This window comes from Andrographis paniculata, unplaced genomic scaffold, assembly GCF_009805555.1.
Source record: "Andrographis paniculata isolate CXL003 unplaced genomic scaffold, ASM980555v1 Contig79END, whole genome shotgun sequence".
Taxonomy (NCBI): domain Eukaryota; kingdom Viridiplantae; phylum Streptophyta; class Magnoliopsida; order Lamiales; family Acanthaceae; genus Andrographis; species Andrographis paniculata.
The window spans coordinates 2562477-2631935 of NW_026137616.1; the positions used below are offsets into that span (position 1 = coordinate 2562477).

Sequence of the window (69459 nt, forward strand, 5' to 3'; positions counted from 1 at the left end):
TCCGAGGGTATGGTCGGCCAAATCTCCGCCCGGAAAGCCGCCGGCGTGATAGTCAAGATGGTCCAAGACGGTAAGATTGCGGGCCGGGCCGTGCTCCTCGCTGGCCAGCCTGGGACCGGGAAGACCGCAATCGCCATGGGCATGGCCAAATCCCTCGGCCAGGAAACCCCCTTCGCGATGCTCGCAGGGAGCGAGCTGTTCTCCCTGGAAATGTCGAAGACGGAGGCGCTGATGCAGGCGTTCCGGAAGGCGATCGGCGTTCGCATCAAGGAGGAGGCGGAGGTGATCGAGGGGGAGGTTGTGGAGATCCAGATTGACCGTCCGGCGGCGGCCGGGGCGGCGGCCAAGACGGGAAAGCTGACGATGAAGACCACGGAGCTGGAGGCGGTGTACGATTTGGGGGCGAAGATGATAGAGGCGTTGGGGAAGGAGAAAGTGCAGAGTGGGGATGTAATCGCCATTGACAAGGCGTCCGGGAAGATCACCAAGCTCGGGCGGTCGATCTCGAGGTCCCGGGACTACGACGCCATGGGGCCCCAAACGAAATTCGTGCAGTGCCCCGACGGGGAGCTGCAGAAGAGGAAGGAGATCGTGCATTGTGTCACTCTTCACGAAATTGATGTCATCAACAGCAGGTGCCTATTTCTCACTTTAACATGGAATTCGATACTCTGAATGATTTAAACTTCATCTGTTTGTGCTCTGAAATCTTGAATTGGTTATATACATTGCTAATTGTATTGAGGATTATGTCTTGCATAATGGTTGTTAATGCTCAAATGCTGCCATTGAATGCAAAACTCTAATAAATGTTTCGATTATAGAAAGAGGACTTGTGAGGCAATTTTATGAGTTTCGGGTTCAGATAACACTTATTTTAATTTGTTTGTCGAGGGTGTTTCTTTTCGCAGGCTATTAGGTGTTATGTGGTTATATATTTGTCTTTCTCCATCAGCAACTTAGCATTGTTGTCATTTGGATGATTAATTTGTTCGAAAATGTGGGTTGTTCTTGGATTCTTTCCATTATTGTTGTGCTCTTATTTTACCTTTGTTTCTTGATGTTAAGGTCGTTTATTGCAATGGAATTGTATATAAAGTGAATGCGACTTAAAATAGAAATGAATGCAAAATTATGCATCTCCCTATGATATGAAGCTTTTAAGTAGGTGGTCGTGCTATTGGAGCAAAAGTTCCCATTCTTTTTTTTATCGAATGGCCTTCATCCATAAAAACTTGTCTCGAAAAAGTTTCTAAACAAGAAACCCTTCTTGCACATGAGTGGGTAGTCTAAAGGAATCGAATAGAAAATAACATAGCTTCTTGTCTAAATGAAATGGTTATTTAACATCTCCTTACTCTGTTCAGGACTCAGGGCTTTCTGGCACTCTTCACAGGGGACACGGGTGAAATCCGGTCAGAAGTTCGAGAACAAATCGACACAAAAGTTGCGGAGTGGAGGGAAGAAGGGAAAGCCGAAATAGTCCCCGGTGTCCTTTTCATCGACGAAGTCCACATGCTGGACATCGAGTGCTTCTCCTTCCTCAATCGTGCGCTGGAGAATGACATGGCACCCATACTCGTCGTTGCAACGAATCGAGGAATAACTTCCATCCGGGGCACAAACTACAGGTCTCCACATGGCATCCCAATCGATTTCCTCGACCGCCTATTGATCATCTCGACGCAGCCGTACACGCCGGACGACATCCGGAAGATTCTAGACATCAGATGCCAGGAGGAGGACGTGGAGATGTCGGACGATGCCAAAGTCCTGCTGACAAAGATTGGCGAAGACACGTCGTTGAGGTACGCAATAAACCTTATAACCTCGGCTGCATTGGCCTGCCAGAAACGGAAGGGGAAGATTGTCAAGATGGAAGATGTGAGTCGGGTTTATGAACTGTTCTATGATGTGAAACGGTCGACTCAGTACTTGATGGAGTATCAGAGCCTGTATATGTTCAGTGAAGTTATCGATGGCGGCGAGGGCGATGGGGAAGAAGATGAAGGCAATGGCATGGTATCGTAGAGTGATTAACCGAGTTTTATAATACTTAAAAGATACATCAAAAAATTAGTTTTGATCTTAAAAACTTATTTTCAATTTCAATGTATAAGTGTTTACCTTTTCAAATATATTAATTAAAACTCATATATAAATGTTTTATAAAGCTTGCAATTTTTTGAACATATGCCACGATAGATTGTTATTTGCTTAAAAGTAAAAATAAATTCAACCATGGCAATCAAATCCATTTTTTTTCTTTCAGCATAATTGTATATTTGTATTAAGAATAAAAAATCAAATCCTACAAAAACTAATAAATTCAAATAATAATAATCTAAAATAAAATATAACAAAATATAAATATCTCAACAAGCTCAACCAAACTACTCCCTCTATACAACACAACAGAATAAATATCAACTATAACCAGCACACACTTAGTCGAATCATCATCATCATCATCACCACCGTCCATTCGCAATCACAAGGAGGCTGGATAATCGAACGGCAGGGGCGCAACGGCCGCCGGATCCAGCAAGTCCGGGTGCACGTACCCGTAGTCCCGGAGCACCTGGTTATCAGCAAAGGTCAGCGCCTTCTGCATGGCGTCGAAGCACGTCTGGCCGGAGTACATCTGGTTGTGGTCCCCACTGCACGGCTGACACCCCGTGAAATGCGTAATAAACGGCCGCCGGCCACTCCCCCGGCCGTACCCCACCCCCTTCTTCTTCAGCACCTCCGCCCACACCTCCCCGTAAGCCCTCCCCACCTTCTCCGCGTGCCGCCGCCGCAGCGCCGCCGCCGCCGCCTCCTTCTCCACCGCTGCGTAGTTTTCCGATATGTTCTCCAACGTCCCCACGATCTCCAGCCAATACCCCTCGAAATAGTAGTCCCTCTCTATGTATATCTTCTTCCCCCATTTCTCCTGCTCCTCCACTATCAGATACAGCAGCCCCGTCTGGTCGTCGGATTCCGGCAGCGACTTGTCCTTGAATATCGACCGTTGGATCTGCCCCCATTTGTCGTACTGCGGGGCCTGCGGCCCCATCTTCGACCAGGCGTCCATGAACTCCATCGCCCACTGGCAGTTGCGGATCAGGAAGACGCCGGCGTTGATGCTGGTCCAGCTCTTCTTCTCGAAGATCATGTCCGGCCAGCCATGGATGACCAGGTTGTGAGATTTGTACCTATCCAGGGGGAGGACGAAGTCCATGTCGGTGAAGGCGGCGTCGGAGTCGATCCACCAGATCCATTCGACTTCCGGGTGGGCTAACATCGCCGCCTTCACCGTCGGCGTTTTCGCCCAGAAGGAAAACATCTGCGGCTGGAGGAGGACGTTGTTGTAGAAGACGTCGATCCCGTGCCGGCGGGCATAGTCGACTTTGTTCTTGAAGAATTTCAGGAGGAGGTAATCGCCGATCTGGTTTTTGCACGGCGTCGCCTGAGATCCGGTCACGATTAGGATCCGATCCTCCGCCGCCGCCGCGAACGACGGGTGCTGCTCCAGCCATCGCCGCCGCTTCTCGTCCCAGTTCTTCACCGGCGGCGAGTCGATGGTGTAGGTCAGGTTCGGGTCGTCGTAGAAGGTCGGGTCGGGCGGGTCGTGACCCGGGTCCGGATCCGATGCCGAAGCGGTTGTTGGGCATTTGGTTGATAAAAAACTCTCCGGCGCCTCCGAGGAGGTGGCGAAGTTGTCGAATTTTGCGGATTTCCGGTCGGGGAAGGCGGCGGTGGAGAAAGTATCAGACGAAGGCGGCGGAGGGCTGAAGAAGGACCAAAGAGCCCAAACCACGAGAAACGCGACCAGAGCTCCGCCGACGAAGAGGAATCCGTCGGATAAAAACGACGTCGCTTTGCTCCTACCGCTATTAGTATTACCCTTCGCCATTGGAGGATCCTGCGAGGGTGAGAAGTCCTCAGCGGACGCCATTATATCGCAGTTGGAAGAAAGCCCTAAATCCCCAAATTCAGACGCTAACCACGTAGGGGCTAATCAATTTTCGTCGGGTAGCGAAACGGCAAGCCATCTGGAATAAGAAATCGAGTGCGTCACCAGCTGCGTCAAATCTCCGCCGACGTATCCGCCGAACACGAGAAAAGCTAGCGAACGCTTCCAAAATAGATGAGCGCGGAGAGAAGAAAAAATCGCGGTCGGCTGACGGAAGGAGTTACAGAGAATATGGCAAAAATAGCATATGATTCATTACCATTGATCTGCGGCGGTGAGCGGTGGCGGTTGAGAGGTTAGTATTAATGGCGGATAGAGTTGGGGCTTGCGACGCCGGTCGATTAGGGTTTCCTGCTGCCGGCGGTGGCGGTGGCGCTGCGTACGTACGTCTACTCTGCCATTGATTTCAATTTTTTTAATTAATAATCGAAGAATTAATTAATTAATTAAGTATTAATTGGGATAAGTAACTATCAACACGTGCCGTAGAGAATGACAATAAAAAATTTAAATTAAAAATTAAAAAAGAAAAAAAGATAATTTAATTAATTATGTATACACTCGAATTAACTAAATAGGACTAATTAATATTCTCTCCCTCTTAGTACTTTCTTTCAGCTAACTTTACCACTCTAATTAGAGTAGGAGTATTATATATTTCCACCTTCCATTTCACTACAATAATTTTCTTTATTTATTTTATTCGTCTCAAAATAATAATCTCATTTCTATAAATAATCGTATCACCGTAAAATTATTCATATTTTTTTATTATTATTACACAGCTGCCACTACTTTTTACACTAATATACTCAAAAGGGTAAAAAAATCATTTATCCATACTTTTTACCGACTATCGATATAATATTAATATTTCTTAAATCTCGTGTTCAACCCAATAAGACTATACTTTTGAGACTGATGAAGTAATTAACAAATAATTAAAAAATATAAGTAGTAAAAATAATTATGATATAATAAAAATAATTATAAATTAAAATTAAAATAAATAAATAATATAATTAAAATTAAAAAATTATAAATTATGATATCTAAAATTTCACAAAAATATATAATTATATTTCAGAAGGACAAATTGCTTAGGATAAATTAAAATAAAAATAATAGACAAATTAAACCGACGAGAAAGTAAATCATTTTGCAAACAAAAATGAAAAAAAAAAAAAAATACTTTAAATTACCAGAGATGGAGTACTATTTATATTATACACTTCTTTTAAAAAATAAAAATAAATAAATAAATAAAAATTTTATTTGTTTCTTAAACAAATGTCTATATTTGATTTATTATTTAGGGTTTGTTTGCTAAATTTTCCAACACACACTATTATCACTAACATATTTTATCGTCTCACAAATCAACATCCAATATAAAATATTAATTTTTATATTATCAACAAAATTATTTATATCATACATAAAAGGAACTTCAAATCAAAATACTAAATTAATTTTTAATAAAAAATTATTATTTCTTCATATCACATATTTTCTCAGTTCTAATTTAGATTATTCTTCTTACTATTTTAGTTTATTTCATTTAAAATTATTTATTTTTTATTATAATAAGAGTAATTATAAATTAATACTATTAAAAGATCATTTTTAACATTTACATAAATTAAAATAAATATACTAGTACATATATAATTAATTTATAATGATAAAAATATCAAAATTATTTTACATTTTTACTAACCACAAATATTATTATTTTTAGTTTATCGTAAAATTTCAAATGATCTCCTTTGAATTGGAACAAAATGAATATTCTCTCCTTTGAATTGGAACAAAATGAATATTCTATAAAATGTTAAATTAAAATTCTAATTCAAATCCAAATTACAAAGAAAGTTAGAGTTTGTTTGTTTAGTAAAATAATTTGAAAATATTTTTTTTATATAAAATTTTTCAGAGAAAATTGTGTATATAATATAAAAATAATAAATATGTATACTATATTAATTTTTTAAAAAATATATATTTTTAGAAAAAAATGTATTATTATTATTATTATTATTTTTTTTTAACAAAACAAACACTCCTTATAAAAGACATTCTCTTATTTAAAAATTTATATTAGACCCTATTTGGTTTGAAAGGAATATCTCCAATAATTTTATCAAATTTATTAATTTTTCTTGACAATAAAATACATTTTAAATCTTTGAAGTTAATTGTAGATTTCAAATACACCACTTTTAATATTTCAAACTTGGTTGTATCATTTTAAATATTTTTGCAATATGTTCTTTTAGCATTTTATATCAAAATCATATTATTTGTTCCGCACAGTTTTTAATAAAATATATATTATTTTATCTTATAATATATCATATTAAAATATTTTTTATGAACAAATTAATGCACCATTTAGGCGGAATGATGTAAGTTAAATTTATTTCAAATAATTATATCAAAATCATTAGATTTATTATCAATTTGTTCTTTTAGTATTTTAAATCAGAATTAATGTTATTTACTTTGCACAGTTTTTAATAAAAATATAATATTTTTTTTTTCATAAAATATTACATCAAAATAGTATTTAAACAAATACCAAATCTCTGTCATTTCAAATACTCTTTATAATCAAATTGCAAATACTCTATGTAATAAAAGAATAAATTTTACTTATGAGGTATTTCATATTTGAAGTAATTTAAATTGGTTTATTTATTTATTTAGAATTTGCTCTTAAATTCAAACTCATCCCATTAAATAAAACTTATACTTACTAAGATTATTTATATAAATATAATAATCATGTTTATTTCGAAAATATAAATTAAAAATTCTAAAGTTTAATCCTTTTTTACGACGAAAATTGCAATCATATTTTCTAGAATTTTATTTCAAAATAAAAATATAATCTAATTTCTATTAATATAATTATAGTTATATGTAAAAAGTATTAAACTTTTCTCAAAAGCTCTCGTAGCTCAGTTGGTTAGAGCACCCGTTTAGTAAGCGGGAGGTCTTGAGTTCGACTCTCAACGAAAGCATTTTAATTTTTCCTATTTTCTAATACTCTTTTGGTCTTTTTTTTATTTGACCACTTTGCCGTTTCAGTCAATATTTAGGCCAAATTCCGGTAATTCATTAATTTCAGTTATTCCTCCACTAAATTTTGTTTATACATTTTTACTTTTAAGTAAAAAAACTGTTATATTTATTTTCCTGTTAAAAAATAAGGATAAAATTAGCGAATTGCCAAAAGAGATTATTCGCACTCATAACAGATTTCAACGGACCTACTTATGCATAATAAAATATCAACCAATTTATTTACTTACTTTTTTTATTTATAAAAATTAAATAAATTACTTATTCAACTGTCGACCAAATATATATTTTAGTAATTACAGAACTCCGTAAAAAAACAATAAAATAAAAATGCCGTTGTGTTACTGTCGGTGAAATTTTACTCATACGCCAACGAACTTATATCAAAATTTCGTTAGCAGGTCCAGGAACGGCAGCACTCACTTTGGTAATTGCCGTTGATTATGTACGGTCTGTTGTATCAGCAGTCAAGATTTAGTCGGGTTCTCGAGTCCCGGGATTTTGTGTATATTGGCCTCAACAAACCCACTTTCACTGCCTCCCTGCATTTAAGCAGTTTCTGCCATTTTCAGGCCGTTTTGGCAGCTCTCTCTACCCAACACTCCACGTTTCCAATTCCTATTTAAATCTCTACTGTTACGCAATTAATTCGATCCCAATTTTTTTTCGATAAACCCTAGAAATTTCTGTTGTTTTGCTCTTTTTGGTTTTCTGTTGTTTGATTTTGCGATAATTTCATCTCGTTCATTCAGTTTTTTTTATTATGTTGATTGCCGTGAGGTTTCAGCTCTGAGAATTGTTGCGGCGGCGGCGGCGGATTTTGGGGATAATGGGGAATTGCCAGGCGGCGGCGGTGGCGGACGTGGTGGTGATACAGCATCCCGGCGGCGGGAGCAAGGCGGAGAGAATTTCAGGTCCGGTGACGGCGAATGAGATCATGAGTTCCAACCCTGGCCACTACGTTGTGCAGGAGGTGATGTTTCCGGCGGATACCCAGGCGCCGCCGGTGAAGCAGATGAAGCTTCTCCGGCCGGGGGATACCCTCGCCGTCGGACATGTTTACCGACTGATCTCCTTCGAAGGTGAAAATCAACCGATTGATTAATTGATTGAGTGTTTGGAATTGCGCCATGATTGAATTGTTGGAATGATCTGTGCAGATGTGTTGAAAGTCTTCGCCGCGAAGAAGAGCGTCAGGTTAGGGAAGCTGTTGAAGGACAGCGTATCCATGGAGTCGGATCCGAATCGGGTCTCGGGTCCGGATCCACAAGCGGGTTTTCCTAAGGTATGGATTTTGCTTAAGCGTTTTACTGTTTGGAATTTGGAGAGCCCGGACTCGACCTCCCCCAAGTGTCATACCGTTGATTTGTGTTGTCGCCACACAATCAACAGTGTGTTGCTTCTGGGAGCTCGGCTCCCGGGAGTGGTTCATTTATTTATTACTATCTCTGTCCCATATACAGTTTAGCGTTTTAAAATAGATAATTAAGATAACTAATTAGTTTAACAGAAACGGCAACGGAGCGAGTATGATTTTAAGATCTGTTTGATATCAATTCGAAATTGTGTTTCTTTGTTTTGCTAATGTGATATAAAATTTTAATATTTTCATAATTTTCAAATAGCTAAAACAATTTTAAATACTAAAATAACACACAGCATAATTATTTCAGAATGTCAGATAAATATAATTTCAAAATTCAGGTTGTGCTTAGGTTCATCAGGTTAATTATGTGTGGTAATTTTTTAAATAAATATAATTATTTACCCCAAATATGAAGGTCGTGTTTGTACAATTCAATTCAATTAATTTAGAGCATAAATATTTCGTGCAAGTAAAATTATTTATAAACACTTTAAACTCAAATAATTAATTTGTTATTGAATGTCAATAACACTAAATTTCACGTCACAAATATCATAAATTGTTGCTGAAAATTTTACAGGAATTTGCACTTTAAATGTGACATCGATGCAGTTGCACTGTAAGTTGACTTGAATTTATTAATAAAAACCCAATGGCCTAGCTATTTGCTGAATTAAATTTATTTATTTATATTTTTTTGGTTGGTGTTAAATAATTAAATAAAGACTATTATCATTTTTTAAAGTATCGAATGGAATGTTGGACCTAACAATTTTTTTTTTAGCCATGGATAAATTACAATTGATATAGCACTTATAGAATGGATAATTAAACTATTAAAACACAATAGTAGTAGTATATGTTATTTATGTACCTACCATGTGCTATTTCTTTTTTTAAAAAAAAAAAAATTGTTTTTATTTTAAAATTATCCTTTAATTTATTTTATTCTTCTTTTTAAAATTAATTAATACTTATTTATTAATAGTTGTCGCTTAATTCCCAGACCACAGAGACAGAGCACCACCAACTTGGCGGCGGTACTGGCCGGCAGAGGAGCTCCGGCCGGTGGAGACCAGCCTTGCATAGCATTTCTGAACTTGGATAAGAAGAAGAAGAAGAAGAAGAAGAAGAAGAAGAAGAAACCCTGGCCCGTAGCTATGTGTTCATTAGTTCATTAAAAAGTACGATAAAAAGATAAGTGAATTAATCACTTGATTCATCAGTCGCAAATGTCAGACGAAAGACTCTTAGACAGTGAAGTATGAATCAAAATAATAGATTATTCGCTCAATAATCGATGATTAATTTACTTTTTCACATTATCTATAGGCCAGAATAGTCTTAGAATCCCAAAGTATATTAACAAGTTAATAAATAGAATTGTAAACAAGCCGAACTTGTCATGTTTGCGTTCAGTTCGTTAAGGACTCGACTCCGGCTCGTATTCGTTCATTAAAAAATACGAGCTGAATTTTTGTTTGTTTGAGCTCAGTTCATTTAATAATTATTATTATGTCCGTGTTCATTTCCGCTCGGCTCATTAAGATAATTTTTTATTTTAATTGTGAATAAAAAACTAAATAGATTAATTTGAATTAGTTAAGATTTAATTGTGATTAAAAATTTGTTAACTTTTTTTAATTGACCTAATTGAATAGGACAACTAAAAAAATGTCGCATAATTGTGCACGACAGAGGAGTATATTGATTCATATTTTTAAAATACTATTAGCATTACTCATATAAAAAATAATAAAATAATATTATAATTATTATTAATAATTTATTAATTTATACCGATCAAGGCCAAACCTTTTTTTAGTCATGAGTTGTTTTAACTTTTAATTCTTTCAAGAAGTTATATATAGTCAATGTTTATCCACAAAAAATATTTAGTCAAAACTTATTCAGAGTTAGTTGATGAGATTTATCTTAAAATTTGAATAATAATTTATTTTATTTTAGTAGGCTAGTTAGGTTGTTTTTACATTTTATGATATTTCTTAGTTGGGTTTGTACATAAATAAGCCATAGGTGGAATAATTTATTTTCCAAGCAATCCATCATCAATTCAATATTATTATTTTATATATTTCTTTATGCATATATCAATTTATTTTTTGTTAGTCTAGTTAATTTAGGCATATATCAAATTTTATTTTATTTTTAAAGAACACATCATTGGATCTGGACAATTAAATTGTTTGATTTGGACCCTTATTATCTTAAGGGATTTTACAACGAATGTCAGAATAAACATAAATATATATTTTTCTTGTAAAATATTTTTAGATTTCTAAAATTCTAAATTTTAAAAGAATCGTAACCAAATGGGACATAATTAATGATGCATGATTCATAGTTCCATTATTTTATTATTAAATAGTACTTAATTTAATTCATCCCTTCTGTTTTTCTTAATTATTTTTAATTTAGGCTATCTCTAACAAAATTATTCCCTCGTGTCTTCTAAACTCATGTCTAATTTATTTATAATAAATAATTTTATAATTTTAAATTTTAAACAATTATTAACAAGTTTATAATTAAATCTATTAAATATTATATATATATATAATATGTATATACACTTATATATACAATATATTTGATGAGATTGGATAGGACTGGTGATCCCTTTTCATAACATATATCTTTTTTTTTTATAAAAAATTAAAAATTCAATGCCAAATATTATTTTTATATTATCAATATAATTTTATATATCTAATATAAAAAAAACAAAACACATTTATAAAAAAATATATATATAATGAACAAATTCAATAGATTATGTTATTGTTATAGTTTTATAAAATTAGCCCCATAAAACTATATCTTGGTTCCACCTGTGTTTCTCTGAGGTCATGATATTGCACTATTTATAAAGTTCTTTTTTTTTTCTTTTCTTTCTAAAAGTTATTTGAAATTTATTTTTATTTAATATATATTGAAGAATTAAACATTTATTGAAATATCTTATCAATTTTATTTATATTATATTAAATATTATTTAAATTTAAATTTGTATTATTTCATTGGATATGACAAACACTTCACCTAAGTACTCTTAATATGACCAATTGAAAAAACCCTCTATTTCCTCGTAACTAAAATTAGTTTGCTATGAATTTTTGGTCTTCCTCAATTTGGCATAGAAATTTTCAAATACTTTAGTATTTTAGATATTTGAATTATAAATAAATTAATTAATTAATTAATAATTAATAATTGATAAATTAAAAAAAAAAAATCATCAAATTTGTCATCTCTCTCTCACACACAATGTATATATAAAATGCAAACTTGTTTGAATTTGTAACCATGAGGTCATGGGTTCAAACTTCCGCAACACATGGTTCGCCCAGCGTGACTTTCCCGTCAAGCCTGGTTTGCAGGGCATTAGGTTCGACCGGGGGTTTATTTATTTATATGAATATGTAATATCTCAAATTTTCTTTTTAAAAAATTCAAATTTAATATCTATTTTTACATAACATATCGTATTAAAAAAAATATATATTTCAATATAGCAAGTATTTATAAAAATGCCTAAAAATATTTTTAGTTGTGCTATGAATTACATAAATATACATTGAATTCGCTAGTAAGAATTTGTATCCCGACAAACTTGCTAGTTGGTGAATATAGATCCTAAGTATGACATTATTCATCGATCAAATCTTAATTTAGTAAGTTCTTCAAAAAGAATTTGTAATAAACTCTTATTCATTTTCGATTCTAACACGCATCTTGTCGTTATCGTGTCCGCGCTCGTGTGGATAATTATCTCCAAATCTAGATCATTTCCATTTGGAAAATAGTTTAAGATCATCCTTTCCGCATAAGCTAAAATTATCTCAAAAATATATATATATATATATCAGTTTATTTGTTCAAAACATATATTCTGACACAATTCCTAATATATATTTTATTCACATGCAAAATTAAATATTAAACATAAAATAATATTTCCATCTACTCTAAAAATTTAATTTACTTTTTGTGTTATTATACTTAACATTAAAAATATCTTTATATTTATATAATTTTTGGTACAATGTCATTATAATAGTATTATAAGAAGAAGTATTTTTATTTTTTATTTTTAATGTGTAATATATTATCATATAATAATTAATATTTAAATATCCACTCTCAAAAATAAATAAATAGGATCCTTAAAGCTGAAGGGAATAGTATTATTTTTTATATTATTAACACAATTATGCATACTTTACGTCGAATCAAAACACTAAAACAAACAAACCCCATATATTGTAGAGCAATTTTATTATTTTTGTATTTTTTCCACACAATATTTATATATATATTTGAGAACTATATAATATCTAATCAACAAATATCCTACAAGCTTTTAAATTGGATGACCATTTCACAATATTCAACATATTTTTACATTAAATTTACATGCTTCAATCTTTTTTTTTTTTTTTTTTTTTTGAAAGTCTAAATATTTTTCAGTAATTTCATCAAATTATTATTATTATTATTATTATTATTATTATTAATTTAATATATTTTTAAAAATAAAAATAGAATGGCATCAGCATCGACGTGCGTCGTCTTAGCGAGCGTTTGGGAATGGCGCTTGGAACAGTTGATTTGTTACAGAAATCATTCGTGGGTTATGCAATGAATTGAGCTCCTCTGCCATGGACATCCACTGCACCAATCGCCACCACTGACCTGCTCTCTGCACTCCCACCTACCGCATACGTCACCGCCGCCATAACCTACCCCAATCACGCAATCATGAGCATTGCCGCAGCGATCGCCGCCGCTCTGCCACCGGCGAGGATCTCGTCGTCGGACCGCCGGATATCGTGCGCCAAGCATCCGATCCACAGGTTTGGGAGGTGGAGGAATAATGCTCTGCCGCGCGCTTGGTGGTTTGGCGACGGAAGGTGCACTGCTGCTGCAAATCAGAGTTGTACCTTCGTGGAGATATTGAGGAGCACGCACCCCTACTACCCGCTGCATAGCGGTAGTACCGTCGTGATGTTACTCTCCAGCGAAATCGTCGAAGGACCTCACCTACACAGCATTGTTCAGGTGCGTACTGCTGCTATTCTTCTGACTGCGGACTTTTTCCACACCATGCCTATTTTACGCTTCCCCTCCCCTATCTTACCTCCATAGATTTAGCAGATCGTGTTCATATATGCTCTTTCATTGCATTGCATTGCATTGCATTGAATTGAATACTATTATTAATTAGTTTAATTATGCGTTTTTGGTGCCGGCGTTTCTCCGGAAATTCGGATTTCATGTGCGTATATAGACAGGAAAGCACAGCAATGATTGGAATCCATGGTGGGGACAAAGTCTAGGGTTTGTTTGAATTCAGAGTTCAGTACTCCATCGCCGAATCCGACACTGATTTTTTTTTTTTCTTGTTTTTTTTACTGATTATTATTTTATTATTATTATTTTTTTTTTATTTTTAAATTTTAAAACGGAGCACGGAGAGCAAAAGAGATTGGCTCTTCTCGGAAAGTACGAAACCGCCGCCGCCGCCGCCGCCGCCATAAATCTGTTTTCACCGCCTCCGCACTCCGCAATCATCAATTACCCTTTGAATTGATTGATTCGGGGATTTTCATCTATGGCGGTTTCGATTCCGAACCCTAGCGTACCGGCCCTAAATTGCCGTCGTCTTCGGGGTGGATCGATTTTGTCCCCTTGTCTGAATCGGGTGTATTCGGTTGGGAAAAGTCGAATTGAATGGGGGAAAACGACTTCGAATTGTGTGATCGGAAGGAGAATCAAAGCGTTGTCGGGGGAAGCCGAGAGCACCGGGATTGAAGCGGCGGCCGCCGCCCACAGGGATGAGTTATTCGTGAACTTCTTCCGGGAGGCGTGGCCGTACTTTCTGGCGCACAGAGGGAGCACTTTCGTCGTCTTGATTTCTGCGGAGATAATCGATAGCCCTAATTTGGATCCAATTCTCATGGCACGATTAGTCCTTGTTATCAATTTTAGTATGAAAAGGCTTATGAGTATCAGTAATCTCACATCGATTCTGTGATATATGTGCAGGACATTTCTCTGCTACATGGGCTGGGGATTAAGTTTGTTCTTGTACCTGGAACACACGTTCAAATCGACAGGCTGTTGGCCGAGAGGGGTGAGAATGATTTATGAATAATTTTGATTTTTCATTCCCATATTTCTGTCGATTGTACTTGATTCTTGATATGCATATGCTGTTGTAACAATTTTAGATGCACTCTATCTCAGATTCTGAGCCCAAATACGTTGGAAGCTACAGAATTACAGACGCTGATTCTCTCAGAGCTGCAATGGATGCTGCCGGGAGGATTCGACTAATCCTTGAGGCGAAGCTATCGCCGGGGCCGTCCTTAAGCGGCATCCGACGCCATGGGGACAACAGTAGGTGTAACAGTAGAGTGAGCGTTTCCAGTGGCAATTTCCTTGCAGCTAAGGTGAGATGAGATGAGATGAGATGATCAATAGCATTGAACTTTTCTTGATTCACTGATGTTGTTATAATCTTCATCGGCAGAGAAGAGGAGTGGTTGATGGGATTGATTATGGATGGACCGGAGAAATCAAGAAGATCGATGTCGACCATATACAAGAGAGACTGGATAAACAATGCATTGTGATGTTGAGTAATCTTGCCTATTCAAGCTCTGGAGAAGTACTCAATTGCAAGTATGCTTAGATAGCTTTCGATAAATGTTTTTGTTCATATTTGCTTGCTAAATGTGTGTTGCCGAATAGAGAGCCATACCGTTGTACATTTAATTAATCTGACATTTACGTTCGAAGATCATTTCCTTGTTGAAGTTGTATAAATGCTTTTCCTATATTTGCAGCACTGTTCTTAACCACTAATCCATGTTTCCATATTTGACTTTGTCGTACAGTACCTATGAAGTTGCCACAGCATGTGCACTTGCTCTTGGCGCGGAGAAACTCATTTGTGTCATTGATGGCCCCATCCTAGACGAAAGTGGGAGGCTCATTCGTTTTCTGTCTCTTCATGATGCGGACAGATTAATCCGGAAACGAGTGGAACAAAGCGAAACTGCGGCCAATTATGTCAAAGCCGTGTCTCAAGAAGATATTACCTGCTCTGTGTACGATGGATCAAATGATGTTGCCCCTTTCCAGAATGGGGCTGTCATTCAGGGGGCTCCTAAATTTCAAAATGGTGTTGGCTTCAACAACGGGAGCGGGCTTTGGGTTCGCGAGCAAGGTTTTGCTATAGGAGGTCAGGAGAGGCTGAGCCGTCAAAATGGCTACCTCTCTGAACTCGCAGCCGCAGCTTTTGTTTGTAGGGTAAGTCTCCGCCGATACCAAACTCTCTATGTCTGAGAAAAAAAATAAAAAAAAAAGGAATTTGAGATTATATTGTTGATTTTACTCCAAAAGGGTGGCGTGCAACGAGTGCATCTATTAGACGGCACAGTCGGAGGAGTTTTGCTGAAGGAATTGTTTCAAAGAGATGGAGTAGGTACAATGGTGGCAAGGTATGTTATCCAATCTAATGATGCGGGATTCTCTTAAACATGTTATTAATGAGCTAACCTGAGGGATTAATGCAGTTTAAAAAGTGGCAAGAGATTACCAAAAAGATTCTTCTAGAATAGAACAAATATTGCTTTTTTTTCGACATTTAATTAGGCTGTATTTATGGGTGGAAGTTCTTTCTGTTTGTTAGTGATCTTTATGAGGGGATGCGGGCAGCTCAGGAGACAGACTTTGATGAGATCAAACAGCTCTTGTTGCCTTTAGAGCATTCTGGTACATTGATAAAACGATCGGACAAAGAGGTTCGTATGCGTGATCTATATATGATCTATACACACACGTGTGCATGTGTGTGCAGAGTGTTCTTAATTTGTTTCTTAACTTAAAATATTTATGTTTGGAATACGGCTGGTGCAGTTACTTGAGTCTTTGGGTTCATTCATAGTGTGCGAGAGAGAAGGCCATATTATTGCTTGCGGGGCTTTGTTCCCTTTCTTTGACAAGAAGTGTGGAGAGATAGCTGCTATTGCCGTTTCTCCTGAATGCCGGGGACAAGGACAGGGCGATAAATTACTAGGTGAATTGGGAATTCGGTAGGATAACCGGTATTAGTTTTAAACTTTTAAGGAAATAGTTCTTGATGAGCGAATTATCATTCTTGATTTGCAGAGTATATTGAGAAGAAAGCAGGTTCGATTGGGCTGCAAATGCTATTCTTGCTGACAACTCGTACGGCAGATTGGTATGTCATTTGAATCAAGTATTGAAATTGATAGAGTAATAATGAATGATGCTTAGTTTAAATCGAATAGATTGAATCCTCGTGGGGTAGAATATTCGTTGTAATGTTGTACAGTATTTGAAATGAACGATGGATGATACTGCAGGTTTATGAGGCGCGGCTTCTCTGAATGCACAATTGACTGCATACCCGAGGAAAGGAGGAAGAAGATCAATATATCGAGGCGATCAAAGTATTACATGAAGCAACTTCAACCGGACATGAGCGGTATTAGCGTAGACCGCGCTTTGGCGGGATAACAATTAATGGTGGCAAATGGGAAGGTTTCTTACAGTATGTAAATTCTTTGTAGGGAGGGCGGGGTGGTGGATGGGTAGATAATGACATGGTGCAACTTGATATGAAATGATCAAGGAAATGAATGTGGGGCTTTCACGAAATAATCTCAATTGTATCGTCCTAAGCTTATGTATGGTTCATTTGTCCGAATAAGACATCTGGGCAAACTTTGGTTTCATTGAATTTCTTCGTGGCTGATTGGTGAGTTGTAACTGTGAATAAATTTGGTAATGGAAAGGGTTGACAGGACACAACATTATTACAGATAATACACAAATATATAGCACGTGTATGACTACTTTTGAACAACACATGTAAGTATAAACAAATAACACACAAAATGAGGTGAAATCATTGAAAGGGACATAGCAGAAATATGCCATTAATTTCTGGGCTTTTATCACACACAAAAGTTAACAGCAACATGAAAACAAGAGAGTAATTTTCTAATTTATTGATAGCTCTGTGCCCTCGATGTCGATTTGAGCAGAGGATAATAGTTTGGAAGGATATACAAGAGGGGATGTCAAACTCTTGCCCGCCTTCATTTCCTCGCCGCGATGTCCAGATAGAATTAATGGTAAAGAAACTTGAACTAGTTCTGCTCCATAGGAGGACCCTTCCATTTGAAGTTGTCTGCGTACGCCTTCACCTGTGAGGCAAGAAGAATAATTAAGTGATTAGATAATAGAGAAGCCCATCTTTCATTCTCATTTCAACAAGAGAGGCAGGGTGATTATGCAGGGAAATGATTCGTTTTGTAAGTAGTTTATAGGCATGAAATTACCGATGCTACAGAAATGAGATATGTTTGCAAGAGAGAAGATGATGGAGTAGAATTTATCGTTAAGTACCTATTTTAGATCTTCCTATGGCGACAGTTATTTAATGGAACTTTTCAAAGCCAAACATTTTGTAAAAGCAAATTTCAGGCTAGCATAAAGAAAATTAAACCAATTTATCAGATAAGCTCCAACAACCATACGGGATCATGCAAGAGCAAGAAAAGTATCGGATTGATTTATCAAAAAGTCACTAATCTTGTTAGAAAAGCATAGTAATCGAACCTTCAACAATGGTGTTTGCTGCTTCTTGACCTGCAGGAGAAAAGATAAGAAGCTTGGTTGTTTAGTCGAGGCAAGTAGTGGTAGTGTATAATCTTAGCAGTTCATAAACTTGATATTGATACCACATTTTCATGCATAAATGTTGCCAGCCAAACGGTCGAAGAAAGGCAGAATAAAAAGACAAGACCAGGACACAAAATCAGGTTAAAATATCCCAACAAACTAAGATGAATTACTTCCCTTTCCAACTTTAAATAGAGAGGGTGCCTTTGGAATTTGGATGAATAATATTCTAACAATGTGATGGTCTCTCATGGAATGTGTCTACCTAGATGGATGGATGATAGTTCTTAAATGTCAAGGATACGACAAACTAGTGCGCTGATTCAGACTAACTATCCAGACATAGGGTACATGCATCCATAGAATATAGCTAATCCAATAGATAACATTTTTGTTTAGATTGGGAACATTTTTTTACTCTCTGAGTTTCCATGTCTCGGTATAGTCAAATTAGTAAAGATCTAGAGGTTCTCTCAATATTAATTTTTCACAAACAACTAAACTAATGAAGTGTAAGAAAACAAAAGGGTTTACAAAGCCAATTGCATCCCCTTGTATAAAAAGTAAAAAACCAACAAGAGAATGAACAAAAGTAAAACGCCTCACCGTGTACTCCCAACCATGCCTCTCTGCAAATGCTATTGCAGCTTCTTGACTGTCAAAACTCAATGCAGAATCACCAACATGTGCATATGGGTCACCAGTGGACGTCCAACCCATCAATGGATTTTCCCACCTGTTTTATGAACATAACAAAGATAAGAAAAAAAAAAAAGAAATAAAAAACAGGTGGTCAGAAATTGATTATATAGTCGAGCACAATTCAGACAATCTCAATCCAATGTCTATTTTCTTTATATTTAGCTCCATATTTGACTCCAAACTTTAATTCATCTTCAACGCATTGTTCTGTTTTGGAGTCTAGATAGAATATTATCAATATGTTCTTCCACTTTATTTTATACAATTATACAAGCCCTACTCATCTTTTTTGAGAGCTCACAAACAAAATCATGCATATATAAGAAAATGATCAATATGTTCTCTCCCACTCTATTTTATACAATTATACAAGCCCTACTCCTCCTTTTTATAGTTCACAAACAAAATCATACATATATAAGTAAAATTTTATCTAACAAATAAAAATTAAATTTACTATTTACATAATATAAAAGATATATAATATATTAATAAAAAGACATACAAGGAAAAAAAAATGCATTTTCATGATTATTCACAATTGATTATAATATTATTCGTTATTAATATAAAATGGAGGGGATAATTTGAAATGTTAAAAGATTGGTTCAAAAAGTAGACCGGGGAACAATCTGGTTCCAAAATTTGGAGCCACACTATTCAACTGCTCCAAATTTGGCGCTGGTTTAAAGGTAAACAAAAACAGGCATGAGTGTTGATGCTATTCCATTTACATCTGCATAAATGTAGAATAAAGCAGCACAAGTATATATACTCAGAAACGGAGGTCTTGAAAAAAGGCATAATATGTTTTGAACAAAGAAAAGAACAATTGTCAAATAACTGAAACATAGAGATATAACAATCAATGTAATGACCCGAGGGAAATTCTCTGCACAATTAAATACATCACTACATAGTGATGACATCACTTGAACAGAGTTAAGTATAGAAGCCCGTCATTCAGAGTATCAAATTAGTGAGATCAATTTATTTGCATAAAATCATGAAATATATAATAATATATAAAAAGAATGTGATATACTCTCCAAGCCTCCTCTCTCTGTAAGTATTTGAATGATTGGAAGCATATCAAGTAGAAAAGCGTAAATAAGAAAGGGGTACATTACAGAAATCTGGTGCTTTCAAAACTGAACAGTTAGTAAAGACAAAGGTATGTATCAACATTGGAGTTTCAAAAGCCTCAAAATAGTTAATGATATTCAGCTGGACAATTGCAAGAAAAATATCTACACCTTTTCTATGTAAAATAAACAAGTATCCATTAGGAGAAGGGAGTATTTTGTGTGACTTATCCATGAATGAGCCATTTACAATTTGCCTGTTTCAGTTCCACAATGGAGGAAGAACTAAAACTCCTATAGGGATGATGGATACAGTGATTGACCTAGCACTAGTTCACAGACATCAATAATTTGAAATAACTTGGCTAACTACACCAATGAAGATTACCTCTACTCAATGAAGAAAAATGGAAAAAAGAAAGACATACTTCTGTGTGGATAAAAAATTAATCTTCCATCTTCCAACCTTCCCAGATCCTTGTTGAGAGGCCGTTCGAGCAGGAGAGAAAATCAGAACCTGTTTACAAAAGCTAAGTATAGTGATGCCGATATAAAAATTTTCAATATCCTCAAACTAATTGATTCGTAACTTGAAGATTCATTAGGCGAGCGCTAGTAACAAAGCAGGATTCATTAAAATCTGCAACTTTCAGTGCAAGATCCGTCTCAATCTGACCTCAAACCCTAGATACCCAAATCAATATATGAACTTCACTAATTCATGATTTAACGGCTAAAAACGAAATAAATAACGCCTAAAAATATAAAATCATATCGAAAAATACAATCTAAGCAACCAATAGCAGAAAATATATATACCCGTCGCCGGAGATGCTCCTGTGGGATGCCGGAAACAATTCCGACCTCTCCCGGCTTGACTTCCACCAAAGCGTCATCGGTAGCGAACGTTCTCGAGAACGGAGTCAGAGCCGACCTATAGGCTTTCCCAGAATTGCTCGCAAGCCGCCGGAGAGAGCTTGCCATTTTCGCGATTCAACAATCTTCTCGTAGCTCCTTCGCTGCTACCAAAGGGATTCGAACTTTACCCTTCTTCCGTCTAAGAACTGTAAAATTGTTTTTATAATTTCCGAAATATTATAATAATAATAATAATAATAATAATAATAATAATGGATGTCATTAAAATAAAGAATCATCAATTTTTATCGCATATGACCGTGTTAGAACCATGTAATAATAATAATTATTATTATTATACTAATAATAATAATGTAAAAATCAATTGTTTTCCATTCTTAGGGAAATTCAGAGTCGGTGCAAATTGGGTTCGATTATTAAGTCACACTATGCAAACTGGGCTCGATAACTAAGTCACACTACGTGAACTATGTGTGGCAGGTGACCTGAGGTGTCGGAGATTTGAACTCATTACTTCACCGTCCGTCATGCGCTAAACTTCCACACCACAATGTCATCCCTTACCAGATTAAAAAGTATTTAATTACATTTATACAATAATTTATACTAATATCATTATGTTTGTATTAATGCTGATAGATGTATTTTTGTTATTGTTTTTTTTTTATATTCTGCATAATAATTCAAAATTTGACATTGTAAGTAAAAAATATAAACGAATACTTAGTTAACTTAGGGAAGTAATATAATTTATTGTGAGTGAAATTTTTATATTTTTAAAAGAAATACTTCCTACATCCATATAAAGTATCTACTATTTTTATTTCCTTTCACATTTTGTCATTTTTATTTTTGGAAAATGTGTATACACTTTTATAATTTATAATTTTTAAATTTAATTAAATTATTTAATTATTTTAATTTTAATTTTATAATTATTTTTATTAATATATTTTTTAATTATTTACTAATTATATTTTACCTACTGAGAGATCATATGATTTGTAATTTCTAATAAATATTATTAAAAAATATAATATATATATATATATATTAACACAATATATATCATATATACTTTATCAACTCCAAAAATCAAGTTCACCAGCAGACTTTTTAGATGAAATAATTTTTGGTGTGTATCAGAAGTTATATCAAAAATATAAAATATATTATTTTAAATTAAATATTTGACTTTTTATAGAGAGTATTTAAATTTTTATTTTTATTTTTTTACTTTTTGACTTTTGTATAGATTATTTTTTATTTATTTTTTGGGAATCACAATTGAAAATTTGTATTAGGGAGAACAAGACGAACAATTCACCATCTGTTTCAATTCGAAGTACTATTTTTACAATTTTTTCTATTTTAATAAAAATAATCATACACTAAATAATACATTGAGTTTGGATGAAAAAAAATACTATCGTAAAATGTTGTGTGATGAGTGAACTTGTTACGGAGCCGGCCCTGGGCCCGGACGTAAGGAACACTCGTCCAGAGCCCAATCTAAATAGAGGTCCATTATTTATTTAAGTTATATATAAAATATTTATACATACAAATTACTTGATTTTAAGATGAATATGATTTAGTGACTAAGTGCTATAGACATTACTTTTTAAGTTTTGGATTCAAACTCATATACCTTCAAAATTTAAAAATATTTTTTTATATATTAGAAAAAATTAAATAAAATTAATATTAATAGTATAATTATATTTTGCATATAAAAATATTAAAACTATTATTTTATTTTATTTTATTATACATAAAAACTATATAATTTATACATATTTAAGGCTCCTAAGTTTTTGTTTATAGGTAAAAATAAAAAATAAAAAATAAAATAGAGTATATCATTTATAGATACTTAGAGGTCTTTATTTTTGTTTTAATTTTATTATTATTATTTTATTTTATTTTTTGCATTTCAAAAAGATAAGTATTTAGACAAAATTATGTTATTATTATTAAAAAAATAGCCAAGAATTCCTTTCTACTTTAAACGTATATTAAAAATTGTCAATTACTCCTTGGGAGGATCCCGGACTAGGATCCTCTGTGCTTTTTGGGAGTTATGAAAGTTATAAACAATTTTATTTTATAATTATTGATATTTTTTTTGCATAAAAAATACTAAAAAGTTGTCTTTTTATTATTTATAATATATTATAGCTAAAATATACAAGTACTCCTGACTCTTATTTCGCCCTAGTCATTCGAAACCCCGCTTAATCTTGTTTGTTATACATTATTGGCTTATTTTACAATATATTATGCAATATGTACATCAGAAAAATTAAAATATCAAAACCTAACGAAGTACACGCTGATGCCTTTTTTTTCATCCACACGCGCAATCTCAACCTCTAGCATGCAATTTAACCATTTGAACAATATTTCCTACATTATAGTTTTGCATAACTTACAATCATTTTCAACTAAATAATTGATCATCCTATGTGCATTAACATGTATCAACTCAGACTTAATACACCAGTAGAAGAACTGTTAAAAAACTAAACACAAAACATGGGTAAGCTCCTTTTCAGTTTCTATACCATTTTTTACTAAATAGACTTTACACTTTTGTCTCAAATATATATATATATATATATACATCAAATATTATTTTAATAAAAAACCCAAATCTACAAATTCAATCCAAACTAAAAAGAAACAAAGCTGCATGCTTTATTTACCAATCATCCAAAGGCCAAACAATACACAGACCAGCCATGTCTACAGCACTGCAGATTATTTTCAACTGTATGGTAAAAAAAACCTTAAATACACACTCACACTCCAATGCCTCTGTTTAACTCTAACACAACCAAACTATAGTAACTAATCAATACTGTGGTTCATAAATATATATATATATATATGCATGTACAACTTGCCCCAATTAACCTTACAGATTGTTGGGAGTAAGTTGATCGATGAATCAACTACAAACTCCATCAGATTCACAAATTACCTCTCCAGGTAACCTTTCTGTTCCAAGTAAGACATGACTTTTTCTGCCATAACACTCGGAGATTCGAAATTTCCGTCTCTTTGTTGCAAGACTACCTGGGAAGAAAAATTACAAATCATTATAAGATTTAATTCGTCACCAAAAGTATGTTTAGTTTTAGTTTCAGGTAATGGTGTGCGAGTAGGAAGACATACCTCACAACTAAGCGGAGGTTCGTAAGGATCATCAACTCCAGTGAAGCCTGTCGAGCATTGAGTAAATTGAAATAAATATCTATATATGAATAGGTAAAGAATTGATTCTGCTGAGAGGGCTGCGAAATACCTTTGATTTTTCCATCCCGGGCAAGCTTGTATAATCCCTTAGGGTCCCTTGCCTCACAAACTTGTAAAGGCACATCCATATATACCTATACAGATAAAGAAATTTAAGTGGAAGTCTTGCAACTAGTTATAGCAGAAGTTCAGCAGTTTCATACCTCGATAAAATCCCCTTCAGGCAGTAAATTTCGGCAGGCTTCGCGTTCCTTCCTGAAGGGTGATATTAAACTTGCAATGCAGATGATGCCAGCATCAGCAAATAGCTTTCCTACTTCTCCTATATAGAATAGAACAAGCTGGTTGAATTATTAGATGGTATGTAATGAAATAAATACCGAATCAAGTCAAAACCAAATACAAAACCGACCTATTCTTCTAATGTTCTCCGCTCTATCTTCAGCTTTGAAAGTAAGATCACAGTTCAGGCCATGCCTGCAGTTATCCCCATCAAGGATATAAGTGAGCTTTCCTTTGGCATGTAAGGCGGAAGTTAAAGCACATGCCAAAGTGCTCTTCCCTGAAGCAAACAATCAACGAATCACTGAAATAGCACTTTCCCCATAGCTGCCATCCCCAAACAAAGGCCAAGCTTTGTTGAACAGGAGAAGCAGACATAACATTATGAACAGAAAATATTGATAACAAAAATTTTTTTCAAGATTTTAAGTGCCGCCACAAAAACCATGGCAAGAAAGAAGATACAGAAGCTTATCCACTTCAGTAAATAGTTCCATAAGTCCTCAATAACTAACTACACAACCAACTCATTGACAGAAACACCATCAGGAACAGAATGTTTTTTATCTTTGAAAAGTCTTTAACTTTCCAACAGCATTTCAATAATAATCATATGCTTTAAAGTATTGATTCCATTATGCTGAAAAGTAACAATGCACGTCAACAACATTCCATAAAGATGGTTCCCAAGGATTATTCAATCATCATATTCTTCACTTGATATATAAATTAGTATACAGATAATCCGCCCAAAGGTACTCCCCGCTCAAACAAACTATCTGATATAATCCACATGAACTCTGCCTTCATCATTTACAAACATTTTTTAGATTTGCAAGCATCTCTCACAAATATATATATATATATATATATACTGTGAAAACCTAAGCATAACAGAGCAATCCACAAACCTGATCCACTCAATCCAGTTATCCAAACAACACAGCCTTTCTGATTAAGCAGCTTTTCCCTGTCGCCCTTCTCTACGGAACACTTGTGCCAAGCAATATTTGGTGAATTTCCAACTGTAGACACCTCGATCACGCTTTCCCCTATTCAATCGATAAATCACACTGATCAGTATCCTAAAGAAATTCCAAGCAATCAATTTAACCTAACGCAGCGCAGGGAAAAGGATAAAAACCGTCGCCATCGGTTTTCCGAAGATCGCCGGGGGATTGAGGCCGCGCATGCTTTGGCAGACCGTTGGCGTGCATCGCGGCTGCTTCGGAAGCTTCCATAGCCTTAATTGGCGCCACGAAGATGGATTTCGATAAACCGCTGTAATTTTCCAAAAACTTACCCTTTCTGGGTAACGCCACTGCTGCGGACGGCTTCGATTTGGCGTGTACTGCTTCGGCTGGGTCTAGTGCCGAAGCCTTACACAAATTCAACGCTTGATTGCCCAGCGCAGCCATTCCTCCTTATCTCAAACAGCAAATTCCAGTAAGGAGACTATATATTGCACCATTAACGGTTGGTTCGCCACGATAATTGACAACAGTGAAAAGTTAAAAAAAGGCTTCTCCGAATGCAATTTGACAACGGAATATACCTTTAAAGAGCTGCAGACAATTGAGACGGATAGAGACGGCAGATTCAACACTCGGCGACTACTTACGCGAAATCGAAAATGTCAAAATTTTCACCCAATCCACAAATCGCTTAGCAACACGCGTCAGGTATCATGCAGACAATCGGTGGGGAACACGTTGAAACCACTTCGGAGTCTCTTGCTTGATTATTGTGTTCTCTTCTTCGCTTGCTTATTACTCCGTAGGTCGCTCAATAGTATTCTCATAGTTCTATAACGTTTTAATACGGCTAGGTAGGTGTGTATCATTTACAATTATAAAAAAAAACAAAAAATATTAGTATAATTTTTTTAAATAAATAAATTTAAAAAAAAAGTCTTTTTCATGAGAGTCATAAATTAAATGATAGAAAGGGAGAGGAAGTACAATGGTCCACTAATTAGAGGATTTGGCACACTAGATGTGCACTCTCAGATTTATTTATATCATGAGTTTATTTATCTATATTTTTTTTAATACTAATAATTTTTCTTTTTTTTTTTTAATCACGCACATTTTTATTATTTCTGTAAATGATAGTCTGGTAGTGTAAAGATGAGTTCTTAATTGTCCTGGTCAAGGTCTTGTCTGTCAAATCATGTGTAACATTTCAACTAAATTGTCTTATTTAGTTTATGCACAAAATTTTAGGATATTGTATAATTAGTAAGTAATTAAAAAATATATTAGTAAATATAATTATAGGTTAAATTAAGATTATTAAATAGTTTAATTAAAATAAATAATATACATAAATTATGAATTTTAAAATATAATTAAAATATATAAGTATATTTCAAAAAAATAACAAATTAAATGGGATGGATGGAGTCTCTCTTACTGAATCTAATACTTTTTTTGTTATTTAAATTTATTTATTTTTTATTGTCATAAAAAAATGTTTTTGATTCTTTGGTTTTTATTTTTATCAACTTTTTATAATTTTTTCTATCAAATTGACATAAATATCAACTATGGATATAATAATAGAAAAATTAAGCCATTAAAATAAATTACAGTATATAATTATGTATTCCCTCCGACTTAATACAATCATTTTTGTCTATCTCAAAACAATAGTTTCATTTTCATAAATAATCATATCACTATAAAATTACCCTTATATTTTCATTATTATTATACAATTGCTACTACTTTTTACACTAATACACTCGTAAGAGCAAAAAAGTCTTTTACCCGTATTTTTTATCCACTGTCAATATTTTTTAAATCTCGTGCAAAATACAACCGAGACTATAGTTTTGAGACGGACGGAGTATAATATGGACCGAGTCAAGCATATTTATATTTATATAGAATCTTTTGTTATTGTATAAATTATCAAATGTTTGGTGGTTTAATGATATGATGATTAGTTCCCTAACCTGTTAGGTTATTATCAGTTCAATTTTTTTTTTTTTTATTTTTGTTATTTACACTTTATAAAAAAGTACTTTCTTTTAGAAAAATAATTGACATTACCCACAAAATTATATTTATTCATATTATATATATTTTTTATTATGATATAATTTTTAAAATAATTAAATACATATTGTAAAGCTTTTTAAATTATTATGTATTTGTAAAACTACCAATATTATTTATTACATAATAAATAAAAAATACGTATGATAAATCATTATTATTAACTAATTAAAAATATAAAATAAAATTGTAAAGTTTTAAGTTCAATTCAAATGTTTAGACTTTACTTTTCTTAGTGTTTAAATTTTTCTTTCTCCATGTTAAATTGTTTTGAATTATAAAATATATTGAACTTAAAAGTTTAATTTTTTAGTGTTTAAATTTTACTTTTTTAACATTTAAATTTTACTTTATTACAATTTAAAATTTGTTAATCCATGCATTTAATCCTGACTATAATAATAATAATAATAATAATAATAATAATAATAATAAATTAATTAATTAAACAAATTAGTTAACACCTAACCTGTTGCAGGTCACGGTCACGGTCACGAACCCATTTATATAGTAGTATTTTTGTTGCTATATAAATTATAAATTATCGAAAAAACTTAGACCATTCGACCTACCTAACAAAATTAAATGTTTGTGAACACAAACATTTATTTGCTTAAACATTTATTTGCTTTTTTTTTGGTTCTATTTTGGAAAATATTTATTGTCTTTATTATTATTATTATTATTATTACATTTTTGGCATTAATATTTTGCTCCCTCCGTCCCAAAAGAATTGTCTTAAAGTTAGCACGAGAATTAAGAAATAATAATATTTAATTGAAAATGAGTATAAAGTAGAATATAAATGACTAAAATGTCATTGTTTTTAGAAGGATTTTAAAGAGTATGTTAGAGTAATAATTAGGGGTAATATGGAAAAGTATGAATAATTTTGTTATAAAATGGGGACCACGGCTACTAAATAAGGAAACTAGACAATTGTTTTGGGACATACAGGGAGTATTAGTTACTATTTGTTTTTAAATATATTTATTATTTAATAATTATTTAAAAAGATTATTTATACTACAATAAAAAATATTAATTTAAAATTTTATATTATTTAAAAATAATTTCAAATAACAAACACACGAATTTACTTGATGAATCGACATTGATCTTATTGTGTGTGAATAGAGCTGACAAAAATTGACATGATACAAAATAATTGAATTGAAATAAAAGATTTCAATTCGATATGCATACAGATTGATACAAACCCAACAAGATAATAAATGAGTCGGGTTATTATTGAAGTTTTCAACTCAAATCTGACACGACAACCCGATAATTAATATATTTATTATATATGTAAAATAATTATAATTTAATAATTAGTCACATATTAATTTAAATTAAGTTCAATTTTAAATAATTCTAACATAATTTATTGTACACATTACACCAGTAAAACAAAAATTAGCATAACACGACAATATAACTAAAAATAATTGAATTTATATCAAGAATTTCAATTTAATTATGATACGAGTCAACATGGGTTAACACGAATTCGACACGGTAATAAACGAATCAACACGAATCCAACACGATAATAAACAAATCGGATTAATGTTGAGTTATTTGACTCATTTAAACTATTCAATTTTAACACAAATCTACTCATTGCCAACTTTAAATGTAATTATAGAGTTAATTAGTAACTGAATTAATTTTTAATTTTAAAATTAATTATTTTTATAGTGCCCGCCAAGATTAGCGTAATTATTAACATGCCCGTAAACCCAACAAAGCCATATCTATCAATAAAATAATCAATTTATTTTAAAAAATAAAACTATCTCGTTCGACTCTATGGGTCTCATTTACTTTTTTGCGTATTAATTTTTTACTATTAATTATTATATCAAAACGTATTACAAATTAAAAAAAGAATTGCCAAAATATTTTCATTAGTGTCTTGTAATACTAATAGAATGATATTTGTAAAAAAAAATTTATATAAATATAAAAATATTTTTAATATTAAATATAATAACATAAAAGATAAATGTGATCGGTAGAGGCAGACGAAAGGAGTATAGTAACACGGAGTCATTCACCTTCAAACACATATAATATATACATCAACTTAATACTCTCTCGGTCTCGCGAGGATGACCCTTTAATTAGAGACACGGTTTTTTAGGTAGTGTAGATTAGTAAATTATGATATTAGTTTATTACTCTTTTCGTCCTAAAAGAAGTGTTTTATTGAGATTTGACACAAAAATTAAGGAATAATAGTATTTAATTGAAAGTGGGTATAAAATATAATGTAAATGACTAAAATGTTCTTACTTTTTTAAAGATTTTAAAGAGTATGTTAGAGTAATAATTAGAGGTAGTATAAAAAACTAGGAATAATTTTGTTATAAAGTGGGGACCGCGGCTACTAAATAAGAAAACAAAACAATTGTGTTGGAACGGACGAAAATGAAAAAACAAGACAAATCTTTTGGGACGGAGGGAGTATTTTATATATGAATAATATTGTTGGTATTTTAAAAATTTTTAAGATTATATCTCAAAAAAACATATGCAATATGAATATTATTTTGTAGATAATAAAATTTTATATAATACAAATAAATATTTTTATTTATTTATCATTTGTTGATACGTACAAAAAAAAAAGAAAAAAAATCATCTGTAACGGAGGAAGTATTTATTTAGCAGATTTTGTTAAAATAATTAAAAAGTAACGTGTAATCACTATTTTAATACGGAAAACAATACACATACATATCAACACTTATATAAATAAAAGAATAATTAAGATTTAATTAAATGGGCCTAATTCTTTATTTAAGCTTACATATTAAGCCCAACATAGGCCCATTTAAATATTCTTGCCCTAGCCCAGCTGAAAGCTAAAGAGTCTATAAATACTGCGAAACCCTAAATCACTCCTTCGTCTCCTCTCCATCCGCAGCATTCCAATTCACTGAAGCTACCGCGGCGAAGATGAAGTACAACCCTCGCGTCTCGTCATCCCGGCGCAAGAGCCGGAAGGCGCACTTCACGGCGCCTTCCAGCGTCCGCCGTGTTATCATGAGCGCGCCGCTGTCCGGGGATCTCCGCTCCAAGTACAACGTTCGTTCGATGCCTGTTCGCAAGGACGACGAGGTGCAGGTTGTCAGAGGCACCTACAAAGGCCGGGAGGGGAAGGTCGTCCAGGTCTACCGCAAGAAGTGGGTGATTCATATCGAGCGCATCACACGCGAGAAGGTGAATGGATCCACCGTCAACGTCGGTATCCATCCCTCTAAGGTTGTCATCACCAAGCTCCGCCTCGATAAGGATCGGAAGTCGCTGCTCGACCGCAAGGCGAAGGGACGCGCCGCCGCTGATAAGGATAAGGGCACCAAGTTCACCGCTGAGGATATTATGCAGACCATCGACTGAGAGGTAGATTAATTTCGATTTTGTTTTTTATGTCTTTTATGTTGGCTCTTGCTTTGATGATTGGATATGATGGACATGAAATTGCGCCAGACTTCGTTACTTTCTTATGGAAATTGCAATATGTTTCTGATTTCGTGATTCTTAACCTTACGAATTGGATTTTGATTACATAGAACGGTTTTAGCTTTATTCTAATTTGAAATTGGTAAAAGTAGAGTGCTGTAGGGTGATGTTTATTGATAGATCTGGCAGTATTTTGCTAAGTTATTGACAATTAAATCTCTTAAACACAACTGCAACCATTGATGCATTGCTTCCTGCACATCATATTTGCAAATTAGGACACAAGTAAACCGAAGATTGATTGGAATGTGCATCAGGAGCTTGATGTACAAGCCTAACACATAATATAGACTAGCATTTGAATTAAAGAGTATTTGTTTGTCTGGAATTAGTTGAGGGATGCTTCTTTTATGTGTTCATATTTACATTGACTAAAGTTGGTATCTTGATTTCACTCTTTTCTTCTTGAATGGAGAAGAACACCAAATCATTCATTCATTCATTTACCTAAACCCCAGTCAGAAGTTTGATAATATTTCCATTATTAAAGAAATTGGGTTTTGCTTTTGCATATCTTGTCCCCTTAAAGGGTTTTAAAATTGTGAGTGTAGATTTTTTTATATCATATTGAAGGATTATAACCAATCCCTCGTTCCATTCAACTCGTAGTTTGTCATGGTGAGGATGTAAAGGATTTAATCTCTGAAATTTTCAATCACATAATATCGTATTATCATAAAATCAATTGATCTATAGTGAGATATAGTTTATATACTTTTTACTCATTCCGAATCTCGTGTTTGGCTTTGCATCAATTTTTCAAAAAAAATTCTCAAAGTTTTCATTTTTATTTATACATAAATTTATTTTAGATTTATTTTTTTGCAAATTAGTTTTAAAATTACATAAAAATGAAAGTGAAATAAAAATTATTTTAATTATACAAATTGCTAAACAAGCAAAAAAGGAATTGGGTATTATATTATGTTAATGGGCTTGCAGTGTACAACGAAACCAAGATACATAATGGTCCTACTTTCAGTTTGAAGATATATTATTGGGCCCTAGGGTATGATTGGTTATATTGTTTTCACTATTTGTATGTAGTAATTTATATATTTTGTCTCTTATTTTGATATGTTTATTTTTTTAATTAATTATATCAAAAATACAATAAAAACACTGTACATTTATATATAGCTAATCATAAAATATTTTCAATTTAACTATTTAAAAAATAAAACCAACAAAATAACATGAATATATAGAATATTTTGATATGCTCTTATGATAGTGTATGTTGAGTAATTTTGTCAAGTTTTATATAGCGTTGATAGGGTTCCAAAAAGTGATCTTATGATCGTCAACCACCATATATCGTACTAATTCGATAATTGTTATCTAGCAAAAATAATAATTTGCCACATATCCAGTCCAGTAAACACAATCCAAACCAATCTTATAAAATTTAAGACAAATCATAGATTGAGCCCAAGGAGTACAATCCAAAAAATACTTTAATATAGATCCGGCCCAAGAAACACAACTTAGAGCAATTCCAAAAAGCCCACAACAAACCCAAAAGATAAACTTATTCAAGAGTGTGAATCTTCTGACTGAGTTTGGAAAAAAATTCGTTTGAGTTTGGCATGAAAATAATGTTTAATAGGATATTTTGTGAGAGAAAAAATATATTTTTTTAAAAAAATAGTAAATTTTGGAAAAATTTTGTTAAAGAAACAAACCATTGGTCAAATTTTTTATCCATTCATTGTTGTGGGGATGTAGAGCAAAAATAAGGGGTAAATCCACTCAATATTTGGTCATATTTTTATTCATTCGTAGTTGTAGGAAAGTTCAGAATAAAGAAAAAAAAAAAAAAAAAAAAAAAGAGATAAAACGGTGAAAGTTGCCTACAACTAGAAATATAAATGGAGAGAAGAGAAGAAGAAAAATGAACAATCATACTATCAATATCCAACAAAATAGTTTCCATTTCTTATTTATTTCATCTATTTGAACCAATTTTATTTGATTTTTCGGCACATTAGTTTAGTTCCAACAATGTTTGTCGTAATAGTTTTCATTTAGATTTGTTAGGTATCGATTTTTTATTGCGTGACTAAACTCTAATCCTTTTTCCAAGGGATTGGAGAATCCAATTGACGTCTATTTGACAGATCCGCTGAGCTATCGTTGACGACAATTTTTTTGCAAAAATAACCACCATTTATGAGGTCATCTCCAACCGATTTCTCTATTTTCTCCAAAAAAATTTTTTTTTAATATTTTTAAAAATTTTAATTCCACTCCAATCCACTCTATTTTTTCCGCTAAAAAAATATTCTACTTATACTCTTTATTTTTAAACAATTACATAACATATTTATTTACATATCAACTTCAAAAATATTTTTATATGTAATATAATGTTAATTTATTTTATATTATGTAATATTTTAATAATAACATATATATTTATTGCAATATAAATAATTATATCTAATTTATAAAACAATACTACCTCCGTGCGGCTTTAAGGTTCTCATTTATTTTTTGCGTGTTGAATATTAATTATTATATCAAATTATAATACAAATTAAGAAAAAAAGTTGCAAAAATACTTTTATTAGTATCTTATAATACTAATAGAAGAATATTTGAAAAAAAAAAAAATTATACAAATATAAGGATATTTTTAATATTAAGTACAATGACGCAAAATGTGAATGTGACCACGGATGGAGGGAGTACAAAATATAAAAAAAAAGAAAAATTAAAATACTAAATATACAAAGGGTGTGTTTGTTTGGAGGTTTAGATTTTGAGTTGGGATTTGAATAGTAAAAAAATTTTGAATTTGAATAATTGTATGATGTGATATAAATAGGTATTGATGTGATGTTTTGAATGTAAAATTGATTTTTAGTATAATATAGAAAATAAAAAATAGGTGTTTTAATTTGATATTTTTGAAAAAAAAAATAAAATAAATAATTTATTTAAAATCCAATCCCCAAACAAACACACCCAAAAATAAAAGCCAACAATTCAAATTTACAAAATATTTTCACTATTAACACCGTGGCTATTATACATGTCTAGCAATAAAGATATTTATAATTATAAAATTAAATAAACAAATTTATAGTTATGGAAAATTTTTATGGTATATATAGAGGCTTTTAAAGTCTGGAAATTTTTGAAAATATTAAAAAAGTAAATTTTATAATCTCATTGTGTTTTAGTAAAAATGTGTAAAATAATTTGTATTTTATTTATGGTATAAAATTCATCTGTGTTAATATAAAATTTGAACAGAATACTTTTTCGTCAAAATCTGATATTTGATTGTAAATGTAAGTTTTTTATAAAAATAAAAGAGACAAAATATTTTAAAAGATTTGTTTTGAATAAAATAAATAAATAAATAATTGATTAGTTCTTTATTTTATAGTTTTTTTTAAGATAAATTGTTATCTGATTTTTACAAAAATTATAAAAATGTATAATTGATCAATTATTTATTTATTTTATTCAAAAAAATTAGTTAAAATATTTTACGTCTTTTATTTATACAAAATTTGCGAAAATTTAAGTTTTTATTTAAAATAAAACATTAATTTTCGATAAAAAAAATATTTTGTGCAAATTTTAAATTAACACAATAAATAAAATACAAAATATTTTGTCTATCTTTATTAAATACAAAGAAATATTATATAATTTGCCCAATATCAAAAGTCATAGTATTTTATTTGATATTTTATGAGATAAAATAAATATTTAATATATATTTTTATAGAATTTTAAAAAATGTATATATATTATATATATATAAACAAAAATTTAGAGTTTTAGAAAGTTAAAAAATAATGAATATATAATGTAATATTTTGAACATTATATTTAATATAATTCTCAATTAAAAAAGTTAAATACATAAATTAATAGTATAAACAGTCATTATTAAATATATATACACAAAGCGTGTTTCTCACTAAACTTTATTATAAAAGTTAAAAATAAAGTATAGTATTTTCGCCCAATATTTTTTAGACATGATTTTCTATTAATATAATATATATACATAATATAATTAAAATATATTGTATTTTTTTTTAAATAAAAAAATCAACAACTAAATACAATTTTATTATATATATATATTAGTAACATAATTTTTTATATATCATATAAAACAATTCGTGCAAAAGATTTAAGAATTTGCCCAGCTAACCATTCTCTTAACACAAAACTTTCAAATTTTATTACTTGTATTTTTTCTTTTTTGAAAAAAAAAATATTATATTTTATTATTGCAAAATATTTTATCAAATATTGTTTTTTAATCCGTCAAAATTTAGAAATATTTTCCTTATAATTCACAAAAGAAATTAACTATAAAATTTAAATAATTTTTTTGAAATAACATGCATAGTTTGATTTTGACATAAAAATTTAAATTAATAAAATAAAATAGGAATGATATGATATGATATGATGAAAAAAATATATATATTTATTTTTTTATTCCATCAAAATTTGGAAGCATTTTTTTTTATTTTTATAATTTACAAATGAAATTAACTATAAAATTTAAATATATATATATATTTTTTTACATAATAAATTTATCTACAATAAAATAGTGTTCCCTCTATCTAATACAAGATGCATAGTTTGATTTTAACATAAAAATTTAAATTAAAAAAATAAAATATGAATGATATAATATGATAAAAAGAAATATATATATTTTTATTTGAATGATGTAATAAAATAAAATATAATTATATATATTTTATATTGCAAAACATATAAAATAAATTAAAATAAAACACAGCGTATGTATATAGAACAAAGGGAATATAATAATGCAATTTATCAGATAAAAAAAGTTTAGTATTGTAAATTACTTTCTTAGTCTCACATAATTTTTTTTTATTTTTTATTTTTAGTTCGTCCCATATAATTTGTTTTTTCTATTTTTAAAAATATAATTATATATTTTAATTATATTTCAAATTTTAAATTTTATAATTTTCTTAAATTTAATTAAACTATTTGTTTATTTTAATATTAATTTATAATTATTTTTACTAAATAATAAATAATTTTATTAATATATTTTTTAATTATCTATTAATTATATTTTATTTAAATTTTTATATAATAATAAATTTAAATTTGATGAGACTGAGGGAGTAATTTGTTTAAGGAAAAAAAAAGAAAAACAATCATAATAATGACTGCTTTAAGCTGCAAAAAGGCAATTGAGTGTAATAATGGCGTTAGGGATGTTTCGATACATTTCTGATTTGACTCTCAACTCCAAAGTAAACAATCATGAGTAATCATGTGGTCCATAACATTCGATTCCATATCTCCATTTCCCGCGCCAAATCCCGGGATGATCTACCTCTTCGCTTTGATCCCAATCAATCAATCAACCAATTGCACTGCAAATCCCTGGGCATCGTCGTGGTTATCGAAATGCGGAAGCATCCGGATCCAGACGCGTCGTTATCTTGGGCGAAAGAGCCATTCGCCGGTTGATTCATGAAAGGGGAAAAAGGATAAACCTGCTGGCGGATGGTGGGTGGAACTGTGTCAGTTTGGCGTGCCTTGCAATATATCTATCTAGGGTTTGCGGGGTCCCGTTGGATGATAAAGCACATTTGAAAGCTGTTAAGGTTAAATTAGTGCAAAGCCTTTTCGCACTTTAGACGCTATTATTATTTGAATTCGTGTATGGTCAATTGGTCTCTCTGAATTAAAAAATTAGGGTTAGGAGAAGGGGGAAAAGATGATGGTGGTGGGGTTAGGAAAAGGGGAAAAATTAAAGATGCGACAGCGAACATTCTGAGGGCGGCGTTTAGCGAAAATTTAAACATGGTGTTGCTTTGGTGGCTGGCAAAGGTTAGGGACAACTCATCTTTTCTAGGGTTTGGCTCTTTTGGTGTTTTGTTGTATGTATATATCTTTTCACAAATCATATTATATTCTTACGCAGTGCTCTTACACTGGGAATTCAACTCATTCTGAATTTGAAGATTTTTATGGTTATTTATTTCCTGTGCATTTGATTTTGGTTTTAATTAAACTGCTTTGTTTGTCTTGGTGCATAATCTACAACATCAATTCATCACAGCTTCTATAAACATGAATAATGTTCTTACTGAGTTGTATTTGTTTGCTCTGTTATGGTGATTGTCTTGAACTTCATTCAATTTCAATTTACTAGAGAGAGATCTTGGAGGTGAAATAAAGGATTTGATATGAAGTTCATGAAACTTGGATCCAAGCCTGATTTGTTTCAGACTGAGGGGGATAATGTAAGGTAAGGTTAAGCCATCTCCTGATGAATCCATTGTTGTTTGGCTTTTCTTTTTTGTTCCATATCGAAAATGTGATTATTGTGTATGTCTGTTGAAGGTATGTAGCTACAGAGTTGTCAACCGATTTAGTCATTAGCGTCGGAGATGTCAAATTTTATATCCACAAGGTATAATTCGGATTGTTCGCTTGCCTATAGATGTATAATGTGTTCGTTAGAAGTAAAAAGAACAAGAGTCTGCAATGCCGCCGGGGCTAATCTTAACTGTTCTTGCAGTTTCCTCTTCTCTCCAAGAGTTCCCGGCTTCGGAGCCTCGCTGCTGCTATTGCTTCAAGTTGTGATATTGACAGTGAAATTAACATTGACAATATTCCGGGCGGCCCTGCTGCATTTGAGATCTGCGCCAAGTTCTGTTATGGTATGGTGGTAACGCTAAACGCGTACAATGTGGTAGCAGCACGATGTGCAGCCGAGTACTTGGAAATGCATGAGAATGTGGAGAAAGGCAATCTCGTGTTTAAAATCGACGTCTTTCTTGCATCTGGCATTTTCCGGAGCTGGAAAGATTCGATAATCTTACTCTCGAAAACTAAACCTTTCCTATCGTATTTGGAGGGATCCAAAGTTGTTACCCACTGCGTCGAGTCAATTGCTATGCGAGCTTGTACAGACCTGTCGAGAGTCGACTGGTCGTACACTTATAATCGTTTGAGAAAACAGCAGACGGCGCCCGAAGACTGGTGGGCGGAAGATCTTTGCGATCTCTCGATTGATTTGTACAAGAGAGTTATTACATCGATTAAAGGGAAAGGGATATTGTCCGGGAGCATTATTGGGGCTGCTTTAAGGGCGTATACTGTGAAACGACTTCCGGGTTTCGGACAAGGTGTCATCCCAGGATCGGGCGATCTTCTGAAGTACCGTTACGTGGTGGATTCGATTATCTCGTTGCTTCCGAGAGAGGCAGGTTCTGTAAAGTGTGGCTTTTTGCTGAATCTTTTGTCCGCGTCGATAATTTTGGAATGTGGAGAGACGGGACGGAGGGATCTAATGCGTCGAATCTCGGGGCAGCTCGAGGAAGCAGCCGTTGCAGATCTTCTTATTAGCGGCGAAACTACGATGTACAATGTTGACGTAGTGTGCGACTTAGTCGAGCAGTTTGCGAGCGCGCGGCGGGAAGATTGTCGGAGTGAGTTTGGGTTCGATTTAAATGATTCGACGGCAAAAGTTGCTAGGCTCGTCGATGGCTATCTAGCCGTAGTTGCTCGAGATCCGTCGTTGCCTTTATCCAAATTCATCGCTCTGGCTGAAATGGTTTACGATTATCCGAGATCGAGCCACGATCGTATCTACCGGGCCATCGACGCATACCTCAAGGTTCGTTCATCGATTCGTCGTAACTTGTAGGCAACCCGGCAGCTCGACTCCAGCGTCGATAATTTTCTGGTGTTAATAAATTGATATCGTTTACAGGAACACCTGGAGATGACGAAGAGCGAGAAGAAAAGAATTTGCCGGTTGATGGATTGTCGGAGGCTATCGTCGGAGGCGAGTGCGCATGCCGTGGAAAACGAGAGGCTCCCGTCGCGTGTAGCGGTGCAGATTCTTTTCTGCGAGCAAACCCGGGGTTCTGCAGCAATGGCCCCCCGGGGGTCGAGCAGGAGCTTGCAGTGTGCAACTACGGCGAACTCTGACGATGATTGGGAGAGTTGCCGGGCGTTTGGGGAACTCGGAGATTTGAAGGATCAGCTGAGGAGGATAAAGAATGGGAGCGTGAATAGTCGAAATGGCCGCGAGGGCAAATCCGGAACTCCGAGAAAAGTGAAGATGATTTTGTCGAGGCTGTGGTCGAACCGGAGCAGCTTGGATATGTCCGAGAGCTCGAGTTCTACGATTGAGCCGAGTGCCGGGGTGAAGTGATTCGTTATTTGACGAATGATTTGGTTCGGTTCAGTTCGGCTCGGCTCGGTTGGGTTAGCTTTGTAAGAAGCTTGTATATAGTTGAAGTGTAAGATCTTTTAAAGTTTTCTTTTTAGAAAAAAAAAAAGATTTTAGTTTTGGGTAAGGTTGTTGGAGAGAAATCAGTATGGGATGTGAATAAACTGTTCTTTTAGTAGTATATCATTCTATCGTTTATAATTTTAAGTGGATTTTATTTAGAAATAGTGTCGTAATTAAAAAATTTTCGTTAAAATGATCATTCAGTGTCAAATTTGCCATGTCAGCCAGCCGTTGTTGACATCGCATTGATGTGATTGATAAGTTATTGTAACGTAGATGTCATATCAGAATTTTACTTTTTTTATTTTTTATAAAATATTTTTGGTAATTTTTTTTTTTCGTATTTCTTTATTATTTTAAAATTTTAAATGGACACTATATGAAAATAATTTTACAACTAAAATTTTCTCTAAAATGATCTTGTGTCACTAATTTTACAACTAAAATTTTCTCTAAAATGATCTTGTGTCACTAAGATGGCTATAACAATATCCATCTAAAATTATAAAATAATAAGGGAATTACATACAGAGAGAAAAAAGAAAAAAAATCAAATGACGTGTTTTATATTAGATATGAAATATTTATGAGAAATAAATTGTATCACTAGAAAAATATAGGTGAAAACACCATTTGCTATTATTACTCTCATTATTATTATTATTATTATTATTATTATTATTTATTGCTTTCACTAGTATTTGACATTAAACACGTTTTAGAAGTCGAATTTAATTTGAAGGAAATATTAAATTCCATTTACAGAAATCTTATGATTTCGATTTTGTGGTCAATACATGAATCGAAGATGGGGCAATTTGGGCCCTTTTAAAATGGCATTTAATTAAAGGCCCATTTCAGAACCCTAATTGTATAATGGCCCATGAGATGACATTTTTATAAACGAAGCTAAATGAAAATTTTGTATATGGTTTATTTTATTTTTATTTTTTTGTATATTAATAATTAATAAAATAAAAAATAAAAACGAAAGTATCATGTGGGTGCAGGCGCTGGGCAAATCACATTTATTTGCCTGTTTAACTATCCTCGTTGCACATGCATATCACGTGACCAACATTCATGTTTAAGTTTAATGCTAGTCTGCAACAATTCCCATGCAAACCCACACCAAATTTGTACGTTCATTCAACAATACTTTTTAATTTTGTAAAAATTTAAATATTAAATCTAGATTAGGAAACAAAATAATTTTGCATCGATACTTTAATAGGAAAATAATGAATTGAAAAGTATAAATTTTCAAATATAAGCAAATTATTAAATTAACTATTTCAAGTGTGTTTATTTGTGTTTTCATAATTATTAATTTTGAATCAATATTTTCTCACACGTAGCTTTATTCTTTTAGATTTTGACTTCATCTTTTCAAAAATTATACAAACAATTATATATATATATATATAAATATATTAGTTTATCAAGTAAAATATCACGTCCAAATTATTATTCAAATAAAAAAAAATCAAAAGAACCCATTTGTCACAATTATTTCATTTCCACATATGTATCATGGCTTGAAGAATAAATTTACAAAAATCACATGCACTACATATTTTTTTCTTCAATACGCATATAATTATAAAAGAAAATATAAAATACTGATAAATAAACCTAAACTATTTATTTATTTATTTAATAATACTCTTCTAGTCTCCCCAACAACCAAAAATATGCTTACTTTGTAGTAGAACTTAAACATAAATAGTAGCAATATTTTTTATCTACTCAAATATTATTTATACTTTTACATATAATTTTGGCATTATTATTACATTACACTTACACTATTAATTAAATTCATATGAATTTTCATGATACACCAAAATATTTTTTACTTTTATATTAAAAATATTATATATCTTTTTACGATTAATGCACATCCATACAATACAAGCATAATATAATTTGACGGATGGAGAAAATAATTAACAAGTTAAATATTGATTAAGTATCATTTAAAACTATTTAATATATATATTATTCTAAGTATCACATAATATATATATATATATAAAAATTGTCTTTATAAACATTAATTATTTATTAAAAACCAAACAAATAAGTTATATCAATTTAAATCTTTATTTTTTAGAATAAACAAAAAACTCAATTCTAACATCAAAATATATATATATATATATATAATTTGTTATAAGGTAATATCCAACTTCACATATTATGAGTTTTTTGGCAAAATCCAAAAGCAAATTTGTACGGATTTTGCCTAAAGCGAAATAATATCATATTATATGTTGAGTTATAAGAAAGTTGATGGACTTTTTGATTGGTTGTGGGAAGCCTTAAGCCCTAGTATATTCAAGACATTTACTATTTACTATATATACCAACCCCTCAGCTACATCCAAACAAACCCTTAAGCATTCTAAATAGAGTTACTTTACTGTACCTCTCCATGACCGCAAGGGATGGCTTAGTGGTGTAAGGGTTGGATTTGTGACCATGAAATCATGGGTTTAAAATATCCCAAAGAAAAATACAAAAAGCACTTAACAACTAAAAGACAAAAGGAGCTGTTAACACTAAATTAACCCCTGAGAAGGCACCCTAATATACATATATAGATTTAATATTTTTATTTAATTCTCAAGATGGCCACACGATGATTATTTATTGGAATGTAGTTCGCTTAAATATATATACTTTATAAAGTTTTGACACATTAATTAATTATATTTTTTTTAAAAAAAACCATATCAAATATATATTATAATGCATTATTATTATTTATATTACAAGACTCATGCATGTACTAGGTTGGTACAAAACAAAAAAGACGATAAATTTTGTAATATAGAAGATACATACATGCATACTACAACTACACAGATAAGCCTACTCAGATTATAATAATTATAATTAATTATATATTTATTAGTATTTGTATTATTAGAACTCTCTGGGATCAACAAAAATGGAGAGCCCTGGCGGTGACTTTGTCCAGTCACCGACTGCCCCGTCACTGTAGTCTTCCCCGAACCGCTTAATGCACCACAAGTCCTCCGCGCACGATAGACTCTTCCAGTGTGGGATTCCTAACCTGAGCGGCTCCCGGCTGGCGACCTCAGTGGCCACTACGCCGCAGCCGCGCTCTTGGGCCATGTTATGGGCCAGCCCACAAAGGGCCCTCATATATTGGGCCGAATTTGGGCCTTCCCCTCCAAGCCCATAAAGAAAATGAAAACCGAACGGTCTAAAGACTTGGGGAATCGATGGGAGGCGTAACCAGGGAAAAACCCGGTCCGCGATGCGCGTGGCCTTCGCCAGGGCTAACCGCAAGCGCGACGCGCCGCGGACCTCGAGTGTAAACACGTCCTTGCAGTTCCAGACGCTGAGCACGGCCCACGACTCCGGCGGGTCGAGCAGGAACGCCGCCGCGCCCGGCCACCACTTGGAGTACGTCGATCTCGCCGGAACGGCGAGAAAAGTGCCGAGGTTGAGCTTATTGTTTAGGATCGAATCGATATCGCGCGGAAAAAACTCTGTTGTTGAGGAATACCGGCGGTAGAGCGCCTCGGCGTCGGCGGAGGTGAGTTTGATGATTGAAATTCGTTTGCTGAGCTTGAATCGGTGAGCGAAGACTGGCTGAACTAAGATCGCCGGCGACCGGAATTTGGAGTAACCGCACTTCTGAGTGAAGAGCTGCACGGAGGCTTCATTGTCCTTCTCCGTCGCCATGTAGGAATATTCAGCTCCATTTTCTCGAAACCATTCCTCCATCTTCCGTACGAGCTTCAATCCGATTCCCATTCTCCTGCAAACCGTCAAAGAGAACATTAAACAAATCCTCAACCGTCCCCACACGCATTAAGAAATGGACAAGTATGGATGCACAAGTACAGTTTCGTTGATAAAAAATTGTCGCCAGGAACCGCCATTAATGGAAGGAGGCAAACAAAAAGCCGTGAGTGAAGAAAAATTTCAGTACCTGTGAGAAGGTGAAACGCGGAGGCCTAAGATGTAGGCGAGTTTGGTGCAGACGGCGAGCTGTTCCGGCGGTTTATTCGATCCATTTTTGCCGTTCCGCGAGAGCTTCGTTCCACACGTGACGGTTTTGATGCAGCCTCTGATCATCCCCACTATTTCCCCCTCTTCTTCGCCCGACGCCGCCGTCTCCGCCACCTGTATCCAAAAACCGACGCCGGAGGAATGAATCGGTGCAACAGAATCACCAAAAATCAGAATAAAACAACCAACCGATCAATTCACAAATCCTCAACTCTCTCACCAGCATCAGAAACGCAGGGGAATTACGAACTCTGCAAATCGGATCCCCTAACAGGTCGGTATGGAGAGACAGTTTTCCGCTGGGGCCAACCTCGCACCGATTTTCCACTTCCTCAACCGCTCGACTATCCTTATTCGCGTCATATTCCCTCACCACAACCGCCGCCATTCCGCCTCCTTCCACCGCCACCTGCTGATAATTAGTCACTATACAACGTTTATATCAACACAAATACATCAATTGAAACAGCTGAAACTGGAACAGCAACGGCCTAATCGCACGGATTTGGACAGTTCCTTCAGGAGATTGGACTATATATACATACATATATAATATATATAACCCCGGACAATGACAACGTGAAGATTGGGAAATGAGAAGGCAGAAATTCTTATCGAGAAATGGGAAATAGAAATGATTGTGATTTAAAGAGCAAAGGGAAGAACATCTCGAGGAAGATAAGGGCCAAATGTTTGAAGGTGCTCAGATTGTGTGATTCAATACTTATATATAAACACATACAATATACATACATACATATATATATATATACACACATACACACACCCCACTGCAAAAAAATAGCACATTGATATGCTATTTCTCACTCTAAAAGCTATAGTTTATTTTAGACATTTTAAAAATACATTATACATTTCTAAATTTAATATATATATATTATAACAGTTTTCTAATTATCATCTAAATTATTTGTGTAGTTGCATTTCATCATTGAAACTTCTGTGATATTTCTCACTTATCTTCATCATTTTCTCCCATAATATAATCTTCTATATAAAAAATACTTCTTTCGTCCCAATTTTTATATCTATATTTTCATTTTCGTCTGTCTTACTTATTTTGTCATTTTTCTATTTTAGAAAATAATTATACATTTTAATTTTATTTTTAAAAATTTAATTTATAATTTCTTTTAATTTTAATTATACTAATCAATTATCTTAATATTAATCTATAATTATTTTTATTAATATATTTAAAATTATTTACTAATTATATTTCTTATAAATTTCCGTATCTACGGTAACGCCGAACAAAATATCTGGGACGGATAAAGTAATTTTTATTGAATAAAAATAAGTTTTGAATATAATACTTTAAAAAATAAATATACGATAAGTATACATATGGAGAATCAAAATAAGAGTTTGAAAATACATCCAGAAAATTAGCTGTCATATTTTACTACTTGAATTTTATATAAAGTTTATCCACTTATTATTATTTAAAAATATTTCATAAACACACACGTATACATACTAAACATAATTTTCAATAACATTATATATATTTATTTATTTCTAAAATTCATTTTTATATTTTGCACAAAAAAAAAAAAAGGATTTTGAAGAATATTATATTTAAAACGTAATTTTTACTTAATTTTTTTTTTTTCAGTTATTAAAGTTTGTGTTATTTTTTTTTTTTATTTAGCAAAGAAATTGAGCACAAAATTGAATGATGTAATTAGTATTATATATTTTAAAATAATATATTCAATACATATTTTTTTATATTAAATACTATATATATATATATTTTTAAAATTTTTACTATTATTGATGAAACTCAAAATTTCAAAATAAGATAAAATAAATATAGGTTTTGTATGTAGCATGAGATATTGTGTTAAAAATATAAAATATATTTATTTATATTAAGTATTTGAATTTTTGATTTTTTGCAATGACTTTTAAATTTATTTATAATAAATATTTTGACTTTTGTATAAAATATGTAATTATTATTATTTTTTTTAAAAAAAAATCGCAATTTAAGAACGATAGCTTTATAAAAATTAAAAATAAAAAAATTGTAATGTTTAACAATAAAAAATAAACGAAACTTAAAATAAATGGAAAAAAATATATATACACAATATATATAGATGTATATAATAATGAAGCTTGATAAGTGGGAGATCCGTGGATCTGGACATCCGAATAATCTGCGAGATGCATTGAATAGCACAAAAGGGGTTCCGGTGTGGAAGTCCCGGCTCTCCCAAAAGTGATCTTTATTTTATTATGCAGTTTGATTATAACGAGGGGGCCATGTAATTAGTTACGGCTCAAAAAGAAATGATAATTTTTTAATTTGAAAATTATATACATGGTGTGGTTTTTTTATTTTTTAAATAAAAAATTGAAAATACAAGTGCTGAGTTATAGTAATAAAAGTGATAAACAATAATAATTGAAAATGATTAATGATGACAAAAAGGCGGCAGAACAAAAATGGCGGCGGTGGCTGCGGAGTGTTCGGCTGTGTCTCTGATGTGTCTCTTTTTTGGGCAATAAAATAATTTCGACTAATTATATTCGGGTCTCCCATTTCTATCTGTAATAATTATTTTATTTTTAAAAATATAATTAAGAAAAGTATATTTAAAGTAAAAATGATCGGTAAAATTTACTCCCTCCGTCCCATATAATTTATCTCTAATTTTTTATTTTCGTCCGTTCTACGTAACTTATCTTTTCTATTTTTAAAAATATAATTATGCATTTTAATTGCATTTTAAATTTTAAATTTTATAATTTTCTTAATTTTAATTAGATTATTTACTTATTTTAATCTTAATTTATAGTTATTTTTATTAATATATTTTTTAATTATTTATTAATTATATTTTACCTAAATTTCCGTATTTACAGTAATAGTCTCATATCTTCTAAGACCAAGGGAGTATTATGCAGCTGTTATAGATGAAATGCAAATGCAAATGAAAATGAAGGTGAATACAGAAAGGCTGTGTGGCCTGTGGCATAGGGAAAAAGAAGAACGTTGTTATCATTTGATTTTGCCATTAATACAAATTTTGCCTTTACTGTAAATATCATTAAATAATATATTAAATGGAGTGATGATTCGTTGCCTTTACTTGTAATAATATTACTTCTTTCGTATCTTAATAATTTATTAATTTTTTTTTTATTTTGATATATCTTATAACAAAGTATCTATTTTATTTTTTTCCAATAATTGTGTTATTTATCTAACGTTATAAATATTCTTCCAATTTAGAATATATCACACAAATATCATTACTTTTATATCATACAATACTAATAAAGTTAATTTAGTATTTTTATATTTATTTCTACTTCATCACAATATAATACTAATATTTCTAAAACTTCGTGCAAAAACTAATAGATATAGATATGGGACGGAGGAAGTATTAAACAGTTAGAATCCTGTGCTGATTAATATTAGTTCAGCCCCCGCTGAATACTTAAAAATATAATTATTCTTAATTAATATAATTAATAATATGGCTACTTCCACTAAACTTTTTATATCTATTTTTAAATTCTTATTTACTCTTTATACATTAATTTGTTCATTTTCATTTCTTATCTATCTAAAAACTCTAAAATGCCCTTATTTAATTTCTCGTATCTATTGTATTTTTCGTTTTATCTTTATGTATAAATCTTTAATTTTTATCTTATAAATTTACTTTATTATTATACATATAATAAATAAATAACTGTATGAAATAAATATTGACAGAAAAAAATATTAATTATATAAATTTGTAACAGTTTAAAAAAAAGAATTTGTAATAATACATAAAGTAAAACTTAATTGTACAATAATTTATTTGAAAAAGTATATATATATATATTCGTGTAGATACACAAAAAAAATAATGGGGTATAAAAAATTAATGTTGTAAAAACTAATATATTTAAAAAATAATTATATAGTAATGTATGATGTACTATTGATAATATTAATAAGTCAAGTGATTTAATATACAAATATTCATACCATGACAAATAGTTAAAAATATTTATTCGTAATCCTTAAACAACAATGCAATATATTTATAATGATGTAGTGTCTCAAATGAATAAAATGTCAATAAAGGAATAAAAAATATTTCAAATATTATTTAAAGTATTGATTACAGTATAAAAAAATATTGAAATAAATTTTAAAAATATAAATCTTCATTTGACAAATTTTTTATTTTTGTTATTAAAATAATCTGTATGTGAAAATAGATGAATTGACTTTTTTTAGATTGTATGAAAGTGGAAATAAAAAAATGAATAAAATATTATTTAAAAGGTAAAATAGGATATTTATATAATAAAATTATAAATAGGAAGCTACATGGCATAACAAGAATTTAAAAAGAAAGAATTTGCAGGTAGTGACTGAAAAAAATAAAATAAAATAAAATTAAGAATTTAGGAATTTTAAAAGAATTAATTCTTAATATATAAATATATATAATTAATTTATAGTTATTCATCGCACTTTCAACATTTAATTTTTAGCACCAGATCCTAAGGCTATATTAAATGGAGTTATGCTCTAGGACCTTCTTTATTTATATTATTTAGTATTATTATTATTCTTATAAAAATAGTAAAATTAAATGCGATTTTTTAAAAATCTTAAAAATATAATTTTAAAATTAATAAAAATTAAATAGTAAAAAAAATTAAAAATAAAATTAAATATAATACATCAATATTCAATTCTCTCTAGAAGAAAAAAAAGTTATTTATCAAATTTCATTTATCTGACTGTATTAATCAAACAAGATAAATAAAATCAAACCACACTGATAGTTCGCAAATCACATACGCAATATGAGATAGGTTAGATAAATCTTATATTATAGCCTATAGGCAAGATAAAGAGGATATCGACATGTTTTATTTTGTTTTATAATAAATTGTTGTGAAGTCAAAATGTTATAAGTTGTGACATTATTTTAAAAGTAAAATATTTTAACATATAATTTTTTTTTTAAGCAATTAAAATGATGGTCTTTTTATTTATAAAATTAAAAGTATGATATATTTTTCAAATGTTTTATAACAATTGATACATTTTTATTTTAGTTTCTATTATCACACTTGATATATTTTTATGTTTAGTAAACTATATGTATATAAATATATTCAATAAATATAAATCGACTTAATTAAATTTATAATAGTATATTATATGTAGAATTCACTCAAAATTATTATATATATATATATCAATAAATACATATTATATATATATTAAAAATTTATATTTTTTTTCGACAAAAATATCATTATGAAAGAAAGAATAACAATATAAAACTCATGTAAATATGAAAATTATATTATAGTTAAAACTCTAGATCTATATCTAATTTATGCCAATAACACACTAAGGGTGTGTTTGTTTGGGTGTTTGGATTTTGAGTTGGGATTTGAATAGTAAAAATTTTGAATTTGAATAACTGTATGATGTGATATAAATAGGTATTGATATGATGTTTTGAATGTAAAATTGATTTTTAGTCATTCTTCACAATACTCAACGTATAATACTAACAGATGTTTGGCGTGGTTTAATATTGTCACAAATGCCCATATCTAATAGTATTTGTTTGCTTGTATTTTCAAATATATTTTTTTCAACAATTAAATATTCTCTTCGTTCCACATATATTGTCATTTAGAATCGTCTTAAATCAATAAAATTATTATTTAATTTAGTAGATATAATCTCCACATAATAAATAAAATACCTCAAATATTTCTCCAAGTGCTATTTTGATTGACATACTTGAATGGCAAGCAAAAATAAACTTGAGAGACAATGAAATATATTTAATATTTAGTTTTAAGTTACTCCAAAGTTTTATTAATTTCATGTAAAAATAAATAATTGAAACACAAAAATTGTTTGGTTTGAATTTTACCATTCTTGACATATTTTTTTATATACAATTTTCCATAAAATACCATATTATTTCACTGGAAATACTTTAAGGACATAAAAATATCAAATAACATAAAATTACTGGGTGTGATAATTTTGCATTTCAAACCCAAAATCAAAACCACACTAATTCGTATAATTTTTCATAAAAATATACTATTTTCGTCCGACTCTAAAAGTTTCATTACTTTTTGAGCGTTGATATTTGAATATTAATTATTATATCAAAACATAGTACAAATTTAAAAAAAAAATTAAAAAAAAATGCTTTAATTGGTGTCTTATAATACTAATAGAATGACATTTGTACTAAAGATTATACAAATATAAATATAATCTCAATGTTAAGTATAATGACAAAAAATATAAATACGAAAAATATAAATACGACTATTTATTTTGCTTTTAAAATTCTGAATAGATAACAATGAGAGCATCAAGAAATAGGAATAAAAAGTAAAGCTAAAATAATATATGGAGTGGTAGCTATATAGTGCATATAATTTGCATTTGTCTTTTCCGGGCAAGTAAAATTGAACTAGGAAAAGACACGTATGGAACTAGAAGTAATTAATGTAATAATAATAATAATAATAATATTTAGTAATTGTAATAATTATTGTTAAAGCGACATTAATTAACTAATTAATTAATTTAATTTAATTGCATCTAATGGTGAGTTTGTGACAGACACCAGCAAACAAATAGTAGTAGTAGTACTCCCTCCGTCCAATATTTCTTTTTTGGTATGCTCCAAACATCCTGCAATATTTTCAAAATAGAAAATAATTAATTATACTTAATTTTTACCTCACACTTTATCCATTATATCACCCAAATAAAAAAATAAAATATATATTTTTCTTTCCATCACATCACATAATTTCTAAATTATCCTACTTAATACTATCCACCTAAAAATTCGTGCTCAAAACAAATGTTGGACATTATTTGAGACGGAGGTAGTATTATTGAAAGTATCCATCAATATATTTATATATATATGAATGTGTTTATGTCATGATATTGTCTGCAAATGACAACTACTTGTTGTTGATGGTATTAAGGTTGTAATTATTGGTATTGTCTGCAAATGAAAATTGTCCTTTGCTAAATCATTCTGCATAACCATCATTACTCATCAGTTTGTGCTGCCTAAACTTTCATTCTGTTAATTATGGATGTCGACTCATTTCATTAATTAATTAAATTAATCAAATCATATTAATCTTCTCTCCTCTCACTATACATGTAGGGTTTTGCATAAACTGACAACTTTACCTAACTTTTAACACCAATTCCAAATTATTATAATTATTATTCATCACGTCAATTTCCTAAAAAGTTTTTTTAGGGTTTTAATTGTGTGGGTTTTATTTTATTTTTTAAAATAAATTTATTATATTAAAATACGAGTAATAACAGTAGTAGACGTACAGAGAGGTGTGTAGAGATGATATATATATATATATAGATATGATGTATGTATTGTACATTGAAAATTGAAATACAGAAGAAGTACTGTATAATATAATTAGGGGGAACGTATATGGAAAGGGATGTAATGGCTTCCCCAATTTGGTTTTTGTTTAATTGAGTAATGTTGTTTGTCGTTTGGTGCCACGTGTCCGACAGCAGGGTGCGGTCCGGTTCTTGATTGTGCATCCTGTCGTGTCTCTTCTTCCTTTCTTTCTTGTAGTATTGTATGTATATATGTATGTATAGTGTACGTATATCTGCAAACCCACAAGGCAAAGGCAGGGGCAGGGGCAGTGCATGCATGCATGCAGAGTTCTGAGCTATATTGAGGGAAGTGACAACTCAATTCCTGGTCAAATTATATATAATAATAATAATACTTACTAGTATATTAGAGTGGATGAGATATGATGTGTTGTCTTATCTTGTTTGTTGTCTTGTGACTGTTATTTGGGAGACGAGTGTAATGTAATATTGGTGGGCAGATTTAAAATGAAAGAGGTTAAAATTGAAGCAGGAACAGAAAAGAACATGTCCATCTCATCATTTATTGAGGCATTCAATTTTGTGTATGTGCAAATATGGAAACCTCAATTTATACTATACATTATTATTCAATTCAAATCTCCATCCAACTCTCCCAATTCATTCTTCTTTTATTTCAACTTTCATTTAAGTTCGAGATTTCGGGAGGAAATATGATATTTTTTTATATACAACGAAATACAATATACTACTTCCGGTCCGGCTACTTTTTGAGTGTTGATCTTTGAATATTAATTATTATATAAGCACGTAGGACAATTTAAAGGAAAAAAAAATACTTCTATGAGTGTCTTATAATGATATTTCTGCAAAATACAAATATAAAAATATTTTTAATGTTAAGTAGAATAACAAAAAATGTAAATGAGATGTCCTTGGAGTCGGACGAAGAAAATATATGATTTCAATTGGTAAGACTATATGCTCTTACAAAAGTTAAGGCTGTTTATTTTTATTTTGGATGTCTTTGGAATTTTGTTATTATTTGAATTTAAATTTTTTATAGGGGAAATATAGAATCAAGTAAGATTTTTTTTCTTTCTTATATGAAGCTTTTTAAGTATTAAAGCTTATGCTTTTTAATGAGTTTTATTTCGTTATTATTTTTGTTTTAGAATGTACATTGCCTAATGTGAACAAGAATTGAAATTGAATAGTTGATTAAGTACGATATAAAATTGGACCGTGTCACTCGACTTAAGGATTATGATACATACGCTCATGCACGGGATGTCATAAATCTATTTAAAATTTTATGTCATGGGCCGTATGTATGTTATGATTTGCAAAAGAATTCCTTTATAAATATCAAAGCAAAAACTCTAGTTATGGGGCCGTTGTGATTTGAAAATTCGTTGATCAGAGCGAGGAATGCGTTGTTAAAATCGCATTTTAAAATTTTTTGGATTGATTTCTTTTTTTGTTTTTATTTAATTTTTTTTATATTTTCATTTATTAATTGGGTGTTGAAATTCTTGTTATTATTTTGATTCAATTTAGAGATAATAAGTTTGTTCATTCAATCAATTTTTAGATGACACGGATTTTTATAAATATTATAAAAAGTACAATATATATACTTTGTTTACTCACAAAAGTCCATAATTGAACACAAAATATTATTTTATATATTACTAGCATGATTTTCTATATCTAATATAAGAACTACATTAATGAAAAAAATACAAAATAAACACGTCCAATGTTGGCTAGACTTAAAATATATGTAGCATTTGTTCTTTTTGATTTTTTTTCCCGCAAATTTTTCCAAAAATATTAAGATCTTACTCATGTTCATTGTTTTTATATTCTCTATACAATTCCCTGTACCTCAAATAAAAAATATCTTTTTCAAAATATTTTCTCAAAACAAACACACTTGCACATTTTTCTTTTTTATTTTACAAAGGCTAACCAAATAGTCCTAAATATATATGTTTATTGTCTTTAATTATCTTTTTATTTATTTATTTATTTATTTTTAACAATTTGAGATATTGTTGTTAATTAATCAAAAGTATATGTAATAAACATAATACTTCATACCTCATTTAAATATGTGCTCAAATGTTTGAGTATCTATTTTTTGCTAATATGAATATGTACTTTTTATTATTTTATACTTTCTATGAAAAAATATAAAAATTAGTATAATTATTTATTAAAAATAAATATATATATTTTATGACCGTTTAAAGAAAAATATGAGCATAAATTTGAATGATACGAGTAAATAATGTGTTTCATATTTCTAGTTTCGTTGTTGGCTTCGAAATCATTTGCATAAGGTTTGGAATTATGTCCATGCATTATTCAATTATATGAAATTAAATATTTTTTATTAAAACCTTTCTGCGACAGTTAATTAAAAAATACTTTCAACAATATTTTATTTTAAAAATAAATTAAAGAGGATGAAATTGATGATCTAGCTTTTAAAGTAGCAAAAAAATACAACGAAATACATATAATACCATTTATTTATTTATTATTATTTATCTATATATCTAAATATATATATAGATAGATAATACTCCATCCGTCGTTCAAATCTATTCTCATTTTCTTTTCTTTTTTTAAATGTCATCCAAATTTATTCATGTTTTCTTTTTTTTTTGGTAAAAAAATACTATTTTTCTTTATCCAAAAAAAAAAAAATTTTTAGGGTAAAATGTTCTTTTAGTCCAGTAACAGTAACTGGACCCCCTTATCATTTTAGTCCCGTAAGTGGAGCCTGTCGCAAACTAGTTCCATAAGTAAAAAATTTTCGCTAGTTTTAGTCCTCCGGCGCCGGAGACACCTGTGTGGCTCCCCGGAGGTGACGTATCCGCCAGGTGTCCCGCCAGGTCAACGACACTTGGCGGACACGTAGATTTATTATTTTTTTTTTCAATTTTTTTTATTTTTTTAAATTAAATCAAATTTAAAAATTAAAAATATATAAATAAAATTAAAAATAAGTTTTAAAAAAAATTTAAAAAATAAAAAAATAATTAAAAAAAAATCCACGTGTCCGCCAGGTCAGCGCCAGATGTCGCTGACCTGGCGGACACGTCACCTCCGGCGAGCCACGCGGCCGTCTCCGGCATCGGAGGACTAAAACAGCGAAAATTTTTCACTTATGAGACTAGTTTGCGAGAGGTTCCACTTACGAGACTAAAATGATAAGGGGTTCAATTACGGGATTAAAGAAACAGTTTATCCAATTTTTTATTATTGTATATATTTTTTAAAACTCATGCCCAATTAAATAAGCACACAATTGGATGACGGAGAGATCAGTAAAGAATTATTGTGTAAAGAAAAACACGTAAAGGGTTGAATTCAAACAAAATATTAAAGGATGGGAGTTGTCCTTTAGGATAAGAGCAGATTCAAGCCTTTTGATGATATCCATGTTTACACATAATAATAATAATAATAATAAGCAAGTGGCGACAAAGATGGCTCTATTTATTTATATATTTTTAATATTAGTACTATTCTACTATTTACTAAAAATTATTTTTTTTTAAAAAAAATTAATTATTATATTTAACATGTATTTTTATTTAAAATCATATATCAAAAATATTTTTAATTCATAATTACATTTAAATTTATTAGCAATAAATTAAATGCTAATTTCTAATAGAGCTAGTAACACTATTTTTTTTTTTTTTTGGTTCATAAAAGAGCAACTACAAAGAAAAAAAAAAAAAGAAAATTATATTTATGTTTATATATAAATGATTATGTATGGTAACAAAAAATATAATAAGAAAAACTTTTGATATTAAAATAAGAATAAATGTTATTCAATAATTATTTTTATTTTAAACAATTAACAAAAAAATAAAAACTAAGAAAATCAACCTTTACATTTGATTAGAAGTTTAGCTAAAAGTAATCTGATAGTAAAATACTTTTAAAAGGATACATTCAAATCAGTCAAAATCACAAAAACTAAATGACACATTCTAAATATATAGGTATAATTATTAATTTTAATGTGGAGGTATTATATGACAATTGACTTGTCCCATCATTCAAATTTATTCTTTTTTTTTTTTTTTTAAACGTAATTTTTTTTAAAATCAGTATCTAATGAAATGAACGCACAATTTGACGACGGAGGAAATATAGCATTGCGTTTATTCATATCTTTATTTAAATTTTTGGATTGAACTTACATTTTATTTCTAATATATATATATATATATGGTAATTATTAAACACACTTCAATGTTTTCATCTGAAAAAGAACATTTTTAAGGAGATACACAACCCAAAAAAATGTCCAAATATAGAATACTAAAAAAGAATCAAAATCTAGAAAAGAAACAAAACTATTTTATTTAATTTCAAAAACCAAAAGTGGCTTTTTCAGTTGAGGTGAAGTTAATCATCGCAAGAAAACAAACACCTAAATTTCTGCAGAGACCAAAAGTCATCAGTCATTCGTAATTTCAACACAGACACACTTGTCTTTTTCACGATCTGATCATCCATCTCTATTACATTTCAAACTTTCATATTTTATTTTATTCACTTCTTTCTTTGTCAATTGCTATGTCATTTTTAGCAAAACTCTATCTTTAATTTAAAATATAACAATGAGTTGTAGAATTAGAAAGTATCGACGATCAATTCAATAGGACATTTTTTTTTCTTTGATTTGTAAAAGGCCCAAAAATAAATCCAGCCCAACCCAATATGATAAAAGAGGCCCAAAAAAATGACAATACACTCCCATACTCTATTACATATTCGGTTTCAGTTCCAAATTTAAGTTTCAATACAAGTTCTATTAAGGGAAACTTTTATCTGGTACTAGTACAAGGGTTCTTAGTTGTAGGCAGCTCGCCGTCGTAGGTGCACCGAGGGATGTCCCTATTCACGACCCTCGGCCCTATCGGGACACCATCATGAATCTTCGGACGAATGTCCTATACAATACACACATTTAATTCATTTTAAAATAAAATTGTCCATAATTTCTATGTGATTTTAAAATTCAGCGTAAATCTCGCATGTATTTAAAAATTGCATGGTATCCCCTTATACTTTAAAAAACGTTGCATGAATTTTTTAAGTACATAAAAAATTTACCCTGAATTTCGAAACTATACAGAGTTATGAGAAATTTTGTCTTAATTTAATTTTTACATTGATCTTTACTGAGCATATGATTTTTTTTTTAAAAAAAAACATATTAATAATACCTGATCAAATATAGCCGTTGGAATTGCAAGTGTAGCGACGGCATTCGGAGCATCTACTATGCCCGAAATCCTTCCTTCGCAGGGGCAGCACGAGAGTAAAAGATAGGCCTAATAATTCGAAAAATATTACTACGTTAAACTAACAAACATAAAAAATGATTAGAGATGGAAGATTTCGAAACCTGTTCTTTGGAGTAGCCAAATTTGGAGAGGTAGTCTATCGCATTTAGGACAGCGCGCTTATAAGCGACGCTTGCATCTAGATAATGTTGTCGCCCGCTCTCATCGACGCTAATGCCTTCAAACACCAACCATTCGGAGAATCTCGGCTCCACCGGCCCTATTTCAAATATCGGATTCACGTGCAAAGGCGTTGGCCCCATTGGTGTAAGATATTTTTTCATACCATCCTTTATGATTTCACATCTGTATTATACAGATACGTATCATTATTATAAATTTTCTCCGTCTACGAAAAATATGTTCATATGAGCTGAAAACAAATTTTAATGAATATAATATTTCTTCCGTCCACGGGTAAAGTCTACATTTGCTTTTTACGTGTTGAGTTTTAAATGTTAATTATTATATCAAAATGTAGTACAAATTAAGGGAAAAAAAACAAAAATACTTTAATTAGTATTAGTATCTTATAATACTAATAAAACGAAGTTTATACAAAAAATTATATTTTTAATTTAAATACAATGACGCAAAAAGTAAATATAAACTTATTAAGTGGACGGAGAGAGTATTATATTGGTTGATTATCACGTCAAGTAAAAATATTTTTTAAAAATATCAATTAAAAACTTATATAGATTGATAATATATGAACTGACTTAAGCTCTAGAAAACCGTTCATCTCAATGGCTCCACAGAAAGTAACTTCGCCATCGCCTTGTGAAAAGTGCATATCTCCGGCGCTCAAATTTGCCCCTTCAACAAACACCGGGAGGTATACTTTTGAACCTCGACTAAGATTTTTTATGTCACAATTCCCGCCATTTTCTCTCCCGGGAATCGTCCTAGCCGCTTCCCGGCCTATTCTTTCCCACTCGGGTGTTCCTTCCTTAATCTACAAACATTAAAATTACATATTTATCTCATTTCTAAAACCTACTTAGCTTGTTTCGAAGCCTAACACGCCATCAATAAAAATAGTATTGTTCGATCTAATGCAAAAATATATTCACTCAATCGATAAATTCTATGTCTATGTTTTATACCTTGCCGAGAGCACATGTGTTGGTAGATGGAAGACTCGCCAACGGCCGCATATGCAACACCTCGCATAACTTGAAATTCTCGGGGCCATGTTCTACGAGTTTTCTTTCTCGCTCATTCCATATGTTTAGCAACTCCATCGATGGCGCCGTGCCGATTAATCCAGGGTGTGTCAGCCCGGGAAACCTCACCCCTGTAAGAAAAATATAATTGCCATATGTTTATTCTTGTTTCATCTATGCAAAAATAGCACAATAATTTTCGTGGTTATATTTATCTAGAGGTGACAATTCGGGCTGGTCCAATTTTTTTTCGTGCTGGGCCGGCCCGATCCGATTCCAAACCGTACTGGGTAGCACGGCGGATTGTAAATCCAAAATATATACAAATCAAAAACTTTACCAACAAGTCAAGTTTTAATTTTTTGTTTTTATTTCAAACATTAATATATATATATATTTATTAAAATCCAAATATTAATTTTAAAACATGGTCGGGCCTGACCTTTACGAGCACAGACACAGCCCGGTTTATTAGCGTGTCAGCCAGACATGACCTAAAAATTTTTGAACCAGTTTTTGGAGGCTCAAACACAATTTTTCGCGCATCATACTTATTTTTGCAACCCATATTTATCATAATTCATAGCATTATCCAATTAAATCTATATTTTCTTACTCCAATTTAATTAGACAATTTGTAAGAGAGAGAGAATACCTGGAATATGGGGAGAGTAAGCATATATCCCTTCAAAATACCAAATGGCTTTTGCAGCAGCAGGGAAATGATCAGTGAGAAATCCTCCTCCATTTTCCCTGTCGAAAATTGCAGTGTATCCCCACTCGTCTCCTTGCAGAGGCCCCAAATCGCAAATCTCCACCGCCAGGAGATCGCCGGGCTCCGCCGGATTGCCGCCGCCGTCCACCACTCTGATAGGCCCACTCAGGTAATGAGCCTGCAGTACGGACAAATAACCCTAATTTCAGACAAGCTCTCATTTAACAAAAATTAGATTACTTTTATAATCTTAATTTTAACCAATTATATCAAAAGGAAGAAAGATATGGTTCTCATATTTCAGGATAAGGTAATCAAAAAGTACTGTAGTATATATTAACGAATAAAATTAAATCAAGAACCCTACTTATCCCTGACCTGAAAATTGCTCTTAATACTTTGGCAAGATACAATTCAAGAAAATTAATTAATATATGATAGAGCTCACAATGTAAGGATTTGCATTTTTGACATCCTCAGCTGTGTATTTGCTGGTGATGGTGCCGCCGCTGAAGTCCACCATCTCAACCCGGAAAAGCTCGCCGGAGCGGACCTCCGCCACCGGCGGGATCTCCGGGTGCCACCGGTTGTGGAGGGGATGGGTTTGTTCCCATGGCTTCTTCTTCAAATCTATTGGGACAACCAATCTTGCACCAAATGAATTTTTACTACTCATTCTTGGAATTCTTGCAACTTGATTTATGATCTCAAGTGGGGTGGGAAAGAAATATATAGTCCATGTTTTACATGATTACATTTTGTTGTTTTGTGATCATCATTTTTTGTCCATTTATTACCTATTATTAGGTAGTTATTTATTTAGGATGAGGTGGTCCATATGGGTGACGGTATGCAGCTACGTATATATTCGTGCTTATTGAATATGGAGGGTTGATGGATCGTGTAGACATAAAATTGAATGGTCAAGATTAAATAAAAATAGTGTAAAAATTTTAGTATTTTTTAGGTTGATGACGACGTACATATTGAAATTATTAATTGAAATATAACATTAGACATTCAAGATTTGTCTATTTGTGTTGAGTACAATGATTTTACATTTAGTGTATCGATCTATATTGAAGTTAGCCGCGGAAGGGAAACAAAATCAACAACGTTGTTGAGGACTCCCGTTTGCGGGATATGTAACTAATGGCTTAGTTTCCCTAACAAGTTCGAGCTTTTAGGTGAGACGGTCATTAGTTTCCGACATGGTATCAGAGCCTAGGCTAGGTCTCGAGTTCGAGTCCCGGGCGTGTTGAGGACTCCCGTTTGCGGGATATGTAACTAATGGCTTAGTTTCCCTAACAAGTTCGAGCTTTTAGGTGAGACGGTCATTAGTTTCCGACAAACGTAAAAACGACACAAATAATTTACATGATTTTTATTACTCCTTCTGTCCACAGTAACAGTCACATTTATATTTTGCATCGTTGTACTTAACATTAAAAATATCTTTATATATATAATTTTTTTTTACAAATGCTCTTCTATTAGTATTATAAGACACTAAAGTATTTTTGTAATTTTTTCTTGTATTATATTTTGATATAATAATTAATATTTAAAGATCAACACCCTAAAAATAAATAAAACTCTTATAATAGAATTGAAGTAATATTATTTTTTTGAGCTACGTTCGTATGATAAACCCCAAATCTTCTAAAAAAAGAGTATACAAGATAAATTAAAAGCACATACTTGTTGTTAGGACTTGATCAACTTAACATTAATAGGATATTGTCATTGAGTTTGCAATGATTTTTTTTTTCTTTTTTTTTTAACTTCCTCCAAATATTAGCTCTTCTTCTAATATTTCAACATGTGACTTAGATTTACACTTCTACATATGAATTTTTCTTTCGTATCTTTGTAGATAAAGTCGATAAGATAGATATGATATTCCATAAAGTTGAGGATGCTCATCGCTTCTTTTATTTCCCCTTAGGCCAACAATCGCTATATAATACTCCCCCATCCTATATAAAGTGTTCGGTATTTCTATTTCGACACATTCTACATAATTTATTTTTTTAACGTCAAATTTGAAATAACCTATAATTTTCTTAATTTTAATTAAATTATTTATTTATCTTAATTTTAATTTATAATTATTTGTATTATATCATAATTATTTTTACTATAATATACTGTACTTTTTAATTACTAATCTTTCTAAATTTCATATGTACAGCAATATTTATACATTACTTTTTAATTAATGACATTATGTGTTAAATTGTACGGAAGGCCCAATAGCCCATTTTAATCAAACCCAATATAATATATTCAAAGTTGGGCTAAGTCCAGGGCCTTAGTATGGCCCATAAAATTTTAAAACCAGACAAAGACTGTTTCAGTCAGAAACGCATGTAGCGTATTTCTATTTCATATTTTTTAATTTTCTTTTATCCAAAAATATATAAGCCCGGTCCAGCGGGCATAATTCAATTTATGGGCCGGATGCCGGGCTACACTGGTTTGGACCGGCCCGTCTGAACAACTTGATTTTGTGCGTAACTTTTCTTACAACAAGTTTATCCAGTTTTATGCAATAAAAATAATGAGGCCCATCACATTATTGCAATGCTTAATTGTGGCTTTGTGTAATAATAATACGTACCAAAGATGTCCCACTTGAAGCCAGCCGAGAAACAAGGTAAAGTTGGAATTTATAGATGTAATGATAACAAAAACAAAAAAGAATAATTTTTTAAAATAAAATAAAATAAAAGATCGAATAGTGTCCAAAATAAATAAAATAAAATAAAAATGAAAGTGAAAGTGATAGGTTATCAAAAAGCAGCCCCAATATATCCACAAAGAATCCGACGGTTCAGAAATGATCATCCGCGGAAACTAGCAGCCGCTATCGCCCAATACTTTGGAATCTGGGGGTGCTCATACGTCACCCACCCACCCACGCACGCACCACTCAAGTAGGCCCCACGAACAATCTCCTCTTAACTCCAGCCATTAACACATTTGGAAGCTCCAACAGATCTTCATCGTTCAAAGTGTGTACTCAACGGTTTAGATCTATTCAGTATTTTTAGTCCGGGACCTTTTACTAGTTAACACGTCATCCCACTTTCGCTATCCCGAACTACTAATGGGAAATGTTTCCAGATCCTGGACTAAAGAACCTTAAAAGATCGACGCCGTTGATAGTGTGTAATCAACGGTGTGGATGAAACAGGTTTGGGGAACCCTGGTGCTTGTTAAAAGTTTAAGATTTTCTCTTTCCCAAGTTTCCACTTCCACTTTGTGTATTATTTATTCACCATTCTTTAGAGCTCTGATATTCTTCTTCCGGGCTGTTACCTCATCTCGTTCCTTGCAACGGAAGCAGCTCCCTGATTGGGTCTCCGATCAATTCTCCGGCGGTCGGAAAGCGTGGCTGACGGAAAACGATGAGCTGCAATGGCTGCCGCGTGCTGCGAAAGGGATGCAGCGATACCTGTATTTTGAGGCCATGTCTGCAGTGGATCGAAACCGCCGAAGCTCAAGGGAACGCCACCGTCTTCGTCGCCAAGTTCTTCGGCCGCGCCGGACTCATGTCGTTCATCTCCGCCGTGCCGGAGAATCAGAGGCCTGGTGTGTAAATTAATTAATTGATTAGTTGATCTATCTTTAATTTGGTATTGAATCGGATTCAGATCTCTTTTTCATTAGTTGATTTGGGGATTTTGTTTTTTATTTTCAGCGCTTTTTCAGTCGTTGATGTTTGAGGCCGCCGGAAGGACGGTGAATCCGGTGACCGGCGCGGTGGGGCTTCTCTGGACCGGCAACTGGCACCTCTGCCAGGCGGCGGTGGAGAGCGTGCTCCGGGGGGTTACGTTGAAGCCGGTGGTGGAGCTCCTGGTGGACGGCGGGGCGGGGAGCTCTGACGACGCCTCCGAGTGCGCTGACATGTTCAAGTTCCGAGATCCTGGTGTTGGTCCGGGACCCAATGTGGTGAAACGTCGCCGTTTTGCGGATGAGACTGCTGCCGAGTCCACAGCGGATCTTGATCTGTCCTTAACCCCTGACAGAAGCTCCGGCGGACGCCGCCGCGCCGCCTGGGCTGAGAAGCGGCGTCCCGGGAGCCCGTCGATGAATTCCGATGAATCTGAAACGACGACGTGTGGAGATCAGCCAAGGCTTCTGAATTTGTTCAATTAGATGAAATTGAAGAAACTTTTTTCAAAAACTGTAAAAAGCCGCTCTGATTTAAGGGCGTGTTTGTCTTGGGTTACCCGGAAAATTAAGTTTTTAATTTTTCCGGCGAGGGTTTCGCATAATCTGTGGCACAAGATTTCCCTGTGAACAAAATGGAGGGGAAAATGAATGTATCGCCATTGATTCCTTTCTTCCTTGTTTCTGCAACTTCTTTTCACTTTAATCTTCCTTTTTCCTTTTTATTATTATTATTTTTCGTAAAGAACTTTCCTCCTCTATCCTTCATCTACTAACTATTGGGACTTGAATAATTGAACTTGCTTTTAGCCTTTTTTGTCCACTTTCTGGAATTTAAATTTATACACACACACATCTAATACATATATATATAGATGTATGTATATGTGTATATATATTGAGAAATTGCAAAAATTAGGGTCTTTTTTTAACATTTCTGTTCTTTATAGTCCACTCGCTCTCACGTGATGATTCTTTGAGCTCCCGGAGTTGTGACCCCTGAAAAATCCAGGCCGTAGATTGAGGGATCTTAATATTTATATGCAATCTTGATGTCGCTGGTCCCTGGACTGGGAGTTAACCTAGGAGCTGTGTTCTCCATTTTCCTTCCACTGGAATGCTAATATCTAAGAATTTTGGCATTTTTCCACTAATTCACAAACTCCACAAAATATTGAAATTTGATTTTATGAATTTTGAAAACCACAAGGCTTAAAACCCTAACTAGAAGTAAAAAAACGGGACCTATAACAACCAATCACGAATTTTTCTAAAACAAAAAAAATTAATAAAATAAAAAAAAATTAAATACGAAGATGATTGGTGAAAAGTACAATACATTAAGGTAAAACAAAGGAAACCGTTACAAATTGAAAATTTTGAACTAAAGAAACATATCCTTGTACAAACTCACGTATAAAACATTAATACATTGACAAATATTAGGAATTATTAAATGTTTAAATTTTCTTTTTGGGCATAAGAAGTCCAGAGTAAATAAATATTATACTCTCTTCTTTTCTATATTTATATATCCATTTATTATTTCAAGTTTTAGAAATATTAGTATTAAATTGGAATATAGTATAAGGAAAAGTAAAAAAACTAAATTGCAAATTTATATTGTAAATTGAAAGGGTATTTTTAATGTTAGGTAAACAGTACAGTTACTAAAAAAAAAATAAATAGATATTTTGTCATAGGACGGACAAAAATAAAAAATGAATAAATTGTTAAGGAAGGAAAGAAATATTATAATAGTGGAGGGTATATATATATATATATTACAACACTTTTTTTTAGAACACTTTGCATGCATGCAAGGTGGCTGTGGAAGGCCAACTTTTATGACAAAATGACACATGAGATTACTGTAAGAGTGGCGTGGAACTGCTCTACTGTCTACTGAAGCCATAGAATCTTTCTTTTAATTATTCGTCACACATTAATTAATGAATTAATTATTAATTACTGATTAAGTAAAGGGTGGATATATTATATATATCCCCTGAGAAAACTTACCATTTAATTATTATATAGTATTTTTTTTATATTCTAAAGCTGAAGCTAGAGATGAATTTTTAATTGCAAAAAAAAATAAATATATATATATATATTTGTAGGGTCTATTACCACTAATTCTTTATTCAAATATACTTCTAATTAACTGACTTAATTATCTAACAATAAATAGTTAGCGGTAGGGAATAAATTCTGTCAACAATATTTCTTTTACATGTACAAGTGTAATAGTAACTTAAAATAAATAAATAAATAAAAATCAATATAAAACACATCATAAATAAAAATATATATATAATATATATCTTCGAATTTTCGATACACGTGCCGTGCATCAAAATGCCTTAACAGGTTTTAATGATGGAAACGGCTAGCAAAACATAAAAGATTCGATCCGAATCAAACTCTAATTTAAAATTTTGGTTGAATCGGTTCCAATTGAATATTTTATAAATTTAAAACAGGAATATATATATATATATTTTAATATATTTTTTTTATTATTCTATAGGAATATATATATGTTAATAAAAATAAAAATTCAAAAATTATTAATTATATTTTAATCTACTTATTGTTTATTTATTATATATATTTAACATTATAAAACAATTATAAAAACATAAAATAAAATTTAATTTTTTTAAAAAACTAACTAAAAAAAATAGAAATTAAATATTTTCGGTTTAATTTTAATTTTAATTTTTTATTTTTTGGATTTCGGTTATTTCGATTCAATTCAGGTTTGGTTTTTTCCAAATATTTGAATTTACAGGTCGGTTCAAATTTATTTGGCAATATCCAATGTTAGCCCATACTCAGTGGTATAGACTAGAGGGAAATTGTTTTTCTATTTTTTTAATAAATAAATAGTTTTTGTATTGCATGTTTGTTTGAATGATTTTAATTATTTATATGTATTGTTTAAGATAATAAATTCAAATTTTTATTTATTATTTTATATTTAAAATATCAGATAAATTTTTATTGATATCACATCAAATAATTATTTAAATTTAAAATTTTATTGTTTAAATTAAAATCACAAATATACATATTTTTTATTTTAAATTATTTAGTTATAGAGTAACTATTTCAAATATAATTTATTTTATTTCATCATCTTTTACAATCACATCGTTAAAGACAATAATAATATTAAAGACAAAATTATCTTTACATTCATTTTAATACATTTTTATTAAAACTCAAATAAACTATTTGAATATACAAATGATGAGGAAGGGTGGATAATGGTACTTGTGATGCGGTGGTGGTTGGACACCTAATTGCAATAAAAAGGACACGTGGCGCCATTACCATCAACACTAACCATCCTACGTAACCCCATAAATATATATATATATATATATAAACAGTCAGCTCAATCCATACCATACAACAAAATCTACTACAGAGAGAGACAGGGACATAATTGAAATGGAGAAGAAAGCAGAGGACAAAAAAGTAAATACGGAAGGGCTTCCAATAGAAACCAGTCCGTACACGCAGTCGAAGGATGTTGAAGACTACAAGGAGCGTGGCTACGGCACCCGTGGCCACCTCACCCCCAAATCCGGCCCCCCCGCCGCCGGTTCCACCGATGCTCCTACACGCGCCACCACCGCCGCCGCCGCCGATACCACCAAGCTTCCCGAAGCTGAGCTCTCTACTGCAACTGATCACCCCACCCTTAAATAGCTTGTCTCGTATTCTGTTCTGTTCTCTGTGTAGTATTTATTTACTTATTACCCTCTGTTTGTTTTAAAAATAATACTGGGCTTCAAGTATATTTGTTTTTATTTCTAATTATATTATTATTAATTAAAAATTATTCTATACCATATGTATTTAATGTTTTTTTTAATATCTGTCAGAGATAAAACTTATCATCTGTTTGATTTGATTTGAGTGGGCTTGGAATAACCCGAAAAAAGCTGTGTTTCCAAACTGATGTATTGAGAAGCGATCCATTAAAGTTTGATGGGCCGGATCGGATCAGGTCCATGTCGGCCCGACCCGTAATGGCGAACCTTATCCGTTTCGAGTAAAGTTAGATTTGATCGTCTTTTTCAATCAAAACTCGTTTTTAAATAAAAGTGACCGATGGCAAACGGAGCCACAAAAATTAATATATATAAATTAAAAATAATTTAGTTAAAGAAAATAGCGAGTGTCGGAAATTGAGGCTTAGTGACATTGCAAGCATGTGCACAGCTTGCCTATTTCCTCCCATTTCCTTTATCCAAAATTAAAATACTAAGAAATTTTGAGGGAAATGAGAATAAAAAATAAAAATATCCCTCTTTATTTATTTATTTTTGTTGAGACAGAAAAATAATTAAAGAATGCAATAGGTGTATTTATTTATTATACATTTAATTTTTTTTAATTTAATTTGTGTTTCTTTGTTATTATTATTTAACTTTTATAATTTTATAAATATTTAATATTTATAAAATATTATATCAAATTATTACTAAAATAAATTATCACACTAAAAATACGATTAAAAAAAACAATAATATTTATTTTTTATTCAATTTATATTTTTTAGTGATTTTTTTTTTTCAATAAGCAATCTAACTTTTCGGTCGAGCTTGGTTTGCAAGTTCAGCTGTGGTTTATCCGATATATACTTTCGAATAGCAATTGCGGATTTTCACATCCTAAATAAATAAATAAATAAAAGAATTCTTCATTCTTCCTTGAATTTTTTTTTTTCTTTTACAATTTTATTATTTACGGTCATTTTTCACCAAAAGCAAAGTAAGCAGTAATTTATTTACTATTTATTGCGGACTTTTTCAAACTTTCTTTTTAAAGATAAATCATATAAAAATATTGCTTAAAACATCTTCATATTTACCAAAGTTGATATTTAGATATTTATTATTTTTAAAATATTTTAATTATGTATACACTTGTGCAGCATAGCACGGATTTAAATGCTAGTTATATAAATATAAAAATAAAAATATTTTTATAGTATTTTCAAGATAAAGTGTTATTTGATTTTTATAAAAAATATAAAAATAAAAAATTGATCTTTATAATTTAGGTTCATATTTATCGTCAAACACTAAGTTTGGACAAAAATAATATTTTGTACAACTTTTAGTTTAGCACAAAAATATATTACATAATAAATAAAATATGAAGTATTTTATGAAATTTTTTTATAAAATTGTTATATAAATTTAACAATTTTTTTTTTTATCATAAACTTACATGTTATGCTGTATTTGATCCCGTAAATAATGTGTTTTATAGAAAATATTAAATGAAATAGTAAAAATATATTACTCTATCTGTCCAGGTCCAAATGGACTTTTTGGAGTTTTGTAATAAATTAATGAATAATAGTATTTTATTAGTCAGTGGAAGTGTGTAAGATATTTTGATATTTTTGTCAATTTTATGTAACAAATAATTATATGTGTAATTGTATATCTGTAATTTAAGTAGAAATTAAAGGTATTTTGATATTTGTGTATGATTATTTTATTAAAATTAAAAAGAAATTCTTTGAAATTAGACGGATAAAAATGATAAAAAAAAATACTTTAAATTAAATTAAGTTAGATATAATATATTTATCTAGAGCACATTTAATTAACTAGCTATTACGAATTCTTGCATTATAAAAAATATATATTATTGATTTTTTCGTATCACCAATAAAAAGCCAATAAATATAATGCTAGTTGTCGTATATAAATACTTTTTAAACTATATATATATATATTATTAATTGGATGATTGCCCAATGCCATAAATTCATACCAACTCATCATCCACAATATTTTAAAACGTCCACTTAAATTTTGAATATCATCGTTTTAATTTTAATTATAATAAAATAAAGTAACCCACCATCTTACAACGTTAATAATATATTATGACTATTGACGAGATTAAGCACTACATTTGACCTTTTACACAACCCAAATTATTTGCATTTGTTTTCAAAGCGTGACAACACTACAAAAAAATAATATATTTGTAACGAAATTTCGTCCCAAAAGTTCACGTAGCTAACGTAATTTCATTCATAATTTCGTCTCTAATATCATTAGTAACGAAAAAAATAGATTTAGAGACAAAAAAATTTTGTTACAAAAATGATTTTTTCTTGTATTGCAATTCACTATATATATATATATATATATGAAAATTGTTACTATAATAAAATTAAGATCAATAATGCTAAAAATATTAATTTTATTTCAAACATTAAAATAAACATGCTTTCAAGTAAAAAAAAAATAAAAAATAAAATAAAATAAAACTATACATACAATATTTTAATATAAAATATTATCGATTGCAATTCAGCATAATATAACATATAAAATAGCAATTTAAACATATATAAAAAAAAAAAAAAAAAAGTACACCCAAAGAAGCAAAAAAGTATACATTTAAACAATTTAATAATATAATTACTATATTATCCTTATTTAATTTCAATCCTTTAATATTATAAATGTACAATCCAACCGTGAATAGTAAATCAGTAAAGTGTTGACATATTAGCACTATAACAGCCGAAATAATAAAAAAAATTAAATTAATTTGGTATTTTGTTAAAAAATACATATTTAATAGTATAATATTTATAAAATAAATAAATAGTACTCCATCCGTTCCAAACAAGGTGCATCATTTATTTTTGGCACGAGTTTTTAGGTGGGTAGTATTAAGTATAATAATTTAGAAATTAGATGATCTGATAGAGAGAAAAATATTTATTTTATTTTTCTATTTAGACGATGTGAGAGGATAAAGTGTAGGGTAGATATTAGGTATAATTAATTATTTCATATTTTGAAAATATTGCAGAGTGTAGGGTAGATATTAGGTATAATTAATTATTTCATATTTTGAAAATATTGCAGAGTGTTTGGGATATATCAAAAAGGAAATATTGCACGTGTTAGAGTGAGTATTAATTTACAAAAGAGGTTTGATTGGATCAAAATTCTTGATTAAAAGTTTTGGCCTATGTTCACTTTACCTTCGTTGGCAATATTTTTAAAAAATTTTATACTATTTATTTATAACAATTATGTAAAACATATTACATCAAATATATATTTCACTAAAAATTATTTTATTTTTTTTATTTAGTGATATTTAATTAAAATGAAGCTAGCTCCATTAAAAGTCTATATATATATTTTTTTATTATTTTTACAAAAAAAAACATTTTACAAAACTTCATTAAAAGTCTATATATTTTTTTACCTGTCTTTATAATAGAGCTAAAGTTAAAATGACATTAATTTGATATTTTATCTTTTTCTATGGAATGATTCTGATATTTCGATTATGCATATTTGTAAAAAATAATTATATAAATAAAAAATAGGAGTCAAGTATGAACAAAAAGGCATATTACATGGCTGTCCCCAGTCGATGCAAAAATTCATAGTATAATTTTTCTGGTCCGAAATCTGTGACTCATACCAACAAATATAACACTACTCCTATATTCAATTCCATTAACTAATTAATTAATTAATCCATCAATTTCGCCATGGACGAAATCCTCGCAGACGACGGCGACGCCAATTCCGCAGCGGCGTCCGACGATGAGGAGGCGCTTTCCCTATCCGACCTTCCATTAATCCATCAATCAAGGAAACAGATAGCCGCCGGATCGGAAGAAATCGTCGGCGCCGGACAAACCCAATTGGAGGACTTCGACTTCTGCTCAAAGGAATCGGAAATGTGCGCCGCCGACGAAGTCTTCTACCGAGGCCAGATTC

The 69459-nt window shown here is 31.1% G+C and overlaps 13 protein-coding genes and 1 non-coding gene across 19 annotated transcripts in view; 9 read left to right on the forward strand and 5 right to left on the reverse strand.

Moving 5' to 3' along the window:
• LOC127240721 (uncharacterized) overlaps positions 1–2136 on the forward strand; it is a 2682-nt gene extending 546 nt beyond the window's left edge. Inside the window, exons 2-3 of the mRNA XM_051259542.1 lie at positions 1–635; positions 1368–2136. The exon at positions 1–635 is cut by the window's left edge and continues 133 nt beyond it. Of these exons, the coding sequence (XP_051115499.1) occupies positions 1–635; positions 1368–2031 (1299 nt within the window). The 3' untranslated portion in view covers positions 2032–2136. The remainder of the gene's footprint in view (positions 636–1367) is intronic.
• Positions 2137–2334: 198 nt separating this feature from the next.
• Positions 2335–4329, reverse strand: LOC127240722 (putative glycosyltransferase 7). The gene has a single exon (XM_051259543.1). The coding sequence runs from the start codon at positions 3938–3940 to the stop codon at positions 2492–2494; it is 1449 nt and encodes a 482-aa protein (XP_051115500.1). The 5' UTR covers positions 3941–4329; the 3' UTR covers positions 2335–2491.
• Positions 4330–6910: 2581 nt separating this feature from the next.
• TRNAT-AGU (transfer RNA threonine (anticodon AGU)) lies at positions 6911–6984 on the forward strand. Its single transcript has one exon. It is a non-coding gene; the product is annotated as a tRNA-Thr (tRNA).
• A 627-nt stretch (positions 6985–7611) lies between these two features.
• On the forward strand, positions 7612–9546 carry LOC127240419 (uncharacterized). Its single transcript, XM_051259096.1, has 3 exons — positions 7612–8127; positions 8206–8330; positions 9418–9546. The coding sequence occupies exons 1-3, from the start codon at positions 7875–7877 to the stop codon at positions 9517–9519; spliced, it is 480 nt and encodes a 159-aa protein (XP_051115053.1). The 5' UTR covers positions 7612–7874; the 3' UTR covers positions 9520–9546.
• A 3838-nt stretch (positions 9547–13384) lies between these two features.
• LOC127240233 (probable amino-acid acetyltransferase NAGS1, chloroplastic) lies at positions 13385–17217 on the forward strand. 2 transcript variants are annotated; one of them, XR_007836317.1, is made up of 11 exons: positions 13385–13493; positions 13723–14394; positions 14481–14568; positions 14682–14887; positions 14968–15119; positions 15335–15749; positions 15843–15940; positions 16132–16243; positions 16359–16534; positions 16611–16683; positions 16829–16905. XR_007836317.1 is itself a non-coding variant. In XM_051258787.1 (10 exons), the coding sequence occupies exons 1-10, from the start codon at positions 14047–14049 to the stop codon at positions 16980–16982; spliced, it is 1806 nt and encodes a 601-aa protein (XP_051114744.1). In that variant the 5' UTR covers positions 13847–14046; the 3' UTR covers positions 16983–17217. The 2 variants fall into 2 exon arrangements, 1 of the variants encoding a protein (XP_051114744.1); XM_051258787.1 differs by lacking the exon at positions 13385–13493 and having other exon boundaries at positions 13847–14394; positions 16359–16518; positions 16829–17217.
• A 120-nt stretch (positions 17218–17337) lies between these two features.
• Positions 17338–21000, reverse strand: LOC127240234 (NADH dehydrogenase [ubiquinone] iron-sulfur protein 4, mitochondrial). Its single transcript, XM_051258788.1, has 5 exons — positions 20759–21000; positions 20368–20456; positions 18759–18888; positions 18090–18119; positions 17338–17674 (listed from the first exon to the last, which is right to left on the reverse strand). Exons 1-5 carry the CDS (start codon positions 20921–20923, stop codon positions 17618–17620), a joined length of 471 nt encoding a protein of 156 aa, XP_051114745.1. The 5' UTR covers positions 20924–21000; the 3' UTR covers positions 17338–17617.
• Positions 21001–23500: 2500 nt separating this feature from the next.
• LOC127240751 (adenylyl-sulfate kinase 3-like) lies at positions 23501–26170 on the reverse strand. 3 transcript variants are annotated; one of them, XM_051259593.1, is made up of 8 exons: positions 25917–26170; positions 25665–25784; positions 25273–25413; positions 24492–24641; positions 24283–24401; positions 24129–24213; positions 23999–24045; positions 23501–23899 (listed from the first exon to the last, which is right to left on the reverse strand). In XM_051259593.1, the coding sequence occupies exons 2-8, from the start codon at positions 25777–25779 to the stop codon at positions 23801–23803; spliced, it is 756 nt and encodes a 251-aa protein (XP_051115550.1). In that variant the 5' UTR covers positions 25780–25784; positions 25917–26170; the 3' UTR covers positions 23501–23800. The 3 variants fall into 3 exon arrangements, with proteins under 3 accessions (XP_051115550.1, XP_051115548.1, XP_051115549.1); XM_051259591.1 differs by having other exon boundaries at positions 25506–25784; XM_051259592.1 differs by having other exon boundaries at positions 25506–25816.
• A 4157-nt stretch (positions 26171–30327) lies between these two features.
• On the forward strand, positions 30328–30961 carry LOC127240719 (60S ribosomal protein L26-1). Its single transcript, XM_051259538.1, has one exon. The coding sequence runs from the start codon at positions 30391–30393 to the stop codon at positions 30829–30831; it is 441 nt and encodes a 146-aa protein (XP_051115495.1). The 5' UTR covers positions 30328–30390; the 3' UTR covers positions 30832–30961.
• Positions 30962–36120: 5159 nt separating this feature from the next.
• On the forward strand, positions 36121–39390 carry LOC127240744 (BTB/POZ domain-containing protein NPY4-like). Of its 3 annotated transcripts, none has more exons than XM_051259578.1 (5): positions 36121–36816; positions 37142–37237; positions 37333–37402; positions 37511–38611; positions 38708–39390. In XM_051259578.1, exons 2-5 carry the CDS (start codon positions 37176–37178, stop codon positions 39152–39154), a joined length of 1680 nt encoding a protein of 559 aa, XP_051115535.1. In that variant the 5' UTR covers positions 36121–36816; positions 37142–37175; the 3' UTR covers positions 39155–39390. The 3 variants fall into 3 exon arrangements, with proteins under 3 accessions (XP_051115535.1, XP_051115537.1, XP_051115536.1); XM_051259580.1 differs by having other exon boundaries at positions 36121–36590; XM_051259579.1 differs by lacking the exon at positions 36121–36816 and adding an exon at positions 36911–36959.
• A 2599-nt stretch (positions 39391–41989) lies between these two features.
• LOC127240059 (probable N-acetyltransferase HLS1) lies at positions 41990–44063 on the reverse strand. The gene is made up of 3 exons (XM_051258496.1): positions 43506–44063; positions 43206–43399; positions 41990–43031 (listed from the first exon to the last, which is right to left on the reverse strand). The coding sequence occupies exons 1-3, from the start codon at positions 43671–43673 to the stop codon at positions 42167–42169; spliced, it is 1227 nt and encodes a 408-aa protein (XP_051114453.1). The 5' UTR covers positions 43674–44063; the 3' UTR covers positions 41990–42166.
• An 11389-nt stretch (positions 44064–55452) lies between these two features.
• LOC127240718 (uncharacterized) lies at positions 55453–58698 on the reverse strand. The gene is made up of 7 exons (XM_051259537.1): positions 58434–58698; positions 57926–58163; positions 57211–57401; positions 56824–57059; positions 56164–56407; positions 55982–56089; positions 55453–55705 (listed from the first exon to the last, which is right to left on the reverse strand). Exons 1-7 carry the CDS (start codon positions 58659–58661, stop codon positions 55580–55582), a joined length of 1371 nt encoding a protein of 456 aa, XP_051115494.1. The 5' UTR covers positions 58662–58698; the 3' UTR covers positions 55453–55579.
• A 2576-nt stretch (positions 58699–61274) lies between these two features.
• Positions 61275–62555, forward strand: LOC127240620 (LOB domain-containing protein 37-like). Its single transcript, XM_051259400.1, has 2 exons — positions 61275–61582; positions 61692–62555. The coding sequence occupies exons 1-2, from the start codon at positions 61399–61401 to the stop codon at positions 62147–62149; spliced, it is 642 nt and encodes a 213-aa protein (XP_051115357.1). The 5' UTR covers positions 61275–61398; the 3' UTR covers positions 62150–62555.
• A 2532-nt stretch (positions 62556–65087) lies between these two features.
• LOC127240622 (uncharacterized) lies at positions 65088–65535 on the forward strand. The gene has a single exon (XM_051259401.1). It carries the CDS (start codon positions 65126–65128, stop codon positions 65384–65386), a length of 261 nt encoding a protein of 86 aa, XP_051115358.1. The 5' UTR covers positions 65088–65125; the 3' UTR covers positions 65387–65535.
• Positions 65536–69227: 3692 nt separating this feature from the next.
• LOC127240501 (uncharacterized) overlaps positions 69228–69459 on the forward strand; it is an 888-nt gene continuing 656 nt past the window's right edge. The window contains exon 1 of the mRNA XM_051259219.1: positions 69228–69459. This exon is cut by the window's right edge and continues 656 nt beyond it. Coding sequence (XP_051115176.1) covers positions 69228–69459 — 232 coding nt within the window.

Bases quoted from the DNA above. Each gene is read 5' to 3' on its own strand.
- LOC127240620 (XM_051259400.1), top strand. From the start codon at position 61,399: ATGAGCTGCAATGGCTGCCGCGTGCTGCGAAAGGGATGCAGCGATACC. The intron at 61,583-61,691 runs GTGTGTAAATTA...TTTTATTTTCAG, and splicing joins GCCGGAGAATCAGAGGCCTG to CGCTTTTTCAGTCGTTGATG.
- LOC127240744 (XM_051259578.1), top strand. From the start codon at position 37,176: ATGAAGTTCATGAAACTTGGATCCAAGCCTGATTTGTTTCAGACTGAG. The intron at 37,403-37,510 runs GTATAATTCGGA...CTGTTCTTGCAG, and splicing joins TCAAATTTTATATCCACAAG to TTTCCTCTTCTCTCCAAGAG. The intron at 38,612-38,707 runs GTTCGTTCATCG...TATCGTTTACAG, and splicing joins CCATCGACGCATACCTCAAG to GAACACCTGGAGATGACGAA.
- LOC127240751 (XM_051259591.1), bottom strand. From the start codon at position 25,779: ATGGCTGCGCTGGGCAATCAAGCGTTGAATTTGTGTAAGGCTTCGGCA. The intron at 24,214-24,282 runs GTATGAAACTGC...TTATCTGTATAG, and splicing joins CTGAAGGGGATTTTATCGAG to GTATATATGGATGTGCCTTT. The intron at 24,046-24,128 runs GTATTTCGCAGC...AATGCTCGACAG, and splicing joins CCGGGATGGAAAAATCAAAG to GCTTCACTGGAGTTGATGAT.
- LOC127240719 (XM_051259538.1), top strand. From the start codon at position 30,391: ATGAAGTACAACCCTCGCGTCTCGTCATCCCGGCGCAAGAGCCGGAAG.
- LOC127240419 (XM_051259096.1), top strand. From the start codon at position 7,875: ATGGGGAATTGCCAGGCGGCGGCGGTGGCGGACGTGGTGGTGATACAG. The intron at 8,128-8,205 runs GTGAAAATCAAC...TGATCTGTGCAG, and splicing joins CCGACTGATCTCCTTCGAAG to ATGTGTTGAAAGTCTTCGCC. The intron at 8,331-9,417 runs GTATGGATTTTG...CTTAATTCCCAG, and splicing joins CACAAGCGGGTTTTCCTAAG to ACCACAGAGACAGAGCACCA.
- LOC127240234 (XM_051258788.1), bottom strand. From the start codon at position 20,923: ATGGCAAGCTCTCTCCGGCGGCTTGCGAGCAATTCTGGGAAAGCCTAT. The intron at 18,889-20,367 runs GTATGTCTTTCT...TTCATAAAACAG, and splicing joins AATTTTTTATCCACACAGAA to GTGGGAAAATCCATTGATGG. The intron at 17,675-18,089 runs GTTCGATTACTA...CTTGCCTCACAG, and splicing joins AGCAAACACCATTGTTGAAG to GTGAAGGCGTACGCAGACAA.
- LOC127240722 (XM_051259543.1), bottom strand. From the start codon at position 3,940: ATGGCGTCCGCTGAGGACTTCTCACCCTCGCAGGATCCTCCAATGGCG.
- LOC127240059 (XM_051258496.1), bottom strand. From the start codon at position 43,673: ATGGCGGCGGTTGTGGTGAGGGAATATGACGCGAATAAGGATAGTCGA. The intron at 43,400-43,505 runs GTGAGAGAGTTG...TTTTGGATACAG, and splicing joins CCCCTGCGTTTCTGATGCTG to GTGGCGGAGACGGCGGCGTC. The intron at 43,032-43,205 runs GTACTGAAATTT...GACGGTTTGCAG, and splicing joins CGCGTTTCACCTTCTCACAG to GAGAATGGGAATCGGATTGA.
- LOC127240718 (XM_051259537.1), bottom strand. From the start codon at position 58,661: ATGAGTAGTAAAAATTCATTTGGTGCAAGATTGGTTGTCCCAATAGAT. The intron at 57,402-57,925 runs GTATTCTCTCTC...TTTTTCTTACAG, and splicing joins TTACTCTCCCCATATTCCAG to GGGTGAGGTTTCCCGGGCTG. The intron at 56,408-56,823 runs GTCAGTTCATAT...TGTATAATACAG, and splicing joins AACGGTTTTCTAGAGCTTAA to ATGTGAAATCATAAAGGATG.
- LOC127240233 (XM_051258787.1), top strand. From the start codon at position 14,047: ATGGCGGTTTCGATTCCGAACCCTAGCGTACCGGCCCTAAATTGCCGT. The intron at 15,120-15,334 runs GTATGCTTAGAT...TTTGTCGTACAG, and splicing joins GGAGAAGTACTCAATTGCAA to TACCTATGAAGTTGCCACAG. The intron at 15,750-15,842 runs GTAAGTCTCCGC...TTACTCCAAAAG, and splicing joins CCGCAGCTTTTGTTTGTAGG to GGTGGCGTGCAACGAGTGCA.
- LOC127240622 (XM_051259401.1), top strand. From the start codon at position 65,126: ATGGAGAAGAAAGCAGAGGACAAAAAAGTAAATACGGAAGGGCTTCCA.